The following is a 69,980-nucleotide window of genomic DNA, read 5'->3' as shown; positions in this document are numbered from 1 at the left end:
TTACATTTTGTCCATGGCTGCTATCACATTACAAAGCAGAGCAACAGAGTCTGTATGGCCGGCAAAACCTAAACTATTTACCATCTAGCGCTTTAAGAAAAAGTTTGCCAGCCACTGCTTGAGACTGTGGAGAAGAGAACAGCAAGGTACAGCTTCCTCTCCCTGGGCAGAATAAACTTACAAACTGCTGGCCAGTTGTGTACTGCCCCCTTTCCAACCTCTTGCATGCGCTGCAGAGCCCTGCTTGATGATATTATTACCAACAACAGTGCCCACTGACCGAGGGCCCACTGTGCACCATGCACTGTCTCATCCCACGGGATTTCCAACAGCCCTCAGAGGCAGGTATATGACAATGTCCATTTTATAGAGGTGAAAAGTGAGTCTCAGGGAGGTGACTTGGGTCCCTCGAGGTCATAAAGCTTACAGGGGCATAGCTACTATCTTAATCCAGGTCTATCTTAACCCAAGGCTGGGTCCTCCCACTCCTACAGATGGAAAGAAAAAGAAGAGGTGGCCGTGTGGGTCAGGCTCATGTCATGTACAGGCACTTCCATGCTGGCCAAGGCCACCACACCTGACAGCTGAGCAAGCTGGGGCGAGGGGGTGGCTGTGATTTCTACAAGGTGTGCTCTGGGCCCCTGGGGGAGAGGAACCCCCTCCCTCCAGACCGTGTGTCCAGCCCTGCTCACTGTTGATCAGCTCCAGAGCCTCCTCCTTGGTCCGGGTGATCTTCTCTTGCCTCCACGATGAAGGCCGCCGTGACTGGCTGTGCTTGACCAGCAGGTGTGAGCAGCGGACCCTGGTGGGTTCCCCCTGTCCATTTTTGCCTCCGCCACTGCTGTTGCCACTTGGCCGCTCCCACTGGCTGGCATTAGTGATGTGATTGAAGTAGTACACCCGGCCTGGAGGGAGAGGAGGTGGGAAACTCAGCTGGGCCTGCTCATAGGACACTACCCTGAGGCCAGATAAAGGGACTGGCCTACGAGATGCCATCATTCAGCAAATCCACTGTGTGTCCACCGGGTGCCACAGGCCCTTAAGGGAGCTGACATTCTAGGTTGGGGCAGATCAGCACCAGTCAAGCAAATAAGACATGGTAACTTCAGTCATGGGTAACTCTGAATAACCCAGGGTAACAACAGAAGCCAGGGTGGGGGAGATGAAGTGGTTCAAGGCACGCACTCAGCAGCCAGACCACCTATTCAAATCTGGCTCTGCCCCTCACTCACTGCATGACCTACCTTCCCCAGGCCTCCATTTTCTCACCTGTAAAATGTAGATGACAACAGTACCTTCCTGTGGGGTTGTTGTAAGGACTAAGTAAGTAGTTTGTATCTCTAGAGTGCTTAGTATAGCTCCTGACACACACTGAGAGTGTAACAGCCATTCCTATCTCTGTTTTATAGACAACAAAACTAGGTAATGTTTCCCGAGTGTTTACTGTGCTCCAGGCACATTATGCAGAGAGGTAGGAACTGTACCCCGATGTCAGGCACCAAAGCTGTGCTCTTTCCCCCTACAGTGTCCTGCACAAAGTGGAGCCAGCATAGCTGGGGGCCAAATGACACCCAGGGATGCACACGGCACACAAGAAACTTGAAGTGGGAGGGACCCAAATGAAAAGAGCTGTCATTCCAGGGACCCAGAGTTTGCCTGGGTTACATGGAGGACTTGTGCCCAGCACTGTGAAGGGCTGGATGTCACCCCTGAGGACTGTCAGGGTCGAGCCAAGCAGAAATGGCAGGACTGGAGTAAGGTGAGCCAGAGAGGAGCCACTGATGGTCTCTGAAGCCTTAGCAATGGACTGTCTCCCTGAAAAATGGGGGTGAAGAAAGAGATAAGGCCATCGAACTTCCTGGGGTTAATGTGGAGAGTGGATGATGATGTATGCAAAGTGCTCACCAGAGTGCCTGGCGTTCAATAAACCAGAATTATTACTGCGACTATGATTCCTGTGAGCAATGGAGTAAGATGCAGGGACCGCTTCTCTGCAGTTCGCAGTGACAAGGGCATGGGACTCTGGAGCCAAAATGACTGGGTTCTAACCCGGCCCGAAGCCCCCTACTCCCTCAAATGAATGACTTCGGGCAAGTTCCTTAAATTTTCTGGCCTCAGTTTCGTCACCTGCAAAATGGAAATAATGGCTACCAACTTCCCGGAGTTGTGGCCAGAGAGAAGAAACTTAAAACGCTTGACACAATGATTGGCGCTGATAAAAGCGCCCTGTTGTCCACATTATTATTGTGGATAAGCCTTAAATCGGACCAAAGAACAGGAGCCCTCGTCAGGCAGAATATAACCATAGGCTCAGGATTAGGTGTGGGTGACAGGCGTGGTAGCAGCGGTAGGTTGGGCATCCGAGGCCGGGCAACACCCTGGGGCCACGCCCTGAGCATGGGGTTGGGATGTCCTCCCCCAAGGGGTCACCCCCCGGGCCCAGCGGGGTGCAGAGATGTTCCCCAGCGACATCAGGTGCATTAGGCCGAAAGATGTCAGCCCGATCCGCAGGGGCAGGGCCATCGCCCGGAGAGATGCCATGGGATCACCCCCTCACCGCCCCTCGCAGCGCGCTGGGCCTTCCCAGCCCCGTCCCTGCCTCAGTTTTCTTCGGCTTCCCAGCTCCAGAGGCTCGAGCCTCCACAGGGCGGGCCGGGGCCGTTACCCGGGACGACGCGGAGGAGCCAAGACCCCACGGGAATCGGGCGGCTGCGCCGTGCCCGAGGGGCGAGCTCGAGCCTTGCTTCCGCAGGCCCGCGCGGCCCCGCCCCAGCCCCGACCCCCGTGGCACCTGAGCTGCGGCTCATGCGCTTCTCCCAGCCGAGCGGCAGCTTCTCTTCGTCCGCCATCTTCCCTCCTGCTGCAGCGCCAGCTCCGCCTCCGCCACACCGCCTCTGCCACCCGCGCCCGCCCACCACCGCCGCCTATTGGCCAGGAACGCCTAGAACAGGGGCCTGGCAACGGCACTCATTGGGCACCTTAACTGGGCTTCTGGCTTTCTATTGGGCAGAAAAGAGAATAGGCGTATCCTCCCAGCTTTCTTTTTTTTCCTTACTGGGCCCGGCCCTTCTCCTCTCAGCTTCTTTAGTGGTGAAGAAGGGATACACTCCCACCTTCTCTAGACCCTTTGCAAGCTTCAGAGAAGTCTCGACCCCTTCTATGCGTCCTTAGTCACAGAACCCATCCGATTGGCCACCGCAGCAATTCCCTTCTTCCTAAGCCATTTCCGGAGCGCCGCAGTCCCCCATGCGGAAGTGTCTGGCTGGTGTGGAGGTAAAGGCAGCCAACGGGGTAGTTGAAAGATGCAGTGCTGCCTTTGCTGTGTTGCCATAGCAACGCAGTTGCCTTGGTGATGAGCAGCTAATAACCAGAAACCTAAATATGGCTCCTCCATCCTCCCTCTTTCCTCTAGATGTCCCAAACTATCCCACCCCCTTTTGTATGTTGTTCAAAGCTAACCCTTTTCCTATGTCACCGACCCAAACGCCTTACACTTTGGTACTTTGGAACCAACTCACTTCAGTATTTTTCTCTCCAGCTAGCTTTTGCCTCCATCCTGATGACTCGTGGTTGTTGGCACTGCCACTCAGATGGGGACATAGGAAGGGGCGCGGGTGGGAGGAGAATGAGTTCGATTTGAGTCAATTTAAAATGGAGTCTGCGGCGCCCATGGGACACTGAGGAGGTGGTTGGGGACCCAGGGATGGAGATACATATGGAAGTTAGACACTAATGGGGAAAAGTTCAAACACAGTTCATCTATAGCATGGACCCTCCTGTCACCTCTTAAAAACGATGAGGCGCAGTGACATGAAAACGGGGAAACTTGTTCACAAGAAAGTACAGACAGGGTGCAGTAGAAGGTTAACAGCACTGAAGAGCCAGATTGCTTGAGTTCAAGCCTGGCTCTACCATTTGCGACCCTGAACAAATTACTTAACCTCTACATTTCAGCTTTCCTATCTGAGAAATGAGGATAAGAAATAAAATATATTTCATACATATGTTTAGTATAAAGATTAAATGAGTTAATTTACATAAAGCACTCAAAACAGTGCCTGGTCTATACATAGCAAGGATGTATGTACTGGGTGGAAAAAAACAAATCATAGTACAGCATAGCAATTATAGTGTGTAGAAAAGTATAACAAATCAAGAAATAGAATTACTTAAAATAGTGACATCAGCCCTGGCTTGTGTGGCTCAGTGAATTGAGTGCCAGCTGCAAACCAAATGGTTCGATTCCCAGTTAAGGCACATGCCTGGATTGCAGGCCAGGTCACCAGTTGGGGGTGTGTGACAGGCAACCGATGTATCTTTCACACATTGATGTTTCTCTCCTTCTCTTTCTCCCTCCCTCCCCTTCTCTCTAAAAAGTAAATAAACTAAAAAAGGAAGAAAGAAAGAAAGAAAGAAGCAGGCCAATGATTCCTGAGACACAATCCCTTTAAAAAAATAATGACATCATTTATGGAAAGATAACAAAGCACTCAAAAAGCATAAAAAAGCAAACTGCTGAACAGTATCAATATTAGAATATGTATAATCATTTCAACTGAATCACAGAAAATTTCGGGATTCAATCAAATATTAATGACTGCCACTGGTGATGCAGGTAAAGGAAGAAGTGAGCAACTTAAATGACACTCTGATATATTTACAAGCACATTTTAGCATAATAATCTTTTTAAAAAGATAATTTTAGACCTAGGGCAGAGTTGCAAAAGTAGTATCGAATTTATATGGAATAGAGAGTTTCACATACCCTTCACCTAGCCTTTCCTGGTATTAGCATCTAATAACAGATGCTAATAACAGAACAGAGGTTCTTAACCAGAGGTGATTTTGTTCCCTGGGGATCATTTGACAATGTTTTTTTTTTTAAAGATTTTATTTATTTATTTTTTAGTGGGAGGAAGAAGGGGAGGGAGAGAGGGAAACACTGATCAGTTGCTTCATATGTGCTCTCCAACTGAAGACCAAACCTGCAACCTAGGCAGGTACCCTAACCGAGAATTGAACCAGTGACTTGCTTTGCAGGAGGAGGCCCAACCAGCTGAGCCACACCTGTCAGGGACTGACAATGCCTTAAGACATTTTTGGTTGTCACAATTTGGAGGGAGGGAAATGTTACTGGCATTTATTGGGTAGAGGCCAAGGATGCTGCTAAATATCCTATAATGCACAGCCTCCACAACAAAGAATTATCCAGCCCAAAATGCCAATGATGCCAGAGCTGAGAAACTCTGCCATAGAATATAAAAATTAAGAAATCAACATTGCTACAATACTATTAGCTCAACTAGGCTTGAATCCACATTGTCACATCTTCTTAGTCTCTTCCAATGTGACAATTTTTATGTCTTCTTTGTCTTGCATAATATTGATGCTTTTGAATAGTAGAATGGCCCTGATTTTGATGTTTTGTCATGATGGGGTTTGTCGGGTATTTTCTCATGATTAGATTGAGGTTATACGTTATTGGGAAGGATACCATTGAGACAATATAACCTCAGTGCATCATACCTAGTGTGCGATGTATTCCTGGTGGTATTAAGGTATCTATTGCTGCAATAACAAATTATCCTACAATTTAGTGGCTTAACATTTATTTTCTCACAGCTTCTTTGGCTCAGGAATCCATGCACAGTTTGGCTGGTGTCAGCAGGGGTGGCTGTGGTCTAATCTGAAGGCTTGACTGCACAGGATCTGCTTCCAAGTTCTCATGTGGCTGCTAGCAGGATTCAGTTGCTAGCAGGATATTTGTCTGAAGACTGCAGTTCCTCGCTTGCTACTGTTCAGGGGGCCTCTCCACAAGGCAGCTCACATTAGCAGCTGGCTTTCATCAATGAACAAGTGAGCAAGCCAAGACAGAAGCCAGTCTCTTTGCAACCTCATCTCAGGAGTGATATGCCATCACTTTTGATATGATTCTCTTTGTTAGAAACTAGGTTTAGCCTATACTCAAGAGGAAGGGATTACACAAGGGTGTGAATACACAAAGCAGAGGGGATCATTAGGGGCCATTTTAGAGGCTGCCTCCCACACCTGCAATATTAACTTTGATCACTTGGTTAAGGCAGTTTCCAGACTTACTATTGTAATGAATAAATACTTTTGAGGAAATACTTTGAGACTGCGCCCTTTCAACATGCTTTCATCCTTTTTGTTTGGGCACTTCCTACTTCCTGACACCACAAGATGCTCCATGCTCAGCTTGTATTTTCCCTGCCCCTATCTCTGGAAACACTCACTTCTCCAAGAAACCCTGGCTTCTTCCATCTGAGAATGCTATTTAGATATCAAGATCTGGGTGGTGGGCATGCTCATTGCTATTAGGATGTCACAGCTTCTGGTCCCTCTAAGTGCAAAAAACAAGGAAATAAATGTATACACACATATCTGCATTTCGACATTGTCTGCATACATAGTAAATAAAAACAATGTCCACACTGATGCTTTCAACTCTAATCCAGTCCTACAGGGTTCATTCTAACCACACCCTTCCACCCACCCGTGCCTTGTTTTATTTGCAACTTCTTTCTCCAGCAATGAGAAACCTGGCTCTCATTATCTACAATATATTTACCCATTTATTCAACTGTGTGTGTGGACATACATGTACATAAATTCCAGAACTGCTAAATCATATCCCTGTGAGGAATATATTTACCAACTAGAGTACAGTGTTTTTGCACACTTTTTGTCTTTAACCTTCCAGTACCCTATCATATACTTAAAATTTTTAAAAAATATTTATTTTTAGAGAGAGGGGAAGGGAAGGAGAAAGAGTGGGAGAGAAACATGTGCAAGATCCATTGGTTGCCTCTCACACACCCCCAGCTGGGTACCTGGCTCTCAACCCAGGCATTTGCCCTGACTGGGAGTTGAACACATGATCCTCCAGTTCACAGACTGGTGCTATGCCATTGAGCCACACCAGTCAGGGCCCCCATCATATACTTTTCCCAAACTTAGGTTAGCTTTCTTCCCCACCTCCTTCAGTGTGGTCATGTGATTCATTTGTAATGCAGGCAGATTCATCTGATGGCCTGCATTTCATCTTTCTTCCTACATCCTTTCTGACAAATGAAGAGTTCTGCATCTACCACCATGGTCCCAGACAGGGCAGTTCCATCACCACAAAAGTCCCTCCATACTGCCCTTTTATGTTAAAAAAAAAAAAAAAAGCTTAACAAAAATCAATAAAATACTAATTAAAAAGAATGGGATATATAATTTATATGGGAAGATGTCAAAAGCATCAAAAACACACTGCATGGTATGTGAATATTATAGAATGTATAATTTCCCAATTGTATAAAAACTATAGGTTGCATTTCAGAAAATGTCTGTATTCACTCAAATGTTAATGACTTCTACTGGTGGGAGGGATGGTGTTAATATGAAACAATTTTTAACAAAACATCTGGATTTTTTAAAAGCAGATATTAACATAGTTATCTGCTAAAAATAAAACTGAAGTTTACACAAATGCACTGGAAAAGTCCTGACCTAGGAGAGAGAAGGGAGTGAGGAGGGCGCTTTTACTGTTAACATGCACTTTTCTATGCTGATTTGAATTTATAAGGAATCACTTTGCCAAGGCTGTTGTGTAGTTTATTATGACTTTTTTTTTTTTTTTTTTGCTTTACTTCAGGTTTTACATTTGTTAATTTCTTTTATATATATAATTCTATCAAATTTATTGGGGTGATACTGGTTAATAAAAGGCTGTCATGGACTTAAGAAATTTTGTCCATGGGGGGTTGTATTTTAACAGGTAAAGGGGGAGACTGAGCTCTAAGCAAGGGTACCAGGAAACAGACATGTCTTAGGGATAGAAGGGAAGCCAAGAGGCGGGTAGAGATGTGACTAATGGGACCAAAGAGAAACATTCTCAACTGACTACAGGCCAGCAGCATCCCAGGCAGCTGGCAGGTTCACCTCCCAAGAAGCTTGGTGGTGAAGGGAAGGCAGAGGCCGGGAGGAGCTTCGGGGGAAGGGAAGGAGCAGTGGGCTAGACTTGACTGTGTTTGTGTACTGAGGTAGGATAGGGCAGGCAGGTCAATACAAGAGAGGAGAGGAAGAACGGAGCAAGGTTCTGGGTGAAGCTCCTGAGAAGGGCTGCGGTATAAGGCTCTGGGAAAGGACAGGGCCAAGGTCGACCTTAGGGTCTATGGCTAGGGGAACAGATACGGGGTGTTTGGTGTGCTGTCTACTTACATCTTGGAGAAGGCTGGAGACAGCGAATAACACCGTGTAGCAGACATCCTGCTGTTTTAATAGCATTAGCTCATTGAAATGTGGGCATTATCATGGTACCCCATTTCAGAGGAGGAAACTGAGGATCAAAGAAGCTTACTTCCCCAAATCCCACTATTAATGAGAGTCAAAATTCAGCCTATGCTGCACTGTCTTGCTCTGTCCAGTAGGATTTCATAAGCGCCAGGAACTGTAGATGCTTAACCATGTTTTATGTCATCTACACTTCACAACACGACAATGAACTATTGGTTCCAGTTAGAAAAGGAAGTGAAGGCTTATGGAGGTTACATAGCTTGCCCAGGGTCACTGTTGGTATCAGAGCTGGGATTCTACCCATCGTCTGTCTGAATCCAGAACCTGTGTTCCTATCTACTACATCTACTGTCCCTACCCAGAGGCTCCTTGGTCTATTAGGATGAAAATAATCTCAAGATCTCTTCCCCTTCGGAAACCCACGGCAAGCCCCAGGGTGCTGGGCTTCCAACGGGCTCCCAGTCTACTGGCTTGCTCTTCCCTCACTGATCCAGTCAATCTTGAGCTCTTACTGAGTAGCTGGGCACCGAAAGCATAGGGACAACAAGATAACAACTTCCCCTGCTTAGACAGCCCTCATTCAAAGATGACAACAATGAAGCTGCTTCTAAGTTTTTATTAACATGACTTTTTAAAAACAAGCATCCATACCAGTGTGGGGGCTGAGTGGGGGAGAAGAGGGGAGAAGTAGGGAGAGCAGAGTGTGGGGAAGGAATTCTGCTTTATTGGTAATAAAGCTCCAGGTTCATCCCATCGTGGATTTCATCTGAAGTAAAGGTGTTAAGGAAACTATGGGCTTGGTTCCCCCCTCTTTCACCTCTCACAGCTGGGACCAGGTAGCCTGAGCGCTCAACTCAAAGTCAAGGAAGCCACTTTGGACTGGGTCATTTTGATTTGAAAAGAATCCAGATTATTTAAAAAAAAAAAAAAAAAGGTTCATGCTCCTTTTGCACAGCCGACTCACTCCACCCTGACCTGTCCACACTAGGTGGAACTAAATAATAAGTATTTTGATCTTAAAGTGTCTTCTAAGCCTCAAAACATTTAACAAGGAAACCACCCTCCTCCTCCAACAAAATAACTGTGACTCCCATTTTCTAAATGCTTACCATATGCTACACACTAAGTTAAATATCTTATTGCATAATTCCAGATTCAGTATTGAACAAAGAGAACCAGGCCACGGTGTATAGACCCTTCCTCAAGATATCACACAAAGGATACAGTCCCCCAGAGAAACATGGTCCTTAAAAATCGTGTACCTGAAAGACAAACACCTTATGATCTCATCTATAAGAGGAATCTAATGAACAAAATAGAATCACAGGCATGGAAACATGGAACAGACTGAAAATGAACAGAGGAGAGGGGGAAGGGGGATAATGGAGGAAAGAAGAGGAACGGACCAGACAAAGAACACGTATGAATGACCCACAGACAGGGACAACAGTGTGGGAATTGACTGTGGCACCGCGCGTGGGATAGGCGGAGGAGGGCAGAGGGGGAAAATTTAGGACAACCGTAATAGAATAACATAGAATACAATACAATAAAAAATGATGTTAAAAAAGTAAACCAAAACCAGACAAAACAAAACTGTGTACCTACACGATAGAAACCTTTCGGACAGAAACCTGAGGTGGCCCTCCGCCCTGGAGGTAAGCTGCGGAAGCCTGCCTAAGCAAAGGGCTTTCTGCAGCATCCCCCCCAACCAAACCTTCTGATCTAGTCCTGCCCAGCCCCCAGCTCTGTCACTGCACTCACCACTTCTTTAACACGATCTTGTTCCAACGGGTACCCGTTTGGGCTGCGATCAGCTTCTTAAGGTCCCCGATGGTGTCATCGGTGCTGGGCGCAGAGTTAAGGAAAATGGTACGGAGTGGGAGAACGCAGAAGAGGACATTGCAGGGCTCAATGCACTTTGCCAGGACCCCATCCGTCCTCTCTACCACACAGACTGAGTTGTCTCACTCCAACGCCCCCCCACCCCCCACCTCCCGCGCCCGGGACCACTGTATCTCCGCCACCGGTGGATACTTGCACTTTACGCGGACCTTCTTCCCCAGACGGTCGTTGCAAACAACCTCGATCATCCTGTCTGGAACGACAGAGGGCAGGGGTTGGGAAGCAGCAGAGGCGGGACGTCGAAGTCTCCCAGGCCCCAAGACCTCCGGTTTAGACTTCCATCCGCTTCCCAACCCCCGAGACGCGAGCCTTCCCGGACCCCAAGTTCCGCGTCCCAGGACCGCGGATCCCACTCAGCCGCGCCTCACCCCCCTCAGGCCGCCTCTTGCGGGACCGTAGACCGTCGATGGCCGAGTCACAACAGCTTTCTCCGACTCCAGGCTACTCCACCTGGCCCCTCACCTCGAATCGTCTGGAACCTGCCGACGCCGCAACCTAGTCGCCCTAGAGCGAAGCCAGGGCCCGAGACGACACTGAGAACCGGAAACGGAAGCGTGCAGCTTAAAGCGCCCGCCCCTCCCCCGGTTCCTATTAACACCCCGTAGCATTCCTTGCGGGACCAGCCCTAGTGCAGGCTTGCGGGCCTCAGGCACGGCTTTGGGGTCCCCGGAGGCAGGGGAAACTTGCGGTTGGTGCGTGGGGCCGAGTGGGGGTCCCAGCCTGTGGGGGGCCGGGGAAGGGGCGTGGAGGGAGAGTCAGAGGTCAGGTGCCGGAGCCCAGCTCCTTGAGGCCCCATTCTCTGTGGGGAGACACCGTCAGTTGGTGGGGACCCTAAAGGGCCCTGGGTGACGTGCCGTTCCTGAGCTGGACGATGCCTTTTACTGCAACTACAGGGGATGGGGGTGGGGGGGCGGCGCTGGGCCGGGGTCTGCATCCCGTCCCACCCCCTGCCTTCATTCTGGGCTGGGCTTCCCCTCTGGGGTGCAGACTGTAGTTAGTAAGCGAAGGAACCACCTGATCCTGGGTCCTGGCCTGGGTACCAGCACTTATTAGAATAGACATTGCGTGCTAATGGCAACAAAAGCGAGGAAGGTGGAAACGGCACACATGCAAAATCTTACAGGTTTTTATGTTCAACAAAGGTAGCTCCCACCCTCAAGGAAGCACTTTGTAGATCTCAGACTTACCTTGTAGCCCCTGTACTGCAGGCTGGTTCCTTAGGGCTGGTGGGACAGGGGGCAGCCCTCCCTATGTTCTGTGGATGAAAAGGGAGTTGTAAAGAAAGTAACCTCACAGGGTGTTCTGATCATAAATTCCAGACTGGGAGGTCACAGTGGGTAGTCCAGTCCCAGACATAGAACGCTTTAGTAAAACCTTTATTTTAGCTTTAAGCAAGCCTTGTCGATTGTTTCTGAGAATGGAGGTTGACACACCTTTGTAATAAGCTTCACCACAATCAAGAGAGCAGATAATCTTGTTAACTATCATGTAATCCAATCCCTGCCTTTCTCTCCTCTCCATGTTGGTTCCCTCCTTAATTTCAAATGTGTAAGAGCTGCAAAACTGTTACTCTGTGGAGTATTTGAGGTCTTCCCAGCATGTCGTCAGTTTGACTCAGATAAACTCTTATAAAAATTCTCTACAGTTTTGGATGTTTCTTATGTTGAAACCACAAGAAAAGGGCTGAGGCTCATTTTCCTTGGTGCCTTTTGGTATTTTTCTGAGATTATCTACAATGAACATGTTACGTTTGTAATGGGGGGGATAGTAAATGGTTTTTTTTTTTTGTCCTCACCTGAGGACATTTTTTTCATTGCTTTTTAGAGAGAGAGGAAGGAGGTGGTGGTGGAGGGAGAGAAACATTGATGTGAAAGAGAAACATCGGTTGGTAGCCTGCCTTACACACCCCAACCAGGGATCGAACCTGCAACCTAGGTACATGCCCTGACTGGGAATCGAACCTGCAACTTTTTGTTGTATGAGAGGAAACTTCAACCAACTGAGCACACTAGCCAGGGCTGTAATTTTTTTCAAAAAGGAATTTCTAATTTCTCAACGTTAATCAAAGATAGCTCAAGCACAGGACTATGATGCTGAGTTATAGGCTGGGTGAGATTGGAAAGGGGTGGGGAGTGTTTTGGAAAGGGGAGGAAAATAAAATCTGAGATTGCTGGGGGCTTGGGCTCCATAGGGAGCTCCAGCTGGGCTAAGCCATCCTGAGGGGGGCAGGCAATGGGAAGTCCCAGAACTAGGCTGCCAATGCTACAGACACTCCCCTGAAAGCAGGTGAGAGGGGGAGGGGCCTCAGGAGACAGAATATCGTATCTTAATGACCTGTCACCACACCCTGGTAATTATAATTTGGGGCTTCCTATGAGGGGGCTCAGTGACTGCGCAGTGAAGGGCCAGAGCAGCCCCATCCCCCTGCCTGGGACGCAGTAGGATCTGCAGTCAGACTCACTCCTTCTGAGGATGGCAGGTACTTCCTAGGAAGGAGAGGTCTGGGTCATGACCCTAGGAGCAAGCTGGACAGGTCCCTTCTGCTCCCTTGCTTCCTGGGTTTCTGACCCAGAGGAAGGAGCTGTCTTATGGGGATCCCTTCTCTTCACTCTGCAGGTGGGGCAGAAGATGGTTCTTAGGAACCTCCTGCAACTGTGCTGATGGCAGAGGTACCCTCCATCTTAAACTTAAAGGCAACCCTCCCACCCAGGGTTCACCAGAGGGGAAATAATCTTAGAGGTGGGGGGAGATGTTCAGGCGATCAGCCGGCCTTGAGAATACAGCAATAACCAAGGCTGACCTACGACCTTAGAGTCCAGTCTGATAGAGGAGGAAAACAAGACGACAAAGGAAGAAGTCCTTGCAACACACTGTGATAGGTGGTGTGAGTGGAAGCCCAGGCCCTGGGAGCCCAGAAGGCATTGCCCCTGCAAGATGGTGTGGGTTTTCCACAGGAAATTGCAACCATAGGGCATTGTGAGGGAGGCCACATTCTGGCATCAGAAAGATCTGGGCTTGAGGTACTGGCATATGACTTGATCTCTGTGCAATTCTTTTCTTCCAATCACAAGGTGGCTGCCAGAGCAGGAAACATCTTTTCTGTTCTCTTGTTTGAGGAAAAATATCAAAGTTTTTATTTATTAATACGTATTTGGGACTTACTTTTTTTTTTTTTTACAGGTAATATGTATTTGCACATGGTAAAAATTCAAGCAGTACAAAAGTATATATGCAGCACATAAAGTCTGCTTGCCTTCAGACCCCCAGTCCCTCCCCAGGAACAACTGCCCTTAAAAGTTTCCATTTCCTAGCCCTGGCCGGGTGGCTAGGTTGGAGCATCCACCCATACATCAAAAGGTTGTGGGTTACTTAGATCGCTGGTCAGAGCACATACCTAGGTCGTGGGTCTGATCCCCGGTCAGGGTGCGTACTGATTATGTTCCTTATCAGCTGCTATTTTAAAAATGAGTGATATTTGATAGTACTGTCAACTCAGCCTCTATGGGAACAATTTGTCATATCAATCAAAACGAAAAATTCAACATGCCCTTTAAAGTTATTTCACGTCTACAAATTATTTTCGTGCATATGCATCAAAAAACATTGTTAAGTATTGAAAGGTAGAAGCCAAGCTCTCCGCCACGTTCTCCGCTCCTGCCCCGAATACGGCCCCCAGGGTTCGTTACGGCCTCGGTTACACCTTCCCGGCTCGGTCTTGCTCCCCAGCTCCGGCCTCTCACGTCTCCTCCCGGCCTTGCTCCCTGACCTCGTCATCATCCCAGCCAGGCCTTTCGAGTTTGGCCCCTGTCCCGTCCCCCTAATTCCGGCTTCGGGGCTCACCACGGTCCCCAGCTCTGCTCCTGCGCCTCCTGTCACTGCTCCAGCTGCGCCTTCGGAGCTCGGTCCGGGTCCCCAGCCCCGCCCGCGAGGAGCCTCCCCGTTCTAAAGCCCGCCCCCGAACCGCCCCGCCCTTAACCACGCCCCCGGGTCGTCACCGCCCTAGCCACGCCTTCCCCGCTTAGTACACCTTTCAAGTTAATCGTACGCGTCTAGTCCAAATCTCCGGGAGGTGCCCAAGCACGTACCCTTTGAAGGAAAGCTGAAACTTCGCCGGCCACCGGAGGCTGTGGCCACCTCCCTGCAGATACCCCACTGCCCCCGTCTCCGGAGGCGCTCCCAGGGCGAATCACCGAGTTCTTTTAGCCAGAAGTGGCAATGTGTGTCGGCGGGATCATGGCGACTCTTTCGGACTTGCCGGACTTGGTCCTGTTGGAGATCTTTTCTTATCTCCCGGTCCGGGACCGGATTCGCGTTTCCAGGTGCGGCCTCGCCCCGCGGTTGGGAGGTCGGGAGGGGAAGGGCTGGGCAGCGTCGGGGGTTATTCTAACGGAGGTCTCCTTTCTCAGGGTCTGTCATCGTTGGAAGAGGCTGGTGAACGACGGGTGGCTGTGGCGACACATTGACTTGTCCGTCTACACGGTAAGTGAGGTAGGCGGGGGTCTGGTGGCCCGAGCTCAGGGACCAGCCGTCTCACCCTGGATTTCGAGCCAGGTCGTCCGGGGCACATCCTGGGTTGTGTCTCCTACGTGTTCCTTTGCGACCTCCTGGCCTCAGTTTCCTCATCTCCAAAGCGGGGATAGCCGAGATTGTTCAGGGGATGGGCTTATTGTCTGAGAATTACATAGTCAGCATATGATAAATGCTGGTTGATGACTAGATTATCACTTATGATTATTATTATTGATGAGTTTTCATGGGAAAATCATTCTCCATAGTCAACTTATTTGCAGAGTTAATTTCCTGAGTAGTGCAACCGAACCATTTCCACTTCCTACCATTTGCATTTTTTTGTTTTTATTATGAACTATTTCAAATATATAGAAATGTATAGAGGATAAAATGGTTTCAGATAAACAGGTATCCACCTCCTAGATTTATCCTGTTTTCTTTGGCCTTATTTACTGCAGATAATATGAAACACACATATATAAATATAAATATATATATATTTTCACACTCACATTTACGGATATAGTTTTTGCACTTTTGGAAACCATCCTCAGTGGTAACTGCTATTATAAAATGAAATTGTAGCCTTCCTTTGGCATTTTTATTTACTTTCTATGTGTGTGTTCATAAGCCATATACAGTATTGTCAATGTGTTTCTAAAGTTTAGATAATGCTATTCTACTATATAGACAATTTAATGCCATTTTTCCTATACAGCCACCCACAACTACCTTTATTCACATGACATCACTTTTTAAAAAATTGATTTTAGAGAGACAGAGGAAGCAGGAGGGAGAGAGACAGAGAGAAGGAAACATTGATTTGTTGTACAGGTTCCATTCCTGATCAGGGCACATACCAAGGTTGCAGGTTCGATCCCAGTCAGTACATGTAATAGAAGGAACCAATCCATGTTTCTCTCTCACATTGACTTTTCTATCTCGCTCTCTCTCCCCCGCTTCCTCTTTAGAAACAATAATAATAATAATAAAAAAAAATCCTCCTTGAGTATTAAAAAAAAAGCTTGCAAAGTGAAAAGTTTTGTTTTGTAAGCTTGCACTAATTCATTTGGTGCCAAAATCTGACCTGAAGTGGTGTGAGGATATTAATGTCCTTTTTCTTATTCCACTTAGAATAAATAGTCTTATGTTATACTGAATAATATTAATCTGATAATGGGGTGCTGACGTAGACCCCAGTAATGGTGTATATGGTATTTACACCATATTAATTCTGAATTCTGAAACCCATCTGTCAACAAGGGTTAGGAATTGTTTTATTGAGATTACCTTTATAAAAATGATTATTTTTTTCTGTATTAGTTATTTTTTCCTGCCACCTTGTGAAAAATTTTAAACGTACATAAAAGTTACAAGAATAGCATGGAGAACACCAAGATACCCCACCCTTTATATTGGACTACATTTGTTTTATCACCTGTTGATCCATCCACCCATCCCTCTTCCCATCCACCAATCCATTTTATTTTCTAAATCCATTGCAAAATAAATTGCGGATAAAACAAACAAAAACAAAAGTAGTTGAAGTATTACTACAGATGAAGCTAAGAGCCTTTGGCAGTTGTTTCCTGGTGCCCTTAACCCTTCCCCAGTGTAACCAGGATTCAAAATATGCAAAAGAATAAAAGTGAAAAGGAATGTCTCCCCCCAACAATCTTGTCACCTGAGTCACCCTGGCTTTTCCCCCAGAGGCAGCAAATGCTCCCATTTTCTTTGGAATCTTTCTGGAAATATTCTCGGCGTGCAAAAACACAAACATCTATATTAAAAAGCAAAACAGGTGGTAGTGGCTATCTACATGTTAAATTTTAATAGAAATCACCAGATTGTGTTCCAAAGTAGCCAGACCAATTCCCACCAGCAGGGCTTGAGAGCTGCTTCTCCACATGTGGGCTAATATTTGATATCTGGAAACAAAAAAGATTTGTCCTTCAAATGTGCAGGTTTAAATTTGGCCAGGAAGATGTGATTTCTCTGTCAAAAATAGTCAACAAAATTTATGCTATGTGTTTTCTTTCTTTCTTTCTTTTTATTTATTTATTTATTTATTTATTTATTTATAGGTAAAATGTACATACAATGCAATGCACAGTGCTATCAGTTGTTTTGTTTTCTAAGTCTAACTTCCCAGGGTTAATTTTTTACAGCCTTTGCTATTGCCAGGCTGTGATATTTTTTTAAAAAGATTTTACTTTATTTTTAGAGAGCAGGGGAGGGAGGGAAGAGAGGGAGAGAAACATCCATGTGTGGTTGCCTCTCGTGTGCCCCCAACTGGGGGCCTGGCCTGCAACCCAGTCCTGTGCCCTGACTGCGAATCGAACTGGTGACCCATTGGTTTGCAGGCTAGTGCTCAGTCCACCGAGCCACACCAGCCAGGGTAAGGCTGTGATTTTTTTTAAACCTAGATCTAATGTTCCCTGGGCTATTTTAGTCTTTTTCAGCTTTCTTATATGTTGATTATTTCTTTCCAAGGTGGTCATTGAAAAAGGAATAAAAATCCTGGTTACGTACTCCAGAACATAAGAGAACCCACTATGTTGCTAAAGACAGATCTGTTATGATCTTTTTCTTTCATTGCTTTTATTCAAATCTGGAAGTCAAAGTGTTGGGATTAAATTGTTTTGTTACCCCCGAGAAGTGTCTGGGCAGGTGAAACTGGTGGTGGAAGGACAATTCCAGGGGAGCAGCAGAACCCCCACTGGGGCTTGTCTGACTCTGCGTAGGTGGGGACCTTGGAAGATCCCTTGTATGTCTCACCTAGTCACTTCTATCTTCGGTTCTTACAGGTGCGGCCTAAAGTCATATGGCACCTCCTTCACCGGTACATGACACCCCGACTCCATTCCCTGCACCTGGGTGGCTACTTGCTCTCAGGCTCCCAGGCTCCCCAGTTGTCCCCAGCCCTGATGAACGCCCTGGGCCAGAAGTGCCCCAACCTGAAGCGTCTCTGCCTGCATGTGGCCAACCTGAGCATGGTGCCAGTCACCAGTCTGCCTTGCACCCTGAGGACGCTGGAGCTGCACAGTTGTGAGATTTCCATGGGCTGGCTCCTTGAGGGGCAGGACCCCCCTGTGCTGCCCCTCCTGGAGTGCATGGTGCTGTCTCGCGTTCCTGCCTTTCGGGATGAGCACCTGCAGGGCCTCACACGCTTCCGTGCCCTGCGCTCACTGGTGCTGGGCGGCACCTACCGGGTGACTGAGACGGGACTAGATGCAAGCCTGCAGGAGCTGAGCTACCTGCAAAGGTTGGAGGTGCTGGGTTGCACCCCCTCAGCCGACAGCACCCTCCTGGCCATCAGCCGCCACCTCCGAGATGTTCGGAAGATCCGAGTGACCATCAGAGGCCTCTCTGCCCCTGGCCTGTCCGTCCTGGAGGGAATGCCGGCCCTGGAGAGTCTGTGCCTGCAGGGCCTGCACGTCACCCCTGAAATGCCTTCCCCAGCGGAAATAATCTCTTCCTGCCTCACCATGCCTAAGCTGAGGGTCCTTGAGCTGCAGGGGCTGGAGTGGGGGGGTCAGGAGGCAGTGAGGACCCTGCGCAAGGGCCTGCCCCACTGTCTGGTCATTGTCAGGGCCTGCCCCAAGGAGTCTGTGGACTGGTGGATGTGACTCATCGCCTGTCCCTGAAGTGTATCAGTTTTTATTAATGAGCCCCGAGCCTTCTAGGAAGCACCTTGCAGCTGGCAGGTAATTAGGTTAGAGGGACCTGAAGGCCGCAGGTAGAGAGAAATGAGGCCTTGGCACCAGCAGATCATTGGAATTGTTTGCCAGCTGTGTGGCCTCTGTGACATCAGCTAGCCTGGTCCCCACGTAAGGGAATGGGGAAGACAATAGCTACCTCATGGTTATGTTGCAAAGCCTTACACTTTACTGGGCCCGAGAAGGTCCTCAGGGAGGGGTCATTCTCAGGGCAGTCCTCAGGAGCAGGAGGGATGCAGGAGGGTGTGCTTATGAGTCAGGGGAACCTGAAGGGTCAGGGCCCCTTAGGAAGCCTGAAAGGACTTCCATGTGCACCCACACATCTACACACTGATTATACCTGCGTGCATGGATTAAAATGTTAATGAATTGTAATTTTTTTTGTATGTTTCCTGAGTTTTCCACAATATATATTATTTGCTATTAAAGAAAAGCACTTATTTTTTTAGAAGAAGAGTGATCAGTTTATTCAACACATTTCTAAGCCCCTGCAGTTTTGCAGGCACCGTCCTAGGTGCTGGGTCACAGCAGTGAACCAAACAGGCAAGACCTGAGAAGACAGGGTGGTAAACAGGTGAACGCATCCAGGGAACAGTTTCAGAAACCAAGACAATAAACCTGGGTCATGTCATGGACACACGCATGTTTAGTACAAAGGGCTTCTGAGCCAAGACCCGAGCCATGTTGGGTAACCAGCCCTGGGAAGAGCTGGGGAAGATAGAAAAGGCAAAGTTGCTGAGATGGAAATGAACTTGGCATTTTACAGGAACCCGATGAAGGTCCCCGTGGTTGAGGGAACGAGGGGTGAGCAATAGGAAATGAAGTCAGATGATGGGGTGAGGTTGGACAGGTCCCCACAAGTGGTTTGGGTTACAGGGGCTCTTCCTGCCTTTAGGGTCTGAGCCACTTGAAAGATGCAGGTGGCAGACTGATAGTGATCATGGGCGCCACCTGGCGAGATGACTGTTACTTCTGATCTGAGCTGGGTAGGAGGGCTCTACAGTCTCACCACCCGCCTCATGAGCCAGTGTGCTTGCTCTGTGGTGGGCGGGGGGGGGGGGGCAGAGGGGGAGGGCCCAGGGGAGTGGGAAGGGGGCTGAGCTGGGTACCCGTGATTCCTTGCACGCCTGTCAGAGAAGGCCCAGATGTTTCTCCCATGCTTTTCCCATTGGAGCTTGGGGTGGAAATTCCTTCCCCATCTGGCTGCATGAGGGCTGGGCTGTGAGCTCTCCCCTAGTGTGGCCATGGTTAGGGTCTACTGGTCCTACACTGTGACAAACCTGGCAGTTCCAGCTCAGCGCCTGGGACACTGGGTTGATCCAGGCTGTGGCATGAGGGACTGGAGAAGTGCCAGGCAGGGAAATGAGGTCTGTCTGGAGACCTGGGGTCGATTGTGGGGAGTATGATGGAAGGGTCAGCCCCAGTTCTGGCCTGGGCCCCACTGGTGGTCCTGGAGGTGGGCTGCAGATGTCCCACCTAAGGCAGCTCCAGGGGAAAGAACTTCCTTTTGTTCTGCCTTTCTAGCAGGAACGGAGAAGCAGGTGTGACGTTCGGAGTCAGCGGTGCACATGTGAACGTTTAACAGACAGTGTTCGCAGGTGGCAGTGGGGAAGCCCTGATTGGCAGAGTGTGCAGACTTCTGTGGTGTAAATACTGTCCTCATGGCTGCTTCCAAGCTACCAACAGTTTAACAGCTGATTCACAAAATCCCTGAAAGTTTAGTAACAGGTTGTTCTGAGCTGCATGAGCAGAGCAGTGGTTAGAGGGGTCTCCCAGAGGACTCACTCCGCCTTAGTGACCCCTTCCCTGGCTTAGCTCTGAGGGGGTGGGGTTATGGGACATCACACAGAGCTCCCCACTTCTTGGGATCCCCTACCCCTAACCATTGCCTCCTCCCGGATGAGGGGCTGCAGGCTTAAGAACAACCTCTATGTAAAAGTGTCCTCGGATTTGTTTCAATCACAGATGGTAAGGCAAGGGACAGGAAGACAACTGCCTGAAAAAAAGAGTTTATTTCATACAGTTGCCAAGAGAAGGGGGTGTGCCCTACCATGCAGGGCCACACCGGGGTACAACCAGAATTGGTCAGAAAGAGTGAGGAGAGAGCATGGGGAGAGGCTTTGTTATGATTTTTGTAGGAAGAAATGGGCGAGGCGGGGTAAGCAAGCTGAGCAAGCTTACAATTGGCTAATTTGAATAATATCAGTGGGCTCTAGGGGCAGTCCCTAGTTGTCTGTTCCCTGGTTCTGGGGTAATGTAGGCACAGTGCGTATTGGTTTGGAGTGGAAGAGATAGATAAAGGAGGCGGTTGAATTGGCTGGTTTGCATTTGAAAGATGTGCTGGAAGGCAAGTTGTTTGTTGTCGCTACGAATTACCTAACCCTTGTTGGGGGGGGCGGGGGGCGGTGGTCCTTTCCCAGGATTGCAAAGCCCTAAGATGTCAAAGCATCATAAAATATAGGACATTTAAAAATCATGATCAGTACCCTCTCCAGTACAGGTTAGGGGCAATCACAACCGCTGACATTATTGAGTGTTTATTTGTGTCAAGCCTGTGCTCAGTCCTTCACGCATGGACTCCTACAAGCACCCCAGTGAGGAAGGTCCAGAGGAAGAAACTGAGAATCAGAAAAGTTAAGTTGCTCAAAGTCACACAGCTGTTAAAGAGCAGAACTTGAGTAACCTCATTCCACAATCTTAACCATTATGTGAAGTTGCCTTGTTGACATGTAACAGTATCTGAAAGGATGGCTCCTTAACTGTGCCTCATTAGGAACTAAAAACTAGACATCTAAGAAATTTTTACAGCTTTATTGAGGTATAATTAAATGTATAATAAACTGCACATATCTAAATACTTGGATGCCTTTTGACTTATGTATACACTCATGAAACCATCCCCACAATCAAGATGACGAACATTTCCTTCATTCTCCAAAGTTTCCTTGTGGCCCCTGGTATCCTTCCCTCCCTCTTCCACTGTCCCCAGGCAACCACTGATCTGCTTTCTGTCACAGTAGATTATTTTGCTTTTCCTAACATTTTATGTAAATGAATCCTAGAGTATGTACTTTTTGCCTATGGGGAGAACATCTCACTCGGAGTAAAGATTTTGAGACTCATCCAGGCTGCAGGAGGAATCAGTAGTTTGTTCTGAGTGGCGCAGTAACCACCCTGCCCCTGCCCTTATCTGCAGTTTTAGTTACCCGCAGTCAACCACACTGTGAAAATACGCAATTTCTCCAACCTTCACCTTATATGCTCCTGGCGTGCAACCATTGACATCGTCATGACTCAATGATGCAGGGTCACCTGAAGCAGATGACCCTCCTTCTGACTTACCCTCAGAAGGTCAGCAGTGGCCTAAGATCATGTCAAGATGCAGATATCACTTACCTCGCTTCATCTCATTATGTAGGCATTTTATTACTTCACATCATTGCGGAAAAAGGTGAGTTCAGTACAAGCTATTTTGAGAGAGAGAAGTACCACATTCACATAACTTTTATTATAGTATATTATAATTGGTCTGTTGTATTATAAATTAATTGTTGTCAATCTCTTACTGTGCCTAATTTATGAACTAAACTTTATCATAGGCATGTATATATAGAAAAAACATAGCATATATAGCGTTCGGTACTATTAGCAGTTCCAGGCATCCACTGGGGGTCATGGGATGTATCCCCTGTGGATAAGGGGAAACCACTATAGTACATCATATGGTTATGGCCACAATGTGTTATCCATTCACTGATGATAAATATTTGTGTTTAAATATATACTTTTTTTGTTAAAAATATTTTTCCTGCTGTGGAAAATAATGTATGTTTGTAAAGAATTTTTACATTACAGGAAGTGAATCTCTTTCTAATCCCAGGCCCCAGAGGCAGTCCCTGTGGAAAGTTTGGTGTATAATCTTCTAGAACTTTCTTTGTCTGCTATTGGGACTTTGGAGGAAATCAATGACATATCTTGATTTCCCTTCTGAGTTTGGGACCAAACACAGGAATCAGGGATGATTTCTTTATGACTGACAAAAGCAGGATCGGAGCATGTGGCTTCACTACGAGGCCCTGGCGGGCTTTCTGATGATTTCACCTTTGAATTTGCCAAGCCTAGTCGGGCACGGCACAGCTGGCCAACCACAAGGCTCCTCTGGATGATTACTGCCTGGCCTCAGCCTCATCAAAATACCCTCTCTCTGGGGTCCCACGGACTCCCAAAGGGAGAGAGAAAGGGTGTGAACCAAAGAAGCTCAGTTCCTTTTCCCAAACCAACTAGTCAGACAAAGAACATGGGTGCGTATGTGCAGGGAGGTTGGGACTGTCACTTCGGCTGAAATTCCCCTACTTGGACACAGGAAGCCAGAGGAATGGAGTTTCCTCCCTAACTCACACTAAAGTAGATTGCATACCTGTTTTGTGTAGGTTTCAGCCTACTGATAGTGATACTATTGGCTAGAGCCGCCTGGGGGACTCACCTGATGAGTCCTTACAACTTGTGGTGAGAACCCCCAGACATTTCCCTGACCAAAGCTAATGAAGTGCCTCCACCTACCCTTGCGGTTCCTATTATGATTGCAAGACACAAGACAGCAACAACCATCGGGGAACTTGGAAATGACAAGTTTTATTTCTCACAGGCCCTGGAGTGTACAAGGCATGCTGAAGGCCATACAGCGAGGTCACAGGTAGAGAGTAAGAGGGGGAGAGAGTGCAGACCGGGGGTCCTGGCTTTTTTGGGGTGAAGGGTGGGGGCCCAGGGTTTCCGGGTTCACAGTGTTAGTGAATTTAAAATGTAAGAGCAGGAATTAAGATGTGAGAAAGGAAAAGCCGGGTCACTCGAGAGGTCACTCAGGGCTTTCTAAAAGGGAAACCATGGGTGGGGCAGCCTGGCTTTGATCTGGGTCTTTAGCTAGTAACTGATTCATTCAATGGCAATATGTTTATTTGAGGGAGATGTCTTTGAAATGGATGCCCAAGAAATCAAAAGCTTAATGTCAGGCATGCAGACTGCACCTCCTTAAACACAGACATCCTCTGAGCTTGGCTTACTGCTCCCTACAAAATAAGTTTTTTTTTTTTTTTTCTATCTAATCATTTAGATGCTTGCAGAATCTTATGGTCTTCTAATTGCAACAGGCCTTTTTCTCCCTCTTGCAGTAATCTTTTTGAAGTAGGTTTCTTTATTGATACGCAGAATTATTTTTGACAGTCAAGAAACCCCAAACAATCCCTGGAATCATTCTCAACTCCTTACCCCAAATTACACATCAAATCCATCAGCAAATACCCATGTGCTCTGCCCCAATACCTGAGTCCTACTCCTTCCACTCTCCCCTGCCACCATTGTCTGGCCATCTCCATCTTTCCTCCCTGGTTTGATATTTTTCTCCCTAGAGTCGCACAAAAGACGAAGAGAACTTTTAAAAATATACATCAGCCATGGCTGGTGTGGCTCAGTGGATTGAGTGCCAGCCTGTGAACTGAAAGGTTGACGATTCAATTCCTGGTCAGGGCACACGCCTATGTGGCTGGCCAGGCCCCCAGTTGGGGGTGTGGGAGAGGCAACCGATTGTATCTCTGTCTCTCACACATCAATGTTTCTCCCTCCCTTCCCATCTCTCTAAAAATAAATAAATAAAATATTAAAATTACACATCAAATAATGTTGTTTCTGCAGCTCAAAACCCTTCATGAGCTCCCCATTTCACTTAAGTCAAACCCAAAATTCTTACAGTTGTCCAGGTGGCCTACTATAATCTGACTTTTTTACTTTTCTGATTTCACTTCCTTCTAGTCTCCCTCCTGTCAAACTCACTTGAACCCTTTTAGACACTGGGCTTCTGCTGGTTGTTAAAGAGATCAGACACTCAGGGCCTTTTGCATTTGCTGTTCACTCTCCACAGACATTCCCTCAGTTCCTTCAGACTGGTTGGTGGGGATGAAGTGTGAGAAATTCTGTGTCTAGATGACTCTGGGCCTGTTTTCTCATCTGTCAAATTGTCACTCCTTCCCTACCACCGCTCCTCTCCCCCCAGCCCAAACACTAGGCACATGTTATAACCCAAAGGTATATTGGGATGGAAAAGCACTTTTTAAAGATTTTATCTTTGAAAATGCTTTAAAAAATAGGAAATTTCTCATAGGGAAGGAAGGAATGACCGGTTTCAAGAACAGCTGCTTGAGATAGCATGTAATACCCGTGATTCCCAGAAGATGGCAGTACACCACTGGATTTAGAGGTAAATTATGTCTTTGTAACTCAGGAATTGAGAAATTCCCAATATTTGTAGACATCTTTACCCTTCAGAAGGGGGAGAGATAAAGAAATGCATATTTGTTGGGCATCTGTTGTATCAGATGGATGCTCTGATTTACATTTGTGATTTGTCAGAGCATGTCTCTTATCTCTCAGAACTCCCCAATAATAATAAAGTGGGAAATGAAACGAAAAGTTAAATGTATGTATAATGTCTAGGAGTTGACCTCACTGAAACATACAACCCACTGAAGGAGAAAATTCTTCAAGGGCCTAAAGAAGGAATGGGATGAGTGGAAGCCTGATCCACTTTGTGGACTGGCAGATATTTTTGTAAGCCTCGTGTTCTCTTGTATAGTCTCGGGATGTAGAAAATAAGAGCAAGAAAAGCTTTTTGGGACTCCTTTAAAACACTGGCCAACTAGAAGCGAGGTCCCGCCCAAGCCCTGCCCTCACACCTCTTCCCCTCCCTCCAGGTTCCGCCCTCGGATACCGGAACCCGCTCCAGCGCGGTCCCGTCCCCGGGCTTGGTAGCTTTTAGCCTCAGAGTCTAGGATAGGTCTTCAACCTAGGTCACGCCCTCTAAGCCCTGTTCCCGCCCCTACCTTAGTCGCCCCCCAGGCTGGACGGATTTCCGGCTCCTGACGGCCCCTTTGCCTTCCCTGGGCTCTTCTCTTTCCTCCCCTCTGCCTGGCCCAAGCCCTGGGTTAACGCTCTGTTTCCGCCCACAAAGCCGGAAGTGGAAGTGTACTTCGGGCGGCTGGTATCCCCTCAGCGGGCGCTGGGGCCTCGCCAGCTCAAGTACACGCAGTGTTATGCATCAGTCTTACAATGTTGGGTGAAAGGAAGAAAGACAGAAACACACACACAAAAAAACAAAAACCCTGTATGACTCCATAAAACTCAAAAAGAGGCAAAATTTAACTGTGGTACTAGGGATGAATACTCAGGTGGTAAAAGGATAAAGACAATTACTGTAACAGGCAAGATACTGCTCCTTTTTAGGAGGGGAGCCGGGTGTGGGATCGAGGAGGGACACATGAAATTTACATGGTAGTGGATTTTAAAAGTGTTCATCGCATTATTGTCTTTCCTTTTGTGTGTGTGTGTGTGTGTGGTGTTTTATTTTTGGAAAGGCTTTAAAAAGAAATGATGGAATGAATCTCCACAGAGTGAAATTTGGAAATGTATAAGAAATATCCCGATATGGCCTTGATAGGACATGTTTTCCTGTGTATTTGTTTTACCATCTGCCCTCTTCCCCTATCGAAATAAAAATTCTGTGAAGGCAAGACTCAAGTATTTGTTGAATGAATGAAAGGAAACATTTTTTGAGCCCCGCTCTATCTGGTGGGTCTCGGGCAGTCGCGAGGCCTCGCCAATTGGCCCCTAGGCCCGGAACTGCCTGGTTGGTTCCCGGCTGGTCCGCCTGGTCCGCCTGGTCCTGTCCCCAAGGTCCCTAGCGGAGCCCGAGGGTGGGGGCCCAACCATGTCCCCGCAGGAGGACTCGAGTACCACTTGGTGGCCACCTGTCCTGCCCTCAGGCGCCCCCAGCCAAGCTCCCCACCCTTTCAAACCCTGAGTCCGGAAGTGGAGCCCGCGTGGCCGGAGCTCTGCCACCTTCCCATAAACGGCTCCACCCGCCGCCACCTTCGCTGTAACGGCCCAGCAGGCGGCCCAGGCGCGGCCTCCCCACTTGGGAGGTGGGAGACGTGCAGACATTGCCTGGGTCCCCTAGTCCTCGCATCCTTGTGACCTGGGGATTCCGTGGGTTTTGGGGTCAAGAGGAGCCAGTTAAATTTACATGGAGGAGGTCTGTTTCTGTCCTTTTGAAAGAGAATTTTACGTGTGGCTTCTGCTTTTGGGAGCATTGTTGATGTGAGGGGATCAAATTTTTTTCTCAGTTATTTATGCTTGACAAATTCGTTTGGGAAAATACTTTCTCAGGATTCTAGGGTAAGTGTAAATAAATAAGTTTAATAAAAGAACACTAAAATAAGTGAACATAAAAAAAGTGTGATTATTCAGCTGTGTGCTTCTCACATCAGCTCTTCCTCTCCTCCCGAGGCGATGATCCCTGCAGAATTTGAAATCACAGGGATTTCCTTATATCGATATTATGAAAATGGATTTTGGTGGTATATACTTGTACCAAAAGCTAAAAGAAATCTAAAGTATAAGTGAAATACATGAAATTGTATGTATGAAAAATACGGGGATCTCCAGGAAAAGGGAGGAAGCAGCTTTTCTATTGTTAGTAGCAGAAAATAGACTTTACCACCCTTAAAGAGAGATGTTTTGACTATTTTGTTGTTGTTGTTGTTTGTTTTCAGTGAGGTTAAAAACTCGGGTGAGAAGTTGTGGAAAAATCATTCTGGAGGAAATTCAACAACATAGGTCACTTCTTTTTAAAAATATTTCTCACATCTTGCCTTTTCCTTAAGTTTCAGAAATAACACTGGTGGTTTATATTGTGGACAAGCATTTAACGTCATTCCTGTGATAATGTTTGTATTGTATTTCTATTCGATGTGCACACCTTCTCAATCTAGCTGCAGGGACATTTTCTAGGGCGCTCAGCAGAAACTCTTTGTGTGCTGGGTATGAGTCGGGCTTGGACTGGCACCTGGGCACAGACACAGTCAAACCAGGCACAGTGCTGAGTCCACAGGACAGGCTGTTTATACGAGAAACAGGAAACTGGTGTAGGATCCGTGGCCGACAGGAGAGCTTACCATGGACAGACCGGAGACCTAGTAGGGGGAAATGATGTTTGAGAATGAAAGTGAAGTAGGACTGAGCGAGGCAGAGACGCGTGGAGGGAGGGGCTCTGAGAGTAGGGAGAAACTTCATGGGCAGAACCCCAGAAACAGGAAGAGACTGGTGTGTTGCGGGAACTGAGGAAAGGAAGTCCTGAGAAGAGATGTAGGGAGGTTGGCGGAAAAGGAAAGCAGGACTAGAGAGGACTTTAAAGAAACTGGAGTTCATAGAAGAGTTTGAAACAGGAATGTGCAGTGATTCAATTTGTGATTTAGTGAGAACATTCTAGCTCCTGGATGGGTGTGGACATCAGGAAGCACTTGAGAAGTCATGGCGGCAAGAAATAAGCCTCAGAACAGCGTAATGGTGGCCTAGACTTAGGTGGTGGCCATGGAATAGGAAATAAGTAAGAGGATTTGAAAGAGATGTAGGAAGTGTTGTTGAGACTATTGGGTTGCTCCTACATTTATTGAGTCATTTATTTATTAAAGGATAAAAGAGCACCTAATGCATGCTTGTGCTAGGGGCAGTGTATGGGGTCCAAGTAATAAACATATGTAAATAAAATATACAGTATTATTTTTATAGTTACAAGAATTACAAGTTCTTATCATTACAAGGGAGAGTGAGGAAAATAGATTGGGTGAGGAGGGCTCTGAGGGAGCGCCCTTTGAATTTGAGACCTGAAAGACGGAGTAGGAGGGGTCTTGTCAGAAAGGAAGGGCAAAAGGAGGGTGAAGGGGCAAACTACTCACGGATCTTTACCACCACCATCCTCTGAACAATTCTTTGATTAGATCTGTGAGAAAGCACACCCAAGTTTCTATCCCAGTTAGCCTTTTACTGGGATGGAGCCAAGTGATATGGGAAGAATGAAGTAACACAGGAAAAGTAACTGATGTCCATGAAGAGATGTAAACTAAGTCAAAATAGGTGGAGGATGGTGATTAAAACTTACCACGATTGTACTCTGGTGTGGCTCAGTGAGTTGGGCGTCCTCCCACAAACCAAAAGGTTGCAGGTTCCATTCCCGGTGGGGACACATGCCTGAGTTGTGGGCCAGGTCCCTGATTTGGGGCATGAGAGAGGCAACCAATTGATGTTTCTCTCATACATCGATGTTTCTCTCCCTCTCTTTCTCCCTCCCTTTCCCTCTTTCTAAAAATAAGTAAATAAAATTAAAAAGAAAAGAAAATTTACCACTGTTGTAATTGTGCTGTGTAGAAACAAGTTGAGGAATTAGAGACTTAATGGCCCAGTGATAGGAAATAAATTCTCCGTGAAGTTTCCTCCATGGAAATTTATCAGTGTGTGTCTTTATGAAGGAACAATTGGTCTCTGGGTGATTTCGCAGCCACCCCAGGACCTCTCCTGAGCAGCCAGCCGGCCCCTCCAGCTCACCCAGTGCACCAGAGGAGGTCCTGGTTAAATGGACCATCAGTGCTGAGACTCTTCTGTCTCTGACAGCGGGACCCCCACCTCAACCCGATTTGGCCCTCGGGGCTCCAGCTTTCCTTCTACATCTCCGCAGTGGCTGGGCTCTACCTAATGATGCAAATTGGGTCCCCCATGGAGGGAAAGGAGGAAACTTGGATGGAGAAGGTCAGGTGGCTCAGAGACTATGGCATAAGGCCTCCTGGAAGATTCCAGGGGAGGACCCTGGCAGAAAGCCAGAGAGGCTGGGCTCACGGACGCCTGGGAATGGTGAGAGGGACTTGACGGCTGAGGAGGGGGTAGTTTTGGGTTGGGAAAGGCTGGGAGAAGCTTTGCATTGACAAAAAAGATGGCTTAGGTTGGGGGGAAGACACCAGAGCCCCTCTCTGCGCCTGATACTAGTTTCTTTCCCCAAATCTCTTCTTCCCTGGAGACATGAAGAGACAGGGATTAGGGATTCTGTAGGGAGCCGATGGTCTGGAAAGGGCCCCGCTGGCAACATCCATGCTATTTAATGCTCTGCTAAAGACCATGGGTTGCTCTGCCTTGCTGACCCCACCCTTGCTTTTACAGGGTGATCTGATCACAATCAGGTCCTGGTGGGTAGGTCATACCCTACCTCTTTAGGAAAGATTTATCTTTGCCTTAAGCAAGTCCTGTCCATTGTTTCTGTGCACGTAAAGTAACAGAGTTTTGAAAGAAGCTGTAACCACTCTCAAGGAAGTACATAATCTTGTTAACTATCCTGTAATCCTATCCCTGCCTTGCTTTTTTTCCCTTCGTCTTTACAGTCCTTCCTTAATTTCAAATACATAAAAGATTCTGTAAAACTATTATTATTCAGATCGTTTTGAGATTTTGTTCCCTAGCATGTGTTGTCAGTTTGGCTCAGATAACCTCATAAAAATTCTCTATAGGTTTGGATGGGTTTTTTTGCATCAACAGGGTATATACATTTTGTTTATGTGTTCATGTGTTGAGAGGCGCTGCTCAGAAAATGCTCTACAGAGACATAATGCTGGAGAACTATGGGAACCTGGCCCCAGTGGGTAAGACCGGCCTTATATCTTTATTGGTAGACTTTTGACGCAAACATTTCTGAAGCACCTGCTATGTTCCAGGAATCTTTCTTGGTGTTAGGAAAAGAGTGGTGAAGAAGAGATGTGGCCCACACTTTGAGGAGTGACAGTATAGAGCAGGGGCAGGCACACTTCCCTTAAAGGGCCAGAGAAAAAGTATTTTCCGTTTAGTGGCCCATAGGATCTCTGCTGCAACTACTCAATGCTGCCAATGTAGTGCCAAAGCAGCCGTAGACGGTATGTACAGAAATAGGCAGGAATGTTTTTCAATAAGACTTTCTCTACAAAAGTAGGTGGCTAACCTTTGGACTGTAGTCACCCGTTGGGAATGAAGAGTCCTCCATTATGCTGATTGATTATTTTCTTCATGATTAGAAGCTTGGTGCTCTGGAAGTGCGTCCGCGCTTGGGCCTGAGGGTCCCCGATTCCTGCAGGGCATGGCATTAGGTAGCCTGAGTTTTGGGTCCTGAGTACCATCGAGGCACTGCTCATGGGGTCGTGCATGCCCATCTCCTGGAAGTTTTGGTCCCCCTCTGGGGGGTGGGGAGTTTCCTTTTCATCCCTGCACGTCCCTCCGGTGGGTGCAGGGTATCATCTCTGTAAGCCCCATGCGCTCACCCAGGTGGGGCAAGGGGAGCTGAGGAACAGAGGGAGAAGAATTCTCCAACCTATCAGTGCAGGGGAGCCCTGGGTGAAGGGGACCCCTTTAGGGAGTTTCCAGAATGTTATTTTGTCTGAGAGATCACCTCAGCCCACTTGGGGTGAGTTTCCTCTGGAAGCTTCAGCTTTCCTCCCTCTCCTCTTCTCTTTTCTCCCCCACTTTCTTTTGCTCTCAGGGAAAGCTCTGTCCTGCTTTCTCTTTCCAGAACACTTCCACTTTTGTAAATGCAATGTCACTGGAACATGGCCCCGCCTACTCGTTCGTTCATTTTCCCGCTGTTCCCAGACTTTGCTTGTCTGACAGTGCTCTCTGTCAGACTATTAACCCCCCTCTCATTTTTGACAGAATCCTATCTTAGCAAGTCACCTGCCATTTTCCACCCCTCGTTCCTGTCATTGTCAAATTCTTTACATTGCCGAAATCCTTGAACTCTGTCTTTAACTGCTGGTCTATTCTTCCTGGTCACCTTGACTTCTCATGCTTGGGGTCAGGTTCTGAAAAAAATTTGTATGGGCCTGGCTTATTTTTAAAAAATTACCTTTATTTCATCATTTATTTCTCCAGGAATTTAGTTTTTTTCTTTCCATTCATTTCAGACCAGAAGTCTTGACTTCAACTTAAAACCAAAGAGACCACTGTCAAGCAGAATAAAGTTTGGGAAAAACCACCTGCTGGCAGGAAAAGAGGAGGGCTGTCCAGGGCTCACTGCTGGCTTTCTGGGCTGGAAGCCTGGGTTGCCTTGAGGGAGAAGAACAGAACAGCCCCAAAGAGGCGGCTGAGGCCAGTGACCTTCACCCACCAGAAGTTGTTGCTCAAGAGAGAGTCTCTGCGTATTATGAGTTTGGGGAACATTCTAAAGTGATTATTCATGGAGAAGTCCCACAAACAGGAGTATCCATAAATATGACTCATATAGTGAATACTGACACATAATTAAGTTTTTGTTTAAATAGTTATCAGGAAAAGTCTGTACATAATAAGCTTTACGAGTGTCATGACTGAGATAGAGCCTCGTGGCAGAGCATTCACTTTATTCAATTTGAAAGGATGCAAAGGAGGGGGGCAGTAGGCATGTTCTAGACATGGTAGCAGTTTCTAATGTGGGATTTTGCTTTTTTTTACATTGCAGACCTTTTCTGGGGGACAATCACTGTGAATGCAAGCAAAGTGAGAAAGCCTCTCAGTACCGCTTATCCCTCAACAAACAGGCACCAACACATCCTGGAGGGAAACCCCATGAATGTAATCTATGTGGAAAAATCATTGGAAGAAGTTCTAACATTTTGCCCAAGAGAAATTACACAAGAGAGAAATACAATGAATATAAAGAATGTGGGAAAGTGCTGTTATCCTTCATCCCTTAAAATCCATGCTCAGTCTCAATGCCAGTGAGAAACCGTATGAATGTTTTCGGTCACCACTCATCCCTCAGGACAGACACACGTGGGGACTCACACTGTTGAGAAACTGTGTAAGTGTAACCAGCGTGGGAAATTCTTCGGATCTAGCTCGAGCCTGGTCATACACAGGCAGGCACGCACACCTGGGAGAAGCTCTGCCAATGCTGTGACTGGGGAAAGGCCTTCAACAGGGCTCTCACCCGACTGCCCACAAGAGGGGCCACCCCGGGAGACGATGTACCAGTGCAATGACTGCAGGAAACTTCAGTGGTCACTCATTCCACAGGTAACATGTGAGAACTTGCAGTGAGGAGAAGCCTTGGGAATGGAAGTATGTGGGAAGGCCCCGTCCATCTCACAGGTGAATGTTTTCAGTCTGGGGGAGACTTCTGCTGGCCTTTGCCTTCCACACAAGGGAATTTGGAGTGGGAGAGAAACTTTATAAATGTTGCAAATGTGGGATTACTTTTCTAAAAAAATCAAATCAGTGTCATATGCTTTAAGTTGGAAATCTCATTTGTTAATTTTCAGTCTGTGTTTTTTAGTATAGGCATTTAAGGCCATAGATAGCCCTTTATATACCCCTTTAGCAAGATTACATGGGTTTTAAAAATAATTAATTTTAATTAATTTTTGGTGTCCCTCTTCCATTTTCATAAATGTGCTAGACACTTAGGCACAGAGTGAGAAAGGTTTATAGTTTGTTTTCCAGCTTTTCTCTGAGGATATTCAGAATTAATAAACCAAGCAATGCAGCTTCCAGGAATAAAGAAAAGGGACCCAGTGTGTCCTATGGATTTTCTCTGTCTGTGGCCACCATACTAATGGCATATTCACCCCAATTCACAAACAGTGCAGAACTGTGGGCCTGAACTGGCTGGAGCTCAGCAAACTGCCCGAGAGCCTTGGCTTTGGGTCCGAACCAAGGAGACACTCTGCTAGACACCAATGAGAGGGACTTCACTGAATACACCAGTCACGTTCATATATTATCTGCAATGTATAGTTTACAAAGACCTGGTGCTTCCAGAACATGAGTGGCGGAGGCCAGCTCGAGGCACTGCGTGTTGAAGCTGTCCCCTTCTCCGCCGGCGACAGCCTGGAGCTGGGCGGCTTGTTCTGCGTGCTGTGGCAAGACTCCAGCTCTGTGCGGCGGTCCGTCGGAGCCGCACGCCCACGCCCTCGCCCTCGGGCCGGCAGTGCCCGGTCCGTTGCACCATGGCCCCAGGCTGCTGAAGGGCGACCTTGAGATTGCCCAGGGAGAGCACAGAGTGGCATCGTTTTTGGCCGCTGCATTTGTTGAGTTACTCCTTAAAATTTCTGTGAAGAATCTGCGGGCTTCTGCATAGTTACTCTGACCAAGGTGAAGGAAAGCTCTGTTTATTAAAATCATTATCTTCCCGTACAGCCCATCCACTTTCTGTTACTTTCTTCACACCTTGAAAACCCTTCAGCCGTTTTAACGTCTCCAATCTGAAGGAAAAAGCAGCGATGCACTGAGCAGCCCCGGCTCCTGCTCCGGGGGGGCCTGGGAGACAGGGCCGCACCACCCACGGCCTGCACGGCGTCGCGGGAAGGACACGCCCCTCCTGGCTCGCCCCGCGGACTTACACCTGAGGTCTGTTCCTGTACGGAGTCGGCGAACATCCTCCCGTCTTGAAGGCTCTATGAGGATCCGCAGTAGTTATTTAGGCCTGAGGGTCTCTCTGCTTCCACCTTGTAAGTAGCAAGTAGGATTTCACCTGGACTGTCTCTCTAATGCTTTCTTTCCTTCATCAGAAACGGGCAGTTTGCCGTGGAGCATGTCCCCTGGCCCAGGACGAACCTCCACGGCTGCATGGAGGCTCAATCTGACCTGTCGGCTTTCTGAATGCGCTTTCTTCCACGGCCAAGACTAATGGTCAGTTTTGAGGTGACAATCACCTAGAAATTATGCTTATTCTTGGAGTGATTGATCCCTGGGATTATCTCGTGCAGGCAGGTCTTCTCCACCGGGCTTTGTTTATAGGCAAAATTTATGTGCTCAATGGTAGTTATGTTCCTGAGGAGTGGGCAATAGTCCACCTCGCATCCAGCCCGATTGTCCCAAAACTTGTAGGCAAGACTAATGGCTCCCCAAACAATTCTTTTCTAATGAGTGGGACAAATGTCGATCCCGGCATAAGTCAAAAGCCTAAGTAACCAAAGTTACTATTGCACAGTTAGCCGTTAGCTGGATAGCTCTGAAAATCGCATGAAAAAAAACACTGTGTATAAATTTGGGTTTAGGACCTTGCTTAAAATATTCCTCTGGAAACATTTCTCATGTCAGTGGATGTAATCTTTCATCAAAAATACTGTTTCCAGCCCTTTTTCTTTTTTTCTTTTTTCTCTTTTTGTCCACGCGGGGGCGCACTGTTCCGGAGCTACTGCAAGACCGGGTCGATGTACCTACAGCGTGGTCGGAGCAAGCTCCTATTCCATCTCCCTCCTCAAAAATCCATTTAATATGTTGTCCTCGGGTAGAGGGTGTATCAGATATTAAAGTGAGAAGAGCAGATACCTATGTTTGATCTTGGACAAAAGGCTGAGACGTGATCCAGCTCTGTCCCTCATGAGGAAATATATTTCTAAGGTCACATATTAGACTGTGATTCTAAGAATAGGCCGGCTGACTGTGCTAGGAATACAGGTGAGCAAGAGCTACACTTTTTAGTAAGGCATGCTGGGAATACGTGGTTAAGTAGTTGGTCCTCTTTTCTTGCTCATCTGTTTCAGAATTGTCCAGAAAAACTGTATTTGCCCTTGGATGGTCAGAAAGGTTTGATTCTAAAGGTTACGCTTGGGGTATCTCCCATTTGCTCATATGCTGAGCATAGTTGCCTTCGCAGGCTCCACAATCCAACCCTGCTCCAGGGCAGCTGCGGCGGGTCGAACTGTCATGGAGTCCCTGGTCCCTGCCTCATAGACCTCACAGTCATTGTCAGGCTTCCCTGGCCCAGATTGCTGGCCCAGCTTGGGGCTGGCCTTTGGCTTCAGGCAGCAGGTCTGTTTGTTCCCCTTGAGGAGCCTCCACTCCTCACTGCTGTCACCACCTTCGCTCAGCTGTGCCCTCCCTCCCAACAATGTCAAAGCCTTGTGCCACCCAGGAACCGATGTGCTGCCAAGCCCTGGAGAGGGCTCAGGGCCGGCTGCACCCCCGCTGCCGCTCTGCTGCTGCCTCCCTTGTACTGGTCTGTAGCTCATTTCTAATACGAGGTAACATTGGTTAATAACATTATATAAATTTCAGGTGTACAACCTTGTAATTTGATATCTGTATACTCTGCTGCGTGCTCACCACCAAAAATCTAGTTTCCATCCATTACCATGTATGGACCCCCTTTTCCCATTTTCCCCCTTGACCCCATGACCTAAGGCTTTTAAAATTTTTGTTTAGTTCTGAATATTGTCTGATATCCCTTAGATGTATTTTAACTCACAGTGTCATTTTCCTTTGAGCTTATCAAAATACTACTTCATTTAAATTTTACCTGAACTCTCTCCTTCCCCCAAATTCTATAGTAATCATATGCCTTCCTTTGTTTGGTGAGACGCCCCATGGTTCCTCAGGTGTGGGGTCTCCCTCATTGTAATGAGCCAGTAAACGTGACTTTGTCACACCATAGGTTTTGTCCTTTGTGGTCTGTGGCTGATTGTGTTGGAACAATAACATGCAGTTATAAAGATGTTCTACTCTCTTGACTTCTAAAATGTTAAAAAAATTCTTCTAAAATATTTTCAAAAATACTTTATTATCCATTATTGATTTTTTTACATATGGTATCATAAGGGGTCCAATTTACTTTCTTTCCTGGTAGATTTCCCTAGAACTCTAATCGAAAAGTGAGTTCCCATAAGTTGTTTTCTGTGTGCATGTTTTTATGTTTCTGGGCCTTCATTCTGTTCTAATCCATTTCTTAATCCCTGCATTAGTATAAAAAACTGTCTTTAATAACTTTATACTATTTTGTAGTATCTGAGGGGCAGGTTCCTATCCTTGTTTCTCTTCAAGAAGACTTGTCCCTTCTGTGCCTTTTATGTCTTCATATGCATTTAACAATAAGCTTGCAGAGTTCCACAAAAAAATCATAGTGGTATCATGTCTGGAATTAATTGAACCAGTATTGGTAGAACCAATAGCTTTATGTTATTAAATCTTTCAGACCATGAACTCTGTATCTGCATTTATTTAGGTATTCTTTAATATATTTCAGTAAAGTTTTATATCTTTTTCTGTGAGAGTCTGGTTCATTTGTTGTCAGATATCTTTCTAGGAACTCCACATTTTTTCATAAAATTATTTTTTCTCACTGCTATACAATTGGCCCTTGAACAATGTGGGTTTTGGGAGCACTGACACCCACCCTGCAGAGGGAAATATCTGGGTCAAGTTAGCCTGATAAACTTCATATAACTCTGCACTTTCCGAAAACTTAACTCCAGTTGCACCTCAGTATCTGCAAGAGATTGGTTCTAGGACCCTGTGGACACCGAAATCCGCAGATGCTCGTTTCCTTACATAATATAGCACAGATCAATGCACACAGTTGGCCCTCCATATCCACGGACTCCCAGCTGTGGACTGAAGTTGGGGATAGAGAAGGCTTGACTGTATGTTTATTGAAAAAAATCTACTAAAATGGTCAAACTTATAGAAGCAGAGGATATAGTAGTGGTTTCCAGGGATTAAGCGGTAAAGAAAATGGGAGTTATTATTCAATGGGTAACTTAGTTATGGTAGATGTGTAATTCCTAGGGATCTGCTGTACAACATAGTGTGTATAGTTAACAATACAGAACTGTCCATTTAAAAAATTTGTTAAGAGGGTAAATCTCATGTCAAGTGCTCTTAACAGCACATCCCCCCTCCCTCCACACAAAAGAGACACGGGGAAATTCAGGGAGGTGTCAGATATGTCTTTTACTTTGATTATGGTGATAGTTTCATCAGTATTTTCATATGTCTAAACCCATCAAATTGTATACATTAAATATTTGCAGTTTTAATATATTCATTATATCTCAATAAAGCTGTTCAAAGAAAACTGCATATAAGTGGACCCACAGAGTTCAAACCCATGTTGTTCAAAAGTCAACTGTATATTAAAAAGTAACTTTTCTTTGTATACATATATTTGTAATGTTTTGGGATGCTAGAAATCAATGTCTATTAAAAATTTACTAACTATTGTTGAAACAGATTTGTAAACATAGCACTTTCTTTTTCAATGGGTAGCACCTTGAAGACAAATATGGTAAAATCTTTGCATCTTTGACCACCTAATTTATGTTCAAAGTCAACTGATGAACTCCATGAAATGGAAGTTGGTGCTAATGGACAAGTCACAGTACTTTATAGTTAAATATATCTGCTCTTTTTATATTCCGTATTCCCAAGAAGACCAAAAAACTTTATATGTTTATTTCATGTAAGTAATCATTTCTTTCACTATCACTTAAAAACTATGTTTAATTTTATAATTTTGTCTCCAAACTTAATTTACACATAAAAATGCACTATTTAATTTAATTTAATTATCTTCACTTTATTTTTGTTGTTTACACTATTACAGATGACCCCATGTGCCCCACCGTTCTGCCCGCCTCCCCCGGCCCTCACCCTCCTTTCCTCTGGCCATTGCCACACTATTGTCTGTGTCTGCGGGTTAGGCATGTATGTACAGCACACCATTTTAAATATACACTCCTATAATCATCTCCCAATTCAGATATAGAACATCTCTACCATCCCAGAAAGTGTAAACAGATTGATTTTGTTCAGCGTTAACAAAGCTGCAGTTTCTATGCTGCACTTTCTAATTTGATCATTTTCCTTGTGTTCTATAAAAATCGTTCTGGACTTTTTGTGAAACAATGAATGGTTTTCTTTCCTAAGCTTCTGACTATTTCAAACTAAACTAGGCTATAAGTTTCTGGAGAAGGACTAGAAGTATATGTATTTTGCTGGCTCTCATAGATAATTCTCTTTGTGGAGTTGAGCTTGTAGCAAACTTACTACACTCTTATTTAGTAACTGATGTGTAGACCTTTGGGTATTTTCTACAGATGATCATATCTTCAAATACAGACAGATTTTATTTGCTCCTTTTTAAATCCTTGTACCTTTCTTATGCTTTTGTTGCCTAACTGTTCCTGGCTGTGGCATGAACCCTATCAGTTAGAAGCTGTATTAGGCAATCTTTTCTTCCTGATTTAAGGAGCACTCTTTCCATATTTCACCTTTCAGTTTGGTGTCTGCAGTAACATTTTTGTAGATAACTTTATCAGGATAAGAATGTCCCCCTCTTTGCCTAGGGTATTAGGTTCTTTCTCATGAACAGATGTTGACGTTCATCAAATGTTCGTTCTGCACCTCCTTGAAATGATAATACTTGTTCACTAGTATATTTCAAAACCCCTAGAACAATGGTAGAAACCATCATAGGCACTCAATATGTATTTGTCGAATGAATGAATGAATACATATAACTCTTATTTTTAACATGTTTGTGTGATAAATTTCTTTCATTGTCTTTCCACTGTGAGATTGGACTTGCATTCCTGGATTACTGGACCATCATGTATCTATTACACATCATCGCTCCTGGTTTGCTAATATGATAGGGCTTTTGCATCTTTGAGTGAGATTGGCCTGCAATTTCCCCCTACACATGCTGTCCTTTTTTGTTGTTTCAAGAATATGTTAGTTTTGCTTTGACTGTTGTGGCTCAGTGGGTTGGGTGTCGTTCTGCAAATGGAAAATTTCACTGGTTTGATTCCAGGACATGTGCCTTGGTTGCAGCTGGGTGGGGGCGTGTGAGAGGCAACCAGTTGAAGTTCCTCTCACACATCAATGTTTCTCTCCCTCTCTTTCTTCCTCCCTTCCCTTCTCTCTAAAAATAAATAAAGTCTTAAAAAAAAGAATATGCTAACCATATAAAAATTAATTGGGGTGATTTCCCCAAACCCCATGACTTCACCTGGATTCACCAGTTGTCAATATTTTTGACAGTTTTATACCTTTCTTTGCTTGTGTATAACTTTCTTTTTATAATGGCCATTACAGATATGTGTCATCGTTAGTGTTTCTCTTACTTCCTTCAGTATTTAGCGTCCTTCTTTGGCATTTATCCCGAGAACAAAGCCATTATCAGGTACTGGAAGATCTGAGATTTTCCCCTACTTATAAGCTAACAAGTTAGCCTGCCACAGTTTCATGGATGTTGACCAAAGACACCAGATGTCTGGGTCAGAGACCAAGGACTTTATTACAGCAGAACAGGAAACATTAGCTTCAGGTTCTTGTGAGTTTCCCTTTACTCCCAAATCCCACGGGTAATGTGAAGTGACTCTGGTGGCTGCTTCACATGCAGTGGGTTTGTGTTGCAGCTGAGGAACCCCAGGCCTTTCTAAAGCGCTACAGACAAACCGACCCGGTCTTTGCCCCAGAGGGGGACATCATTACACTGAACAGCAAACAAACCTGCCCTCTGCTGTGAGGACATTTGCTATATGACCATCCTTGAAGACACAGTCCAGAACACAGTAAGACACATGGAAATGTGAACTGCCCATGGAGAACTGTGTCCCAGCAGACGTTTTTCTCCATAATCAAAATATGAAACTTAACATTCATAAAAGAATGTTGCTAGCACGCAACCTGTTTGGTTTTCTCCCATCCCACAAACAACCTTTTTTGAGGCTTAAAAATATAATTTAGCTCATGTTTTATTTAGAAAAATTTTGGTCGACTGATTCTTTTATTATTATTTTTTTGCTCCATAAGGTAAGGTTTATTGATTAAAAAAATAAGATAAAATGATGAATTCCACTTTTTGAAGAAAGGACAGTGCTGAATTCAAACAGGTTCACTCATGATGAGTGAAGAAAAATCGTATCACATTTGAGGTTGTTTTTTTTTTGTTGTTTGTTTGCCTTTTCCATTGTATTGAATATGAAGAGTGAAAGTCCAAGCTGTTACAGAAGCAGTAAGTGCAGGAATTTGCATATGTATCATTGTTAGAGACACATAATGGGCTGACTCTATGGAGCATATTTGTTTTCGTTGTATATAGTCTTTTTTGGATAATAACAGCACAAAATATCCTTATGTGACATTTTACCAAAAATAAATGAGAAACAGCCAGTAGCCAAGATGACAACCAAGAAAGTTTCCATCTTTTCCATAAGGAACCATGCGACACATCCCCCAGAGTTCCTGCAGTCAAGCGTTTCCTAGCAAATCCTCACAGGCTGGGTTCTCTTGACGACCTGGGGCCTCCGAGCCAGCTGCCGTGGGGCCTGCGCCGGCCCTCCGCTGCTATGTGTGTTTGGGAGGGAGGAAGGGTCACGACTGATGTTTTCTGTGGCCCTGACCACCACTGCTGGTTGATTTTAGAGAGAGGGAGAGAGCGAGAGGAACATCCCTGTGAGAGAGAAACATTGACTGGTTGCTCCCCATACATGCCCCAATGAGAGCTCAAACCCAAGAGAGGACTCAGAGCATGTTTATGTTGTGACTATGGGTATCCTCAAGGTGGACCCCTAGCTCCTTACCTCCTGTTTTTGCTTTCACAATATAAACACTCAAGGCCCCACATTCCCTCTCAATGCTCTCTAAGTGATTGAATAAGTTGTCATAGGTAATATTTTTATTTATTATGGCTCATTTCTAAATGTCTCTTTTTCTTTTTGACGACTTCATGAATTCATGGGTTATTCAGGAACTTGTTTTGAAGGTGCTGTGCTAAGGGTTCTTCTCTGCCTTGTTTTTCATTTCCTATCTAGTTGCTGGGTGGTTAGAGTTGGTGATCTACAGGATATGACTTCTTTAATATTTGTTGGGACTTTTTCTCTGGCTCAGTGTAGTCAACGCTGCCGGCTGCCTCTATATCCATTCTCCTTGTTCTTCTTACTGTCAAAACCTAGATTTTGCTCAATTTGTTAATGTTTACTTTTAAAAAACAAAACAAACAAAATGCTTTATCTTCATCATTCTTGGGGGAATGGTTGTGTCCCAAGCCCTGGCCCATGATCACAGGCAAAGTCGCTGGTGTGGCTCACTCGGAAAGCTCTTGAACAGGGGACAGTTCCTTCATATCTTCACTTTTTACTCTTGGTCCTTCCTCCTTCGTTCTGCCTGGAAATTGGGTACGAGGTCTCAAGCTGAAAGGAAAGCTACCTTGTGACCATTAGGCAGAAGCCACAGGCAAAGATGGTGCAGCCAGAACTCGCTCCAGAGGTGTCTTTGAGTGGTTACACCAGCCCTGCACTGCCCATTTCTGCACTCATGTTGCATGAGAAAAAGAAACGTTCTATTTAGAAACACTCGTTTCTAATAGTTTCACAGTGAGGAGTTACCAGGGTTTTTTTACACTCTAGGAAATTTTGTTTAGTATATTTTATTGACTATGCTACTACAGTTGTCCCACTTTTTTCTCCTCTTTCTCCCCCTTGGCCCTGCACCCCTCCCTCCAGCATTCCCTCCCCCCTTAGTTCATGTTCATGGGTCGTACATAAAGTTCTTTGGCTTCTCTAATTTCTATACTGTTCTTAACCTCCCCCGTCTGTTTCGTACCTACCAATTATAGTTCTTATTCCCTGTACCTTTTCGCCTATTCTCCCTGCTCCTTGCTGATCTCCCTCCATGTGATCTCCATTTCTGTGATTCTGTTCCTGTTCTAGTTGCTTGCTTAGTTTGTTTTTATTTTTTAGGTTCAGTTGTTGATAATTGTGAGTTTGTTGTCATTTTACTGTTCATAGTTTTTGATCTTCTTTTTCATAGATAAGTCCCTTTAACATTTCATATAATAAGGGCTTGGTGATGATGAACCCCTTTAACTTTAACTTGTTTGGGAAGCACTTTATCTGGCCTTCCATTCTAAATGATAGCTTTGCTGGATAGAGTCATCTTGGATATAGGTCCTTGCCTTTCATGACTTTGAATACTTCTTTCCAGCCCCTTCTTGCCTGTAAGATTTCTTTTGAGAAATCAGCTGATAGTCTTATGGGGAACTCCTTTGTAGATAACTCTCTCCTTTTCCCTTGCTACTTTTGAGATTCTCTCCGTATCTTTAATCTTGGATAATTTAACTATCATGTTAAGGGGTGTTCCTCCTTTGGTTCAACTTCTTTGGGACTCTCCAAGCTTCTTAGACTTGCATGTCTATTTCCTTCACCAGATTGGGGAAGTTTTCCATCATTATTTTTTCAAATAAGTTTTCAATTCCTTGCTCTTCTTCTCTTTCTGTCACCCCTATAATTTGAATGTTGGAATGTTTAAAGTTATCCCAGGAGTTCCTAAGCCTCTCAGTTTTTAAAATTCTTGTTTCTTCATTCTGTTCTGGTTGAATGTTTATTTCTTCCTTCTGTTCCAAATCATTGATGTGAGTCCTGGTTTCCTTCTCTTTACTGTTGGTTCTCTGTGTGTTTGTCTTTATTTCACTTTGTATAGCCTTCATTTCTTCCTTTATTTTACATCTGTATTCAATCATTTCTTTGAGCATCCTGATCACCAGTGTTTTGAACTGTGCATCTGATAGGTTGGCTGTCTCCTTGTCACTTAGTTCTTTTTCTGGAGTTTTGATCTGTTGTTTCATTTGGGCCACATTTCTTTGTCTCAGCACACCTGTTACATTGTAAGGGGCAGAACCTTAGATATTCACTAGGGTGGGGCAAGGCACTTCACTGCGTTGTCGAGCTGTTTATGGGGGAGGGGACAGAGAAGGAAAAATGCCACTTGATTGGCTCTTGCACCACTTTCAGTCTCTTCTTTCACTACCCACAAGCCAATCAGGCCCTTCTGGTGCTGATTCCCAGGTGCATGGGTATGTGTATGTTCTAGGACCCCATGGGTCCCTCCAGTGGACTCTCCTGTGAGACTGAGAGTTTGTCCCATTGTCACATCCCCCACAGATTTTTATAGCCAGAGGTCCTGAGGCTTTATTTCCCCATGCTGGAGCCCTGGGGTGCATGGTTTGTCTCACTCCCCAGTTGTTCCTTCCAGTTTATCTGCATGCAAATGTGGGACTGCCTGGTCCGCCAGTCACCGCTTTGCCCACCCAGCCTGCCAGCTGCTACCTTGCTGCTGTCCTCTCTCTGCCCAGGCTGCCTGTCTTTGTCCTTCTTACTGGTCTGGATGAATGTTTCTTCTTTAACTGCTTGGTTGTTGGACTTCCACACAGTTCCATTTTCTGGCAATTCTGGGTTTTTTTTGTATTTAAATTGGTTGTTGTCTTTCTTTTTGTTGTCAGAGATAGCAAAGCGTATTTACCTATGCTTTCATCTTGGCTGAAAGTCTCGGGAACTTTTTATTACTCCCAGCTGAGGACAGTGACTGCTAGTGTGGTGGCCACGAGAACCCACTCATTGGTATCCAGCTTGGGGTGTTAGTTGGCTGATGGTCCTAGTGGCTGCCTCTCCTGGAACCCACCCCTGTGGTTGTGCTAAGACTACTAGCTGTGACTAAGTATGGCAGGAGTAATAACGAAAGCCCAGTTCCCCTCTGGTGATGGCTCAAGAACTCCCAATGGCCTGGCCCAAATTTTGTAAGACGTGCTGAGGTCTGAGACTCCTTATGCAGCCCTCCTTGGCCTTCTCCCTCCCTTCTGCCTGGATTTAATAATAGATATCACAATATCAATGGAAGTCATTGATGACCTTGTCAAAGTTGATTCTGTGACTTATTGCCCACAAATGCATGATTTTTTATCTTAATTAAAAAAAATTATCGATTTGAGAAAGAGTGAGTCATCAATTTGTTGTTTCTTCTTATGCATTCATTGACTGATTCCTGTATGTGCCAGGGATAGAACCCATAACCTTGGTGTATGGAAAGGATCCTCTAACCAACTGAACTACCTGGCCAGGGCCACAAAAACATGATTGAAAAGGGTTCAGGAGAAACTAGGAGAAAAATTAGAGATACAAAGAGAAACATTTTTTAAAAGGTCTATTTTGTTTAATATTAGTAAGGTCATACCAGTTTTCTTTTGCTACTATGTGTTACATATTTTTTCATCCTTCTCATTTTAATCTTTTGTTTTTGTTTTGTACTTAAGTTTTATTTTTAAAATCCTCACCTGAGGATGTTTGTTTGTTTGTTTACTTTTTTATTTTTAGAGAGAGAAACATCAATGTGTGAGAGGAACATCGTTAAGTTGCCTCCCTTACGCACCCCGGCTGGGAACCTAACTGGCAGTCTTTTGGCGTATGGGGTGACACTTCAACGGAACCACCTGGCCAGGGCTGTGTACTTAAGTTTTAGATGTGTATCTTGTAAATAGGATGTAGGTGGATCCCCCAAAATTCCAATCTGAAAATGTCTTTTAATTTGTAAACCATTCTAGTTTTTTATCGTGATTCCTAATATATTGGATCAATCTTAATAGTTATGACTTCTTTAAGTATTTTTTCTCTTCAGCAAAGATACACTTACAAAAGTGTGCTTTCTCCAACCAATCTCATCCCTGTTTAACAGTCCACCAACACCAAGAGCCATTCTCATCATATTTATTGTCCCTTATGCTTCAGAGTACTTGGCAATTCTCCACCAGTGCTATTTCTAGTAGAACAACAGCACTCCACCTAGTGAATTTCACTTCATAATTTTAGTCCTTTTGCTGCTTTAGTATTATTCTCGTTTTCCTCCTTTGTCCTAGAGATTTTAACTGTGAGGAGCCCCGACATGCTTCAAAACTTCTTTTTAAATTTTTTTATTAATTTATTTTTAGAGAGGGGAAGGGAGGGAGGAAGAGAGGGAGAGAAACGTCAATGTATGGTTGCCTCTCGAGTGTTCCCTACTGGGTGTCTGGCCTGCAACCCAGGCATGTGCCCTGACTGGGACTCAAACCACGATGCTTTGGTTCACAGTCCTGTGCTCAATCCACTGAGCTACACCAGCCAGGGCCCAAAACTTCTTTTGTTCTTTCAGGGAGCTTTTGGAGAGGGTCCAACTTCACAATGTCCTGTCTCCTGTGAGAGGCAATGAATCTAGCTTCTTCCTGAGGTGGGATGGAGAGGGAACTGATCCGATGCTGGGACTGGGTAGCTGCTAGGTGAGTCTGATACTGAAAGGTGTGTGGAGCAGCCTCTTATTCTTCTGCTGCAGCCTCTTAAATCTCCTGCATACTCCCGCCCCATTTTCCTCCTGCAGCTTTATCTCCTTCGCTTCATAGTTGTCTTAAAGTTTGTTTATTTTCCCCTTCCATTCTGCGTCCTGAAGCCTCTGCTTCTCCATTGGGGCATCCAGCTCCTTCTGGGTGAACTTACGTTTGGCTTGTAGCTCTTTAAACACCTCCTGCATCGACTGTTCTGCATCTTGTTTTTCTATGGGGTCTAAGGGTCCCCAGGGCTAGGAGACAGGGAATAGTTATAATTTCCATTCTGTGTTTTTCTTTAAAATTGGAAATAAAGAAAAACTAGATGAAAATGTATACATACAGTTAAAAAACAATAAGCTTGTACCCACCAACTAAGCCAAGAGATTGAAGGTTACTCTACCTCAGAAGTCCCATGTGTGCACCTTTGATTATTCTCAGGAAACAACTATTGTGATTTTTCAATGTATCAATATTGTTATCCTTGCATAATGACGTATTATCAAGCATTGGGGGAAGGCTAACACAAGGGAGTATCTTAGTGGTGATGGGAACAGTTCTGTATTTCAATGTACTTCAATCGGAATGGTTACGTGAATGTACACATGTCATAAAATGTTATAGAACTTTATTATTCATATAGTAAACCTCATAACTATATTATTTCCTCCCTCCCCCAGAAAAGGGTGCAACTAACCATTGGTGAAATTCACATAAGGTCTGTGCCTGAGTTAACAGCATTAGAGCAATGTCAGTGTCCTGGTTTTGAGAATATACTCTGGTTACGTAAGATACCGTCATTGGGGAAAGCTGGGTGAAGAGCGCATGGGAACTCTGTATTATTGTTTTGCAATTTCTTGTAACCTTAAACTATTTCAAAATAAAAGTTACTAAATATCAAGAAAAGAACCCCTACATAATAGTGCTACGGGCGGGTAGAAGTGGGGCTCTTGTGGTACCTAAAGGAAAACAGTTTCCTGAGACCCACCTGGGGGATGTGGCTCTGTGGTATGGTTTATTGATGATGTAAAATTGAGGGGGTTCCCTCATTGTTACCGAACAAATGGACCCATGGCGGGGGGTGGGGGGTGTTGATCAGATGCTGTTACTGAAATAGCGATCCCCACCTTCCCCGGGGTCCCTCGGTTGTAGGTCCTTTGCCTGCTGCCCTTGGAATTATGGCTCTGAATGGCAGAGTTTAGTGAAAAGGAAAGGAACTCTTTATTCAAAAGTTATACAGGTTTGATTAACGGCTAAATGCTGCTCTTAAATCTCAAAATCCCTTTACAATACCCACCAACACACACGGCCCTGCCTTTCCCCCTTGGCCCCATTTAGGCCAGTCAGGGGTACCATCCTCCAGAAGAAAAAGAACAGAAGTCTGGGCCTCGGCCAGGCAGGCCTCTCGCGGGTCTCAGCACCATCCGCTGCGTCGCCGCGATCTCCAGCTCTTAATCCATAACCATGTGGCACCTTCTCATGGCCCACTAGCAAGAGTCCTTTCTCCCCTTTCTTCCCGGGTGGTCTTCACACTGTTCCCCAGAGTCCGTGTCCCTTTGTCTCTCCTATAGGACCTGTCTCCTCCTTCCTCTCCCAGTTACATTCCGCATGAAGTCTTTCAAACTTTCCTGATTAGCCTTGTTGAGATGCAAAATAACCCTCTTTGCATATGAGGAATGAAGCTATCCTGTTATTGACATACAAAATGACTCTCAATGGCTCTGCTCCAGGTCTCCCATCCCTTATGGTGGCCTGCCTTGAGGTGGGGGGAATATATTTTTCTTGGACATTCCAATTTCTGGACCCCATTACAAATACCCTTTGGGGGGGCCCTGGATGTGCCCCGTTAACATCTTGACTCCCCAATGTCCCATCTCTGTTTGTCTAAACATGGAAAAAGCCCGATCTTGTCTTTAGAAGGGCCAGGATGAAGGCCACTTCCCAGAGTTTACGCTCCATATTAAAGTATAGACCAGTCCAGCATCCAGATAGCTTAGTGTGTGTTTCCAGTTGTAGTCCATTTCATGTTCCCTCCTAAAGCAGCACGTGGAACTGCATGGCCAGGGGTCATGTGGCTGCTAAGGCAGCAAGGCCCTGGAGAGAGGAAGTGCAAACGCCCCGGGTGAGTGCAGTTTACTCGGGAGAGAGAGGGAGAAGGAGAGAGAGCGCGCTTCTTTGTTCTCCTGGGATTATATTAGTTTGGGTGTGGGATGGCCTAGGTGCCTTTTCAAAATAACCAATGAACTTCTCAGCCTTCTGCAGTCTTTGGGTGGGCCCACCTCCCAACCAATCTCTTCTTTCCCCAAGCTAGACCAACAGGCCTCTTTGGCTGAACCTCCCCCTGTGCCATTTTGACTTCCATTGCACGTGTGCCTGCCTTCACCTGCTTTCACCTGGCAATCAGGTGCCAAAGGGGGCGAAGGGAGGAGTGTTGACCTTTTGGAGAATTGCCGTAATCCCCTGGAGTGAAGCTGCAGCTTCCTGGCTAGCAAGCAGGTTTATACTTCCCAGTTTATTAAACTCAGTATTTAGTTTCCTTTGCTCCCTTTTTCTAGCTGAATATTGACAGTAACAATAGCATGTTAATATATTCCTACACACCATACTTTCATTCATGTATTTTAAAGATTTATTTATGTGTCGCATGTAGCTGTAGTTTATTTAATTGCTGCATAGGGATCTTTTGTAAAACTACATCATAACTTACTTATCCATTCTCTAGTGAATGGACCTCTGGGTCGTTTGCAGCTTTTTCTCATTATAAATAATGCTGCCATACACACGCTCACACATCTCCCATTGCACACAGGTATGTGTTACTCTAAAATGAACACTCCGAGTATAAAATCTGTATGTTCAAATTTGTTTTGTATTTTATATTTTCATATTTTATGTTTTAGAGTAGTTAAAAAAATTTTTTTTTTTGTTTTATGTGTATTTTTTTAATTACTAACGTGAACGGGCATCTTTTTATATTTATTGGTCATCTTGAGTTTCCCCCTGGGAAATATCTATATATGCTTTCACCGCTCCTTCCCCATAGTATTTAGGAATATGATATCTTTGGTACAGTTTCTTTTTTTGGTTGTAAATGTCTCCCCCTATCTATGGTGTCTTGATGGACAGATTCTTAATTTTAGTTTAGTCAAGTTTATTAGTGAATTTTTGTGTCTTGCTGAAGAAGTCCTTCCAAAGCTTCTGATTATAAGTATGCCTGGATTTGTTGTCTTGTTCATTTTTGAAGTTCATATCCACATTTAAATTCTCAATCAACTTGAAATTGTTTTTTATTTCTGACAGAGTATAAGTTTACTGATATGGTTTCAGATTCCATGTTGAAACTAATCTTTAAGAAATGACCTTCTTAAATCACTTCTTGATTTTGCTGCGGTATCAAAGAGAGTGTCCACAAGTACCTGAAGAGGTTGTAAAAATACAGCCCTTTCCAATCTGTGTATCTGTGTGAAGCTGAATTTATTCACATACTTCAATCAAAACAGCACATCACATCCTTTGGCTGTTGTGAATAATGCTGAAGTGAACACAAGGATACATTTATCTTTACAAATAAATGTTTTCAAATTTCAGGCAGAGGGGTTGCTGGATCATATAGTAGCTCTATTCTTAATTGTTTGGGGGAACTCCCATACTGTTTTCCACAGTGGCTGCAGCAGTTTACAGTCCCACCAGCAGTGTACAAGGTTTCTTTTTTACCACATCCTCTCCAATACTTGTTATTTCTTGAGTTGACTGGCAATAGTCATTCTAACAGTTGTGAAATGGAATCTCATTGTGGTTTTGATATGCAGTTGCCTTATAGACAGTGAAGTTGAACATCTTTCCATGTATCTGTTCGCCATTTGCATGTCTTCTTGGGAGAAGTAGCTGCTTGGGTCCTCTGTCTGTTTTTAAATTAGATTGCTTGTTTTTTGTTGTTGGATTGTATGAGTACTTTATAGAATATGCGGTACCTCTCAGCCATAAAAAGGATGAAATATTATGATTTGTGTCAACATTGATAGATGTTAAGTGAAGTAAGTCATATGAAAAAGGACAAGAACCATATAATTTCACTCATATGTGTGAGATAAGACAGAAATCAACAAATGAACATACAAAAACCCCAAACAAACTCATTGACACAGACAACAGTATGGTAGTTACCAGAATGGAAGGAGAGTCGGGGGAGGATGAAGAGGGTTAAAGGGGAGAAAGGGGGACAAATACACGGCGATGGAAGGACACCAGACTTCGGGCGGTGAGCATACAAGGAGATATACAAATGATGTATTGCAGAATCATATACGTGAAACCTTATGTAATAATATTAATCAATGTTACACCAATAAATTTAAAATATAAAATTCTTCTGCACAGTGGGGAAAAAATTCACAATATATTGATTCTAGAAGCAGATATATAAGAATCCAGCTGTTATCTATTAAGCAGATACTAAAGAGATGTGCAAAAATGTAAAATAATGCCACTTTCTAAATTTTTTGTTCTGAAAATATTCTTATTTTAAAAATAAAATGTTGTTTATGTTTACATGTAATGGTTTATTATTTTTTTAAGAGACAGGTAACAATAATACTTTCTTTAAATACTCAGTTTTAACATCACTATTAAAGTTTAATGCCATTTAAAAAGTTCTGAGCAGAGCATAGCAGAGCCTTAAGACATTTTGCAGAAACAAGAGAAACCTATTTCAGAAGAATGGATAGAGATAAAAGTAAGATTGTATGCCTAAGAATCAACTGAAACAATCTTAAAATAAATAAATAAAATCCATATGTGAAGGAGAAGTACATAAAAAACAAAAAAAAAATTTTTCTATTACATAATATAATCGGTTGGATATGTTAAAAATAAGAGAAGAAACAAAATTGGTAATCCTGAGCCTCGTCCGATAAGGCTGCCAGGCATCCTGAACAACACAGGTAAACTATGTTAGTGTAATGGGAGCCCGTGAAGGTCCGTGTGCAGCACCTCCACTTGCTGGGAGAAGGAAAACCTTGAGACTTGCAGGTTCATCCCAAGGCCAGGAAAGGGGGATAAAGCAGAATAAAGGGGGGACTACAGTGTCCAGAGAAAAAGCCCACGAAACAACTTTGGTTAATTGCCTGCTCCCTGTCACCTGTGCAAAATGAACACATAGAGTCTGGAGCAAGATAAGGATTGGGGCTAACAGACCCCCATAACATAGCAACGTTTGAGTTGTCACGTCTTCCCTGGGAGGGGGCCCAGGCACCACCTTTGCCCGTCAATCAATATGTAACTCCCTCACCCCGTCCCAGCAACTATATAAATCCTCAGAACAAAGGACTCGCTTCCTTTTTTGGCCACCTGGCTTCTGGTCACCCAGACTCTAGCCACTCTTGCTTTTGCTTTCCCATTAGAACTTAGCACTAATAAACTTTGCTTGCACGCTAGTAGGCTTGCTGATCTGTAATTCTTTGTAGAGTCAGCAAGAAGAACCGAGTTTCTGGGAGTTTCTCCCATAACAATTGTAGAAAACAAAGACACGCAAAAAGGGAGAAATAACCCCAAGTTCCATCAACTACATAAAACCACTGTTAATCATTTTCCAGTGCACATATTTTGTAATAAAATAAGATCATATTATATTTTGTAATGTGCTTTTTAAACTCAATCAGCTATTTATATATTTAAATATTTTTTATGACATTTTAGTAGTTGAGTTGTACTTGTTCACATTAGTAAGTGAGATTTTAACCAATGCCCAGTTGTTGGAAACTTTTCAGCCTCTTTTGTTATTGTTGCAATACTATAGTGAATGCTTTTGTAATGAAACCTACCTTAATTGTATTTTTTAATAAGATACATACAGAAAAGTGGCATTGTGGAGACAGATATTCACATTTTAGGATTTTCTTATTTGAATTGCCAAATATACTTCAAAAATAACAATTGATATTGCAATCAGAAGTATAAGAACTGGGAATAAGAAACCTTTGCATTACTGCATGTAAAAAATGTCTTGGAACAAACAAAAATGAAAATACAACATTCTAAAACTTATGAGATGCAGCAAAAGCAGTTATAAGAGGGGAGTTTGTAGTAATAAATGCCTACATTAAGAAAAGAGGAAGCTCTTTCACAACAACCTAAGTTTGCATGTCAAGGTGCTAGAGAAAAAAAAAACTAAACTGAAAGAAGGAAGGAGATAAAAAGCAGAGCAGAAATAAATGAAATAGAGAGTAGGAAAACAATAGGAAATATCAGGGAAACTAAGAGTTGGTTTTTTGAAAAAATAAACAAAATTGACAGACCTTTAGCTAGACTTACCAAGAAAGAGAGACAGGATTCAAGGAAATAAAATTCTAAGTGAAAGAGGAGACATTACTACTGACATCACAGAGATACTACTGACATCGGAAGAGATTAATTTGAACAATTATATGCCCCAAAATTGGAAAACCAAGAAGATAAGTTTAAATTCTTAGAAATATACAACCTATCAAGACTAAATCATGAAGAAATAGAAATTCTGAACAGATCAATAATAAGCAGATTAAATCAGTAATCAAAAACCTCCCAGCAAAACAAAGCTCAGGACCAGATGCCTTCACGGGTGAATTCTACCAAACATTTCACAAAGAACACCAGACATTCTCAAGCCCTCAAATACTCAAGAGAAAAGAACATTTCTAGAGTCACATTACGAGGCCAGCATTATCCTGATACTAAAGTCAAACAAACAGTACATAGTAGCAGAGGTCAAAGTGCAATTGCTCCATGAGGCAATAGTGTCTTCCAAGCCTCCTCTGCCATCTAGTGAATCCAGTCAGTAAACCAAGAGCGGTCCAATAGCATCCCTTTCTCATTTGGGCCCAAACAATCCTGCTCACTGTCCCAGGTATTTTAATTACATTACTTTGGGTGAGGTATGGTGAAGCCAGATACAGGTCAAGAGAGAAATGAGTTCCACACTTTTGTTATATTCACAGTTCCCTGGGGAAAACATGACACTCCATGTAGTACCACTTAGGGGATGTACTGGGGTTGGTCATAAGGCAGAGGACAAGAGCAGAACTGTGGGCAAGCACCACTCTCTGGTTTCCATAGGAATGCACAAGGCAGCGTAAGCACATTAAGGACTGTTAAGAGATTATGGTTTGGGGCTATCTAAAATCTCCAGATGTTTTTGGGTGAGCCAGGGTTCACTTGAGAACTAACTAGGACATTTTGTAGCTGTTAAAGTACCAATTTGCAGGAATTAAAAGTATGATTATTAAAACATACTGGCTGAAAATACACATAGAGACCAATGTAAGAGTTGAGAGGTCAGAATATACCCAAAGCCTGTGGTGAATGGATTTTTGACAAGAATGACAAGTCCATTCAATGGGGAAGATGAGCTCTTCAAAAGATGGTGCTGAAACAACTGGATTTTCCCATGCGAAAGAATGAAATTGGACCTCTCCCTCATACCATATACAAAAATAAACTCAAAATGGATCAAAAACCTAAATGTAAGAGGTAAAACTGTAAGACTCTTAGAAGAAAACATAGGGGAAAACATTCACAATATTGAATTTAACAGTGTTTTCTTGTCCGTGACATCAAAGTCACAGGCAACAAAATGTGATAAATTAAACCTGATAAAAATTACAAACTTTTGTGCATCACAGGGCAATATCAAGAGAGTAAAAAATACAACCCACAAAATGGGAGCAATATTATATATCATACAGGGTATTAATATCATATCTGTTAAGGTATTAATCAACCATATATCTGATAAAGTATTAATATCCAGAATCTCTAAGGAACTTTCAGAACTCAAAAACAAAAAAACAATAATCCAATTCAAAAAATGGACAAAGGACTTAAATACAGTAGATATTCTAAAGACAAGATATATAGATGGCTGATTAGCACATGAAAAGATGTCTATCAATAATCATTAGGGAAATGCAAATAAAAACCACAATGAGATGCCATTTCACATCTGTTAGGATGGCTATTATCCAAAAGATAGAAAATAACACATGCTGGTGAGGACGTGAAGAAATTGGAACTCTTGTATATTGCTGGCGGGAATGTGAAAAGATGTGACTACTGTGGAAGATTTTTTTTTCAAATAATCAAGCAGAGAATTAGCATAAAATTCAGCAATTACACTTCTGGGCATATATATATATCTAAAAGAACTGAAAGCAGGTATTCAAGTAGACAGGTTTTCCCTTTGTGTCAAGGTCTGACTTTGAACAGATCACAACGAGGGAGCAGCTCTGCTACCTTTAAAACCCGACCAAGAAGCCAGGCGTCTATAAATGGTTTAGTACCAGGTTCCCCACCAACAACCCACATTGCATGATGGGTGAGGGGGCAGCTGCTTGAAATAGACATTTTTTCCACACCATTGTTCACAGCAGAATTATTCATAGTAGTTTACCACTGCTAAACTTAAAGTTTTACACACTAAGTTTTAAACATAGCCAAAACATGAATATTTCATAGCATTATTCACAATGGCCAAAAAGTGGAAATGACCCAAATGACCATCAGCTGATAGGCATATTATAACAAATAAAAGTAATGAAATACTAATTCACACTACAACATAGATGAACCTCAAAAAATTTATGCTACATGAAAGAAACCAGTCACAGAAGGCCACATAATATTTTTTCCTTTAATTTATATGAAATGGTCAGAAAAGACAAATCCATAGAGACAAATAGATTAGCGGTGGTTTAGAACTGAAATGAGGAGCTGAGGGTAATGAAATTGTTCTAAAAATTGTGGTGATGGTTTCACAACTCTGTGACTATAATAAGCACCGAAGGTACATTTTAAATGGGTGCACTGTATGGCATGTGAATTATATCCCAAGAAAACTGTTACCAAACAAAAACTTCCCCTCAAACCCCTGAACCAAAATCAACCCATCTGCGTTTGATGCTTTTTTTGTAGTGTAACATCTTACATAACTTTTTATATCTTGGTTTGCATTAATATTGTATTTCAAGGGTTTTGAGAGGTTTTTTTTTTTTTTTGAGCTCTGAATTTATTTTTTATTCTCTCATTTGTATTGCTTAAAAAGCAGCCCATACTATTTATAACAGCTCCCAAAGTGGAAACAACCCAATGCCCATCAACCGATTAATGGATAAATGTTGATACACCCATACAATGTAATATTATTCAGTTATAAAAAGAGATGAAGTAGCCAGGGCAGTATGGCTCAGTTGGTTGGGCGTCATCTTGCAAACCAAAAAGTTGCTCGTTTGATTCCTGACTGGGCACATGCCTGGGATGCAGGGTCCATCCTGGTTGGGGAGTGTTGATCGATGTTTCTCTCCCTCTCCTCCCTCTCTTCCCCTCCCTCTAAAACCAAAAATAAAAATAAATAAATAACAAAAAGGGATTAAGTGCCAATACATGCTGTAACACTAACGAACCTTTAAAAGATAAGTAAATGAAAGAAGCCAGATACAAAGATCGTATGTTTTAAGATTCCACTTATATGAAACTTGAGGACTAAACAAATCCATAGAGACAAAAGGTAGATTAGTAGTTGTTTTGGGCTGAGGAGTGAGGTAGAGGATTATAGACAAGAGGATGCTGGGTTTCTTTTTGTGATAATGAAAATGTACCAAAATTGATTCCGGGGATGGATGCACAACTCTGTGAATATACTAGAAGGCACTAAATGATACATTTCAAATGGGTTAATTGTATGCTCTGAGAAGTATCTCAAAACTAAACGAAGAACTGACTGAATTAAAGGGATAGACCATTTTATGGACTGGCAGGTTTATCTTTGTAAATATGCACACATCCTGGCATACTGTTGAAGAAACAAGGGGAAAGGCCTATAGATGAGCATTTAATGAGCTTTCAGCGCTCTTAGATCTGACTCTGCTCAGAACCACGCCCTCCTGGGAACAGGCCACGACGTAAACAAATTACTCCGCGTCTGTCCGCTTCTAAACGGTCCTCTGCGCTCCGCTCTGTCTTCGCCGGACACTGCCTTCTAGAACTGGTCAGTATGGAGGGACCGGTCGATGTGGCGAGCCTGCTCTTGACTGAGGGCCTACCATTGCCCCTCGCATCTAAAAAAACCCGACACCATCCAAGTACTGTAGGTTTCTATCCCGACCTTACGTCTTCCGATCCCGGAGCTCCTCAGGGACCGCCCCTTACGCTAATCGCTCTGCGAACCCGGAAGCGGAAGTGCTGGCGGGCTGACGTCTCACTTCGCGCTTCTCCGGGTATCTGAGACAGGTTTTCTTGTCTGTCGGCTTCAGGGCCTCTGTGCTTGGACTCAGCCATTTCCGCTGCCCCGGAGTCGCGGAGCCTCCTCCCCACCAAGTACCCCGGGCCCGAGGATTCCCGTGGCCGTCACGATTCCTCTGAGATCTATGCCCGCTCCACCCGCGCGGGTCGGGGCCGTGGGTCAGAGTCTTGCGTGGAGGCAGGGATTTTTCTCCACCCGCCGTGCGTCTCTCTTCAAAAGCTGCCAAATCAACCTTTGTGCGTTTTCTCCAGAGGGAAAGGCATTTACGCTGTCCTGGGAAATGGCCCCAGCGTCCCCTTCTCCTGACCGACCTGGCGATTGCAGTGCGTTCCGGTGAGCACTGGCCAGCAATGCCTGGACTGTGGGCATCCATTATTGAAGTTTGATGAATTACTTAGGTGTTACCTGGTCGTCCACTGATAATATTTTGCATATCTCTCTTGTCTCTCTCCATGTGTGTTTATAAATTCTTTAAGAGTAAGGAGTTGAAATAAGTTGCAGCAATGATATTTGACCTTTGATAACTGGTGAATTGCCTCATCTCTAACAAGAGTTATGTAATAACTCCTACAAAATTAATACCCAAAATGAAAACGCAAAAGAAAAATGAGCAAGTGGTTTAGATAGGCTCTTCCATGAAGATAATATGTACTTGGACAACAAATATGTGAACAGATACTTGATATCATAAACAACCAGGGAAACACAAATTAAAATCACAGTGTGGCCTTGACTGGTGTTGGTGTGGCTCGGTGGATTGGGCGTCAAACAGAAAGGTCGGTTAATTGCCAGTCACGGAATATGCCTGGGTTGCGGGCTAGGTCCCTAGTTGGGGGTCTGCGAGAAGCAACCAGTGGGTGTTTCTCTTCTTCTCTTTCTCTCTCCCTTCCCCTTTCTCTAAAAATAAATAAATAAATAAAATCTTTAAAAACAACCCCACAGTGTGATAAATACTACACACCGAATGGCTAAAAGTAACACTTGAAAGAGGGACATATGCATACCCTGTTAGTGGAAACACATTTAAAGAGTATCAACTAAATATAATCTGTTGGTAACAAACAAGGCATGCACATGTGCACCAGTTAAACATAAAGCCTATTTATAGCATCATGATTTGGAATACCCTAAAGTGGAAATAACTCAAGAGTGTACCAAGAAGTCCTGGCGAGTGCTCAGTTGGTAGGAGCTTCGTCCAGATGCGCCAAAGTTGCAGTGCAATCCCGCTCAGGGCACATAGAGAAACCAACCAGTGAACGCGTGAGCGGGTGGAGCAACAAATCAGTCTCTTGCTCGCTCTCTCTTTAAAATCAGGAAATAAAAATTTTAAAAAAAGAAAGTGAATCAAGGGAATGGATGAATTGTGGCATACATTTGGTGTGGTATAAACTTCAGCAAAGAGAAGGACCAAACCACAGATATGATAGATGAAATGACATGGATGAACCTCACAAATATGTTGAATGAAAGAAACCAGACACAAAAAATGCATGCTGTTTGATGCTGTTTCTTTAACATTCAAAAACAGGCAGAATAGCCTAGTGTGTTAAGTGTCAGGATAGTGGTTGTGATTGGGAGGCAGAGAGTTAGTGATTTGGAAAAAAGACAAGGAGTATGTCTGAGATGCTGGATATGGATATGTTCTATTTCTTGACCTGAATGCTGCTTACCTGGGCCTGATCATTTCTTGAGAGTTTACTGAGATTTTTATTCATGATTGCCTCCCTTAATTGTATGTATGCTGTAATTTGGTAAAAGAATTACAAAAAATGGAACTAAACGTACTACCTTATAAGGCTGAGTGAGAAATACACAAGTAGAATAAAATGTACTGAAAGAATGAGCAAAAATAAAATCAATACTTAATGGGAAAAAGATCTGATCAGTAATGTGAAAGGATGACAAATATATAATAGTTTTTGTAGTTAACTGTGAGATAATGTAGAAGACTTTAATTTCAACATAAAAGAAAAACAGTGCCGTGATTCAGACCATGTTGGAGTGGCTAACATTAGAAATGCATTTTGAGTTTTTTCTAAAATCCTGATATTCAAGTTTGGCTGTCTTTCAGTCAAAGTTGGAACACTAATTTTGTAAGTGAGATATCAATTACCAGTATTCTGAAATTCTGTGTTTATCTCACCCCTAACTAGTCTTGTCTCTGTATCAAGATTATGTTTTTGAATGTGTGGTACTCCTTGTACTTTAATGGGATTGATTCTTTCTTCAACTATACTGCTTATCACCAACTGCAATCAATTATTTGTTCATTACCTGCATTGCTAAGTTGAACTGTGAGGCTCTTGTTTCCTCCTCTGTGCCTAGTGCCCAGCCTGGCATAAGGAAGGCCCTTACTAAGTATTTGCTGAATGAGTGAAGAAATAAGAGGCTGAGAGAGGCAGAGGTTCCAAGTCCAATCAAATCTCCAGCGGTGGGTACTCAGGGAGACTTTTGATTTTGTAAAGCCTTTTGTACTTCTCTTCATGATGCCTTGCAGAAGGTCTGGAGTGAATTCTGGTCACATCAGGAATTACAACCACAGGAGACCCAGTGCTCAACACACTGACATGTGTCTACTCCTGGCTCACATTTCCTAACTGGTGATTTTGGGTCAATTACTTATATGTGAACCTCAGCTTTCTCATTTATTAAATGGCAGTATTAATGCCCAAATTGGAGGGTTGTTCAGGCAACTAATAGAATTTATATATGTAGAACTACTTAACAGGCATTCAGTAAATGGCAGTTGTTATTAATGCTTGCATAGTAAAGTATTAGTTTTTAATTTTTTTATATATTGAGTTTTAGAGAGGAGGAGGAGAGAGAGAAACATCAGTTTGTTGTTCCACTTATTTATGTATTCATTGGTTGATTCTTGTATGTGCCCTGACCAGGGATCAAACCTGCAACCTTGCCATATTGAGAGGACGCTCTAATCAACTAAGCTACCCGTCCAGGGCAGTATTAGTTTTTAATGACTGTCACATGTTTCATCTACAGAGAGATGGCTAAAAAGGGATGTATGACATTTGAAAAATGTCTGTTGCTTGATGATTGACATTACAAACCAGTTATCCAGACATTGTAGTATGTGAAGAGAAATTGATGTCAACCTTAAATTCAAAAGCTTCTGCTGCTCAAGAGGTGGAATGTTCTGGGAAACCTCACAGTCACATTCCCAGTGTGCCAGCCATTGATCTGACTTGTGAGCGGTGAGTCCTTTCTGATGCTCTCAAACTGTCTCCTTATAGAGTTTCCTCACAAACGGCACATCCACTGCTCAGGGGCTGAGCGATCATGCAGTGGACCATGTAAGCAGGATGGAAATGGCCAGAGTGTGTATTATAAGTCAGGTTCCTGGAATTTGGGATGCAAGAAGGTGAGTGTGAGCTTTTTGGGGGAAAAATGTTTATGAATCTTACCATGTCGGTCAAACAGCTCTGCCCCTCGGTACTTTAATGTGTGTACTCTAATATAGAATTTTTAACCAGTTCTTCATGGGTAGCAAGATACTGAAAACCATTTTCTTGCTCCAGGTAACTCAAGGCGCTTTGTCATATTATAGAAGTAGTATGTGGTGTGTTATGTGCATGACATGGAACAGCCTAGAGGTATGTGATTGTTGGAATTGGACTGGACTCAAAGTCCGTGTCATTCTTCTCTCTGAGGTCATCTTTCTTGGGATTCTTCCCGTCTCTATGAGAGAATATTGAGGCAAGGATGGTAGCTGGGTTACTGATGGATTCTTCTCAGGTGAGTAGAAAGTTGACCTTTCTTCAAAATGTCATGCTTGTTTCTATCATGTAGCCCTGACCAAAAGCTGCTTAAAGCAGTCATGACCTTGCTTAAAGAATGGCTCTTGGTAAATTTCTCCAGGACCCCTGCTATCTCAGGCCATACACACTGGAAATGATTCTTTAATCTCAAAAAATTTAGTGATTCTTTCCGATTTTCAGTCATGCTTATTGTTTTAACCAGTATTATGACAGAACCTTTAGGAAGGAAATGAAGATACCTAATCTTTTGAAATTTGTGTCACTGTGGCAATTCTTTTGTTATTAGACTTTACAAAGTGCTAACAGCAGCCTATGAGTAGAGAAGGAATAAAGCACAAAGAGCCCATGGTAAGGTTGTGGTAAGATAAGTTCAGGCCATGCAAGTGATACTGATAAATCCATGTGACTGGATGTAATCACCAGGCAGTATCTAAAGCTAGAGAGAAGAGGCCTGGGCCTGGGAATACTATAGGCTTCTGGTCTACTTTCCTTAGTCCCGCATGAATCTTTCTGAGAACATCAACAAAGATGGTACTCAGCTAAAGCCAGCATGTGTTTGATGGTTTAGCACTTAGTGACCTTTGAGGATGTGGCTGTGGACTTCACCCATGAGGAGTGGACTTTATTGGACCAAATGCAGAGAGATCTCTACAGAGACGTGATGTTGGAGAACTATAAGAATATCGTTGCTCTAGGTACGGCTGGCATTGTTCCTTTACTGAGTCCTTTATGAAATGAAAATTTCTTAAGTACTTTTGCTGTCAAATGGGTGATGATCAAGACAGACGTAGTCTCTGGCTTCATGGGCTTTTACTGTCTAGAGGATTCTCCATGAAAATGAAGGTCTATATAAATAAATGACTTTATTTCCTTTAGGGGCTAAGAACCTTAAGACTTTAAACATGTATGAGGTTGGACATGGTGTTCAGGTCTTAGGGATGTACAGGCATTTGAGGGTAGAGAGAGAGAATGTGCTTGGATTTCTGTTCCTTTTAAAATAGTTTTATTGGATTTATTCAAAACTTTCCCTGATTATTTTGCTGTTTGTAAAGTGAGACCTTGCTGTCTTGAGAAACCCTGAAGGCTAAGGGGTTGGTTCTTAATCCAAGGACATGTTTTTCATGTCTTGCAAGAGCCTCTATGTATTTTTCCCTTAAGCAGGGTATGAACCATGCAAACCCAGTGTCAACTCTGGATTGGAAGGAGGGGAAGAACTGAGGACAGGAACTAGAGTTCTTCAGGGTGAGTTCACAAGCAGACAGTTTTGTAAAGAGCAGTGCTAGCATGGGAAAGGTCCAGTACCTTTGCAAATGCCACTTTGCAAGCTTTTAAAGCTGTGCTCTTTTTCTAGGAAAGCTGAGGCCATTTGGTTTTTGAGTTTTCTCAGGAACCTGCAACTTCCATTTACCCCTAATTTCCATTGATCTCAATCTTTTTGGTTCTCTCAGAAAGATCTGTTTGCTTACTTGAAAATTTCTTTTCTCTCAGGTAGCTCTTTTCCCCAGTACCTTCCTACCTTGCCGTCCTGATTCTGTCATCTTTTTTTGTTTACTGAAAGCCTGAGTTTTGCCTTAAGCTTTGTAAATTGCCTACAGTTTTGACAGCATATCCTTATCATTGCCAAACTCCTAACACAGCCAACTCTTTGTGGTCTGTCTTTCTTTTTGTTTCACCATTTTTATTATGTTTCATTCATATTTAGAAATACACATGTGCCGTATGCTTTATTTCAAGGTACAACATGCACACATTAACCATTCTAGTGAGTATAATTCATTGATATTGAGTTCATTCACAGTGCTAGGCCGCCGTGAGCTCTTTTTAGTTTTAAGATATTTTAATCACCTCAAAATGAAGCCATCTACTCATTAAACAGTCATCCCCATTTGCCCCTCCCACCAGCCCCGGTGAGCACTCATCTGCCTTCTCTCTCTATGGATTTACCTATTCTCTCTGTATCTTGTAAATGGAATTGTACAACATGTGAACTTTTGTGTCTGGCTTCTTACACTTAGCACAATGTTTTCAAGGTTCATCCACATTGTGGTATGTTTCCACACTTCATTCCTTTTTATGGCTGAATAATGCTCAGTTTTGTGACTACATCACATTTTGTTTGTCCAGTTAACCTTTGATGGACTCCCCCCACCCCAGCCCCCACCTTTGGCAATTGTGCTAGGAACATTTGTGTACAAATATTTGAATATGTGTTTTCCACTCTTTTGGGTGCATAACCAGGAATGGAATTACTGGGTCATATGGTCATTTTATGTATAACTTGTTGAGGATCACCGAACTATTTTACAGAGAGGCTGTATCATGTTACACTCCCACCAGCAATTTAGTGACTTTTATCCATTATATTTTGTATTTTCAACATTTTTTTTTTAGCGAGGTCCCTGAAATATGTGTTCTGTTAGCTTAGTCATCACCTTAGAACGACAGAAATTCCTTAAATGCCTTGAGTCAAAAAAACTAAAAATTCTCTTTAAATTTTTGTTGATTGGCTGTGGGCTGGGCCACTTCTTCGGTGCTTAGCCAGGCCCCTTGGAACTCTTCCTTAGCCTTCCTTTCCTGCTTGAGTGGAACCTTAAGGTCATTTGGAGGTGGAAGCATTTGGTCCTCTCTGGATTTTTGGAACAAGCACCCAGCCTTGGGCATGCTTGCGGACTTCTTGATTCCCTTGGAAACGATCAAGTTTTTGAAAGCCCTCATTCACCCACATATAACATCCCCAACTTGTTTCTTCTGAGGCTTGTCCCAACTCTTTACCATTTCCTTATGCTCTTGTGGCCAACACTTCACCAGTACCTGTGTACACTTTGAGCAGGAGCTGCCTGGAATGCGTCCTCATTCCTGGGAACTCTGTGAGTTAGTGGAAGTAAAGGGAAGCCCTTGCCCTGATCTCCGAGGTAGACGGCGTACCCTTATCATTGCCACACTCCTAGCACTTCCTAACAAGGACGCTGCCCAAGAGATCAAAACACACAGTGGCAGTTCTTGGAGAACAAGGCCCGAGTTGCTCCTTTGGGCGCCAGCAACTTGCTGACGGAGTGCGTCCTGCCATCTGTGTGGCTACTGCTTACCTGGAGAGTGTGGATGGCAGGCGGGCAGTTCCCCTGCCAAAGCTCTCTCTTGGTGAAATACAGCTGCTTCCTTCTTTCCTAAGTGTCCTTGACTGTTGTACTTTTGGACTAGATTCCGAATTCTGCAAGCGTTGGTTCTGATTGTCTTTGTAAACTTGTCTTCTGGTGGGAAGGAGCCCTGGGGTTCCCCGTGTACCGTTCTTTGTGATGTCATTTTCGCTGCCATATGTTGTTAAACAACTTGATCCCACAATTTTTCTCCATCCTTGAGCTTTTCTACTTTCTTTTAGCATTGGATTTACAACTCAAAACCAAAGTTTCCATGTCTCTTCAAGATATTTCTGTGGACAAAACATCAAATGGAATAGAACTGGTAAGATCTCCGAGAAGTAATTTTTGTCTTCCACACCAGGACCAAAAGTACAAAATCCTTGAGGATTAGATGAGATAAATGCTTTTTATGCAGAGAAAGCAGAGTCTGTGAAAAGAACCTCTGAATATCAGAATTTGAGAATCATTCTGAACTTACCTCAAATCTGTTTATCCACAGAGATCTCACAAATAAACACCCATATATATGTAACTCTGTTGTCCAGCGTTTGAAACACAGTTTAAGTAATTATCAGAAAAACTCTCTAAGGTGCTCTGTGAAAGTAGAGAATATACCACAGGGTCCTGGCCTCAACTTAAAATAACTGAAAAACAGGGCAGAAATTCTGTATACTTAATGGAAATAGGGAAAAAATTAATTACGATAATGTTTCCAGTGCATAAAAGTTGAGATGGGGGGACTTCCTGTTATTATAATGAATGTGGACATGTCTTTAATGATCATTTATATGTTAACAGGAGAGAAGTGGGGCTGCAGTGAACCAGTGTGGTTCTAGCCTTTGTGGAAAAGTATTCAGCGAACACCTGTTCCCTGTGACTCACCTTAGACACAAAACTTCTAACGGTAGGCAGAGTGGAAAAGTCTTCAAAAAGAACTTCATTCAGACCTTCAAGGAAATCCACATTGGGGAGAAAACTTCTGAGTGTGTTCAACATGAAAAAGCCTCCGGTCAGCTTTCACATCTTACTGGGCACAAAAAAACTCAGACACGAGGGAAATTGTGTGACTGCAGAGATTGTCAGAGAACATCATTGTTTAATGCACATATGAGACACCACACTGGAGAAAAAACATATGAATGTAAAGAATGTGGGAAAACCTTCACCCATTCCTCATACCTTACAGATCATATAAAAATGCACAGTGGAAAAAGGTCCTATGTGTGCATGGAATGTGGGAAAGCCTTTACTCGATCCACAGGACTCATTTTACACATACGGATTCACAGTGGAGAAAAGCTGTATGAGTGTAAGGAATGTGGAAAAGCCTTTATTCATTCCTCATACCTTACAAAGCATGGAAGAATTCACAGTGGGGAGAAGCCATATCTATGTAAGGACTGTGGGAAAAGTTTTACCCGTTCCTCTGGACTCGTCTTACACATGCGGACACACACTGGAGAAAAACCCTACGTGTGTAAGCAGTGTGGGAAAGCCTTTAACAATTCTTCAATGCTTAACCAGCACGTGAGGACACACACTGGAGAGAAGCCATACGGATGCAAGCAATGTGGGAAAGCCTTCACTCAGTCATCCGGCCTTACCACCCATGTCAGAACTCACACTGGAGAGAAGGCCTACAAATGTAAAGAATGTGGGAAAGCATTTGCTCGTTCCACAAATCTTAATATGCACATGCGAACACACACTGGAGAAAAGCCTTACGGATGTAAAGAATGCGGGAAAGCCTTTAGATATGCCACATGCCTTAATATTCACATGCGAACTCACACTGGAGAGAAACCATACGCATGTAAGGAATGTGGGAAGACCTTCACTCAATCTTCAGCACTCACTAAACACCAAAGAACTAAGGCATGTGAAAAAACCTGAAATGTCCCTCAGACCTTAGCATTTATTCACATCTATAACTCATCTGGACAAAGACCTTATGAAAGCAGCTCTTTCCTTCAGTGAGGCGGCTGAGCAGCCTCCCCAGCAGACTCAGAGAAACAGAGCTTTGTGAAGACTCTGATTGGCAAGGCCATCCCCTTCGAGGTCAAGCCCAGTGACACCACTGAGAATGTCAAAGCTAAAATCCAAGACAGGGAGGGCATCCTGCCTGACCAGCTGCGTCTGACTTTTTCCGGGCAGACAGGTGAGGGGATGGCCACACTCCCTCAAAACACAGTGTCCAGGGAGAGTCCACCCTGCGTTTGGTGCTTCCTCTGCAGGGTGGCATCATGGACCCCTCCCTCTGCCAGCTCACTCAGAAGTACAACTGCGACAAGATGATCTGCCCCATGTGTCACACCCATGTGCACCCCTGTGTTGTCAGCTGCCTCAAGAAGAAGTGCGGCCAAATCAACAACCTGCACCCCAGGAAGAAGGTCAAGTAAGGCCCCTCCATCACCTTCTCAGCCCGCAGGGCAGCGTCCTGCCTGAACCCTGGCCCTGGGGCCTCTATAAAGTTTCCCTTTCATTGGAAAAAACAAAGACTTTATGAAAGTAAAGAATATTAAAAAGCTTTAGTCAGTTTTCATCCTTACATGATATGGGAGGACTTACTCAGGGAAGCATTTCCATTCATATAAGGTATATGGGAGAGCAGTAATTGTTCATACCTTACAGAATATGTAAGAACTCACACTTGCGAGAAAAACCTTCTGGATATAAGGCATGTGGGAAATCCTTTTTGGTTAATTTTTGTTCTAACATTAATTTTACATATCTAAAATTACTATAAAGCCGTGTGAAGGTAAGGCTAACATAAAGCCTTAAACTGTTTCACATGCTCTAATAGCACGGACAACTCACGTCAGAGAAATCTGTGTGTAATGAATGTGGTATAAAACCTTTACCTAGTGTTGAGGACGTAAGGTCCACGTGAGACTTCAGATGGGCATAAACCTTGTAAATGTAAAAGGTACAAGGAGACCCACATGTGCTTCTCATACCTTTTAAGAACTCAACGTTTAAAAATTCAGTGGAGAAAGCTTTCAGAAATTCTTGAAAGCTTCAATGTGCAAGAAGTCTCATTAATGTAAGAAAAATTGTTCAGTGTTAACAAATAAGTCATAATGTGGAATGGAGGGAAGCCTCTTGAAGGTAATATATGTGGGAAACATGTCTTCCTGCCTCATGTTAATATTTTTTGGTAATCTCACAGAGGCAGAAAATGTAACAAATGTTAAGATACAGGAATGCCTGTGTTTGTGTGAATGTAGTTTTTGGCTTTCAACCTTTAGTGGAATGATTCAAACTGGAGAGAAACTGTGACTGTAGGCTACATGGGAACTGGTGTATCCATTTTATAAATCTTACACTACACATTAAAACACACCCTGGAAAGAAACTATATGAATATAAAAGCATGGGAATGTTTTTTGGTAAATACATATCCCTTAAGAGACTTGTAAAGTCCTCCCTGGAGGGATAAGCTGTGAATGTGAGAAATTTTGGGAAGCTTTTAGGTACTGTTCTTACTATGCACAAGAGAATTCTTCCTGGAAGAGAAATTGAAATAAATGACATGAAAATGAAATTGTCTTTCCATGTGTCTTAATCTCCAGGAAGCACCCAAAAGGAGGGGGATGGGGTTCTAGGCTCTAAATTGGCTGGTTTCCATGTTAAAGGGCTACTCTGGGGTGACTTCAGCTATCTCTAGGATTGCTTAACCCTGGGAGAGGCAGTCCCTCCAGAGTTAGCAAGGCCACCAATTTGTCAAAGCATCAGAATACAGAAAACTAAAGACGGGGTTATCTAATACACGTATTTACAGTTGCCAGAAATCAGGACATGGATATCTTTTGGAGACCACTATGCTGCCTACCACACATCCTTCAAGGGTTTTTCTTTCTTTTTCTTTTTAATATTTTACTACTCTCATTTCCAACCTTTACCATTTTCATTAATTTGATTGTGAACATTTTACAGGATTTAAAAGTCCAATCTGAAACATCAGCTACAGATTTTTTAAAAAAAGTTAGATATGATTTTTATTGAACATGTATAAGATTCACCTTTACATTATACATCAGCTACATGTTAAATGATTCTATTACAAATGTTCTGATTACAAATGCAGTGTTTTTATTTCTGCTACCTTATTTTCATGCTGCTGTTCTGAGTTTTCCCATATTTAAAAGTTGTAATTACAGCATACATATAGAAAATAGTCTGAAAGTGCATATGTACTGATGATAACAGAATCGCAAGCCCCCAGGAACCCACGTTCCAGACCAAGAAATGGAAGATGACCTTACCCATGAGCATGTCCCCCTTATTGCATCACATGCTTCCATCCAAGAGGAAACCGTGGTGTTTGAACTTCACATTAACCATTATATCACTCATAGTTTTAATTTTCTATATATTATGATTTTTTTTTTACCTCTTTGGGATTATTTGCTATTTTAATGTGTAGTTAGGAGGAGGCGAGCACAGCATTTATCCATTCTGCCATCTTGACTAGAATTCTGTGTGAAGTGGTATTTGGGAATTCCAAACTAAAGAGGTTGAATGTGAGAATTCAGGTGTTCTGGGTGCTAATGCCTTCCTTTCTAGATCTTTTTACTAAGAACCTTTTCTGCCTTCCTGAGGAAAAGATGGATGAAAAAAGCATGGTGACTAGTAGTTCTCAGGTCAGAAGAAAGCGTATTCTTCCACAAAATTATATACTGCATCCACCAGAGAGACACATTTCTCTCTAGATAGACCTGTGTCCAGAGCTCTTAAAGAAATACAGCCACTCACGGATGAGTCTCTGGTGGATTGCCTCCCAAGGTGAAATCTCTCATAATGTGAGAAAATATCGTGAAGAATTTCAGTAGTAGAATACTTAGTACATAATATAGCCTCTCTGGATGGTGACTGCATAATTTTAATTTTTCTGGGTGTGCTGACATGGTAAGGAAGATGACAGTGTGAATTTGTCAAAGAATTTACTCATTCCTCAGCATTTACAAGTGTCTTCAATTTTCTTAGGATTGTGCTGCAAGAGGGACATACACAAGAAGAGCTGGTAGGTTTGTTGTATTGAGATAAGTCCATGTGCTATAGGCCTAGCTGGTGTGGCTCAGTGGCTTGAGCGCCGGCCTGCGTACCAAAGTCCATGTGCTAAGGAGAATCAAGATGGCAGAGGAGTGAGTGGAAGTCACACTGGCCTCCTCCCAGGACCAATCTGGAATGACAACTAAATTGTGGAGAAATCACCAGGAACAAACGACGGAACAACAGTGAGAGAGGAGGCTTATAACCTCAGACAGACAGAAGAATCAGCTTTAGCGCAATCTAACTGAAAGGAGTGCGGTTGAGACTCAAGAAGGTGGGCGGGGCTCCCACAGGTGGCTGCACCAGAAAGATATTGAAAGGGGCAGTTGAATCCCCCTGAGAAGAGTGGGGCCTAAACCGTAAGTGGAGATCTCCAGCCTACAGCACCAGAGCCAAAAAAGTACACAGAAAACAGCCAGCTGCAAAAAGCAGCAGGGTTGCTCTCTGCCAGAGACAGACAGCTGGAGACACAAAGAGCCGTTTAAAGGGCCAACGTATAAATTTTTATTTGCAGCTACTTACCCTGGTCTCTGGCAAAGGTGGGGGCAGAGTGCGCTGGAGATGCCTGAGGAGAGATGGGGGACGGAGGCTTTGAGGAGAGAACAGAGAATAGCCATCAGCATCTCAGTGCTGACTCATCCTACATATGTCAGCAGCCAACTTGCTCAGGCAGAGACCACTCCCCCTGAGTGGCAGCAGCGTCAGAGGACTCAATAGCCCCGCCCCCAGGAGGGACTACTCCCCGCCCCGAGCTGTCTAAGTTGGCCTGCTGAGTGCAGAGTGACTAGATTAACAGTTGAAGAAGAGAGCCACAGACAGTAGATTCCTGGAAGTTCGAACAGACTGCCTAAGGTCAGAGAGGGACAACATCTGACATTGTCAGGGGCAGATCCAGAAAGTGAAAACAGCAGTCTCCTATCATAGAAGTCCACACCACATAGTCAGGAAATCAACACAGATGAATTTAAGAGGGAGAAGCAAGAAGAGTCTCACAAATAATGGGAAGACAAAGAAATACCCGCCAGTCGAAGGGAAAGGAGGAATCCCCACAAAGAGAAATAAAGGAAATAGAGGCAAGTAAACTATTAGATATTGAGTTCAAAACAATGGTTCTAAGGAAGCTCAGTGAGCTCTGAAAGAATTACAAAAAACTACAGGGAAACTATGAGGAACATATTGTGAACTATATCAGCATGGAAAATGACATAGAAACTATCGATTAGAGGCATGAGGAAATGTCGAATGCAATTTCTGAATTGAAGAACACAGTAGAAGGAGTCAAAATCAGGCTAGATGAAGCCGAGGATCGAATCAGAGAGCTGGTACATCTCTTTTTGTATTTACTTTATTTCCCATTTCAATAAAAACCTTCATGCTTTATAAACCAGTATGTATTTCTGAACATGGGCTCAGAGACCAAAAATAAATCATCTTTTTGTGGCATAAAAAGAAGTGATATTTCTATTTTTATCTCTTTTGATATAATTTTACTACATTGATTAGAGATACAGGACCTGATTCATGGGAGGGTTTGTCATCTTCTGCAGGAGCTCTGTTAATGTATCTTGCCTCTTGAGACCTCCTGTGTGCACATGGCGCTGGTTACTCCATTGGCTACTGCCAACCGCAGGAGTAAGCACTCTGCTTTTCTTCAGAAAGGACCTCTTTGCCTTCACGACACTGTGAACACAAAGTGATTCTTAAAGTCTCAGTTTCTTCAAGGCAAGAGCATCATAGAAAGTTGGTGTCTGGGTGGTTCCTGAAAAATAAACATTCCTTAGGGGAAACCTGTTATTTTTAAGTTTGACCCAAGAAAGAAGTTTTCCTCCTTGGAGAAAATACCTTCTTCCTCCACTGCTGCCTAAGAGACATATTGGCTGAAAATTTTCCATTCTGTTATCTTTGTGCCCCGAGGGAGCCTGCATTGTTTGCAGAAAGTAGAGTCAATAGAATGATCTATTTAATATGGAGCTCTGAGAATTCAACCCTTGGGATGATGATAGCGTGTCCCTATTGCCCATTTCCTATGATTCTTTGATCCCAGCCTATGGGAAAACCCAAATGGTGTCGGGGACATGCCTCAGAGAACAGAGCACTTCACTGGCAAGAGTTACAGAGGGTCACTGTGTCCTGTTAGGGCTGGCAGAGTAGGAAGAGAAGAAAGAGTGGGTACTGGACTTTTGTTCTAGAATAATGAGACTGTGAAAGTCTGTGGGGATAGAGTCCCTATAGCTTTAAGGTACTTTAGTTTCTCCTGAAACCAGTCTTTTCCAGCTCTTATTCTGTTTCCTTCTCTCTGTGTTTTTGGAATCTAGAGCCTCTGTCCACTAAGAGTTATTTCCCAGAGAGTCTCCAACTCTTTCTCGTAAGTGTACACTCTTCTCGGATATTCTGTGTCTATTTATTTGTTAGCTACTCACTGGAGAGCTACTATGCATGAGGTATTGTGTTTTTTTCTCGTGTGATTAGATTTTTCTATTATATTCCTAACACTTTTGCAGCAGAGTGGACTTACTCATAGCACTTAGTAGTTTCTATTGTTGTTTTTCAGTGTCCCCAATGTTATCTACAAATAATGTACTTGTTTCTGAGGTT

General features: G+C 43.9%; 4 protein-coding genes, 1 non-coding gene and 2 pseudogenes across 8 annotated transcripts in view; 3 read left to right on the top strand and 4 right to left on the bottom strand.

The window, feature by feature from the left end:
- The window catches only part of PIN1 (peptidylprolyl cis/trans isomerase, NIMA-interacting 1), an 11,108-nt gene extending 8,221 nt beyond the window's left edge, over nt 1-2,887 (bottom strand). Inside the window, exons 1-2 of the mRNA XM_054562205.1 lie at nt 2,792-2,887; nt 693-905 (exon numbers count right to left, since the gene is read on the bottom strand). Of these exons, the coding sequence (XP_054418180.1) occupies nt 693-905; nt 2,792-2,849 (271 nt within the window). The 5' untranslated portion in view covers nt 2,850-2,887. The remainder of the gene's footprint in view (nt 1-692; nt 906-2,791) is intronic.
- A 5,998-nt stretch (nt 2,888-8,885) lies between these two features.
- On the bottom strand, nt 8,886-14,144 carry UBL5 (ubiquitin like 5). 3 transcript variants are annotated; one of them, XM_054562262.1, is made up of 7 exons: nt 14,047-14,144; nt 11,394-11,461; nt 10,575-10,710; nt 10,339-10,399; nt 10,066-10,149; nt 9,526-9,563; nt 8,886-9,067 (listed from the first exon to the last, which is right to left on the bottom strand). In XM_054562262.1, the coding sequence occupies exons 4-7, from the start codon at nt 10,392-10,394 to the stop codon at nt 9,024-9,026; spliced, it is 222 nt and encodes a 73-aa protein (XP_054418237.1). In that variant the 5' UTR covers nt 10,395-10,399; nt 10,575-10,710; nt 11,394-11,461; nt 14,047-14,144; the 3' UTR covers nt 8,886-9,023. The 3 variants fall into 3 exon arrangements, with proteins under 3 accessions (XP_054418237.1, XP_054418235.1, XP_054418236.1); XM_054562260.1 differs by lacking the exons at nt 11,394-11,461; nt 14,047-14,144 and having other exon boundaries at nt 10,669-10,756; XM_054562261.1 differs by lacking the exons at nt 11,394-11,461; nt 14,047-14,144 and having other exon boundaries at nt 10,575-10,754.
- Nucleotides 14,145-14,248: 104 nt separating this feature from the next.
- FBXL12 (F-box and leucine rich repeat protein 12) lies at nt 14,249-18,871 on the top strand. The gene is made up of 3 exons (XM_054561994.1): nt 14,249-14,525; nt 14,613-14,685; nt 17,523-18,871. Exons 1-3 carry the CDS (start codon nt 14,422-14,424, stop codon nt 18,342-18,344), a joined length of 999 nt encoding a protein of 332 aa, XP_054417969.1. The 5' UTR covers nt 14,249-14,421; the 3' UTR covers nt 18,345-18,871.
- Nucleotides 18,872-33,955: 15,084 nt separating this feature from the next.
- LOC129061481 (cyclin-Y-like protein 1) lies at nt 33,956-35,257 on the bottom strand (annotated as a pseudogene).
- Nucleotides 34,417-34,610, bottom strand: LOC129061605 (U2 spliceosomal RNA). Its single transcript, XR_008528207.1, has one exon. It is a non-coding gene; the product is annotated as a U2 spliceosomal RNA (small nuclear RNA).
- A 20,126-nt stretch (nt 35,258-55,383) lies between the features above and the next one.
- Nucleotides 55,384-64,565, top strand: ZNF846 (zinc finger protein 846). 2 transcript variants are annotated; one of them, XM_054562046.1, is made up of 6 exons: nt 55,384-55,753; nt 58,672-59,173; nt 59,765-59,891; nt 60,355-60,438; nt 62,573-62,655; nt 63,132-64,336. In XM_054562046.1, exons 2-6 carry the CDS (start codon nt 59,141-59,143, stop codon nt 64,224-64,226), a joined length of 1,422 nt encoding a protein of 473 aa, XP_054418021.1. In that variant the 5' UTR covers nt 55,384-55,753; nt 58,672-59,140; the 3' UTR covers nt 64,227-64,336. The 2 variants fall into 2 exon arrangements, with proteins under 2 accessions (XP_054418021.1, XP_054418020.1); XM_054562045.1 differs by lacking the exons at nt 59,765-59,891; nt 60,355-60,438 and having other exon boundaries at nt 58,672-58,799; nt 59,089-59,173; nt 63,132-64,565.
- On the top strand, nt 64,329-65,789 carry LOC129061479 (ubiquitin-60S ribosomal protein L40-like; annotated as a pseudogene).
- Nucleotides 65,790-69,980: the final 4,191 nt, after the last annotated feature.

This window comes from Pteronotus mesoamericanus, unplaced genomic scaffold (assembly GCF_021234165.1).
Source record: "Pteronotus mesoamericanus isolate MK-2021 breed Mesoamerican mustached bat unplaced genomic scaffold, CSHL_Meso_final scaffold_636, whole genome shotgun sequence".
Taxonomy (NCBI): Eukaryota; Metazoa; Chordata; class Mammalia; order Chiroptera; family Mormoopidae; genus Pteronotus; species Pteronotus mesoamericanus.
Note: the sequence above shows the minus strand (reverse complement) of the source record. Positions and strands in the feature narration are given on the sequence as shown.

Excerpts from the sequence above, each read along its gene's own strand:
- UBL5 (XM_054562262.1), bottom strand. The coding sequence starts at position 10,394 with ATGATCGAGGTTGTTTGCAACGACCGTCTGGGGAAGAAGGTCCGCGTA. Across the intron at positions 10,150-10,338 it reads AAGGTCCGCGTAAAGTGCAA|CACCGATGACACCATCGGGG; the intron begins GTATCCACCGGT and ends CTCTGCGCCCAG. Across the intron at positions 9,068-9,525 it reads CCATGTTTCTCTGGGGGACT|ATGAAATCCACGATGGGATG; the intron begins GTATCCTTTGTG and ends CCTTTACTTCAG.
- FBXL12 (XM_054561994.1), top strand. The coding sequence starts at position 14,422 with ATGTGTGTCGGCGGGATCATGGCGACTCTTTCGGACTTGCCGGACTTG. Across the intron at positions 14,526-14,612 it reads GACCGGATTCGCGTTTCCAG|GGTCTGTCATCGTTGGAAGA; the intron begins GTGCGGCCTCGC and ends CTCCTTTCTCAG. Across the intron at positions 14,686-17,522 it reads TTGACTTGTCCGTCTACACG|GTGCGGCCTAAAGTCATATG; the intron begins GTAAGTGAGGTA and ends CGGTTCTTACAG.
- ZNF846 (XM_054562046.1), top strand. The coding sequence starts at position 59,141 with ATGGTAGCTGGGTTACTGATGGATTCTTCTCAG. Across the intron at positions 60,439-62,572 it reads AGGAACTAGAGTTCTTCAGG|CATTGGATTTACAACTCAAA; the intron begins GTGAGTTCACAA and ends ACTTTCTTTTAG. Across the intron at positions 62,656-63,131 it reads CATCAAATGGAATAGAACTG|GAGAGAAGTGGGGCTGCAGT; the intron begins GTAAGATCTCCG and ends ATATGTTAACAG.